A 60,948-nucleotide genomic window follows, 5' to 3' on the forward strand; every position below is an offset into this window, starting at 1 on the left:
AAGAATAGTCTATGGTTATTTATAAGCCAAAACCAAATGGGATGGAACTGGTTTACCGCTACTCAGGAAGAGGTCTGTGGTCCTGAGGCAAGAAAACTAGAAGAAGCAGGTGCTGATAAGAAACAAAACGGGTGGGAGATGTTAGAGGCCGTACACCACAAGATGAGAGTAACAGTTTAGGGATGGATCCATCTGATTTCCTAGTGCACTATTTGACTCAACAAATGCTCAGAGACATAGTTCATAAAATATGTATCCTTGATTATGAGGGCATTTCTTACAGGGGTAACAGACAGTTACATCATTTAACGATTGCTAAGATAATGTTGACTTGAGTTCTGTAACTATTGAGGCTTTGTACTAAGTGATTTAGACATACTCCCCTGAGCATATTCAACATGTCCATAAAATACATACTATCAACCCATCTTTCAGATGGAAAAATTGAAGCCTTGATTTTTTATACTGTATTTTTGAGGGAATTTCATACATGCATGGCAGTGTATCTTGATCATATTCATATCCACACTTCAGCCTCTAACCTTCTCTCAAGCTTACCTACTTCCCTCTCTCAACTTCTTATTCCCAGTTTTAATAACACAGAGAGACAGTTAATACTGCTTATGTATACACGGGCAACCTGAAGCTAGGATTTTAAACAGATTTCCAAGTTCCAGTAATGAGCAAATGATAGAAACAGGTGGTTTTCTCTCTAAAGTTGCTGCTTCTCTTCTCTGTAACACTCTTATCACCTTCATGCTTATGTCAGGACAGATTATAATACCATAAACAATTAGTTAGCAGCACACCTTTAACCTACAGAAAGGTGTTTTCCGTATTACGGAGGCCAAAGGTATGACAGGCATCTAACTAGCATAGTAAGACCCCATCAAGCACATTCCAGTGTTGACACCTGAATGGAGGGATGTAGACGTTGCTTAGGGATGCAATTTGTTATGTAAAAATTCACAGACATAATCTTATCAGGTTTTAAAGTAAGGGATTGGTGAAATGTAAGGAGACTCTACGCAGGAATTAATCGGAAACGTTGATATTGGAGGCGGAGAGAGAACAGGAAATGTAACCTGTCTACACAGACACTGAGTGAAGAAGGGAATCTCGGTGTGAAGTCTTCAAGGATTCTTTTTGACTTTAAGACCATTCTCCAGAGAGTGGAGGGCTTTCTGCGGTGAGCAAGCATCTTTGGAGACGGCTCTGCATCTTCCTTCCTACTCTCTTTTGAAAACGTAACAGCTTGTCTTTGAAATATCTGGGACATTAAAATGAAATTCTCCCTTTCCCTTTTCTTTCTTTCTTTCTTTCTTTCTTTCTTTCTTTCTTTCTTTCTTTCTTTCTTCCTTCCTTCCTTCCTTCCTTCCTTCCTTCCTGAGCAACAGTTTATATTTGCTCCCTCCACCATCTCCCATAAACTCCTACAATGTCTGCATCTATAATATATCATGCATATGTTTAGCAGACTTTTTTTCCCTGCATACTGAAAGTCCTGGAAATCTGACAAAGTCTTTGGGTTTCTATAACAGAATTTTAAGCACAGTGTCTTCCTCCCCCCGCTCTGCCTTTAATATTGACCTCAGGCAACTGCTCTGGCTTTAAAGTCTACAAAATTATTATTCAATTTACATTTTTAGGGTAAGATAAATGCTAGCTTCTCAGAGACACTATGGCTGGGTTTCTTGAGTTTCCTTATTCCCATTTCTCTAGGACGGTTACTTGTGAGTTTTAAAGTTTATTTGTATTAGGTTTTTATTGTCTTTCGGAAGTCTTGTCTCATGGAGTGCCTCATCTGGGGTTTGGGGTGAGGAACTGTGTACTTATTCGTGGCCACCTACAGTACTGAGAGCAGTAACTTCTCTCGGGTGTCACACCACTCAGAGAAAGCTGTGGATCAAGGGGAACTGATCACCCCGATAATGCAGAATGAGGTCATTTGCAAAGAAATATATTACCAGATAGATAGCTGGCATGGATATAAGAACGGATTAGCTCTGCATGTCATTTACAGAAAGAAAACTCCTTTGTAATAGGAAAATTATTTTTATATCTCTGATCTCACCTGCTGCATTGCCCTTCCATTCTACTGATAATTTCATACACTTTTATGAAGAGCAATTCCAGACTCCATTATTGCTCCAAGCTTCGACATTCTCGTAGAAAATGAAAAGCGGCCATAACCTTCCCTCCTGTTCATAAAGACCCAGAGGTAGATCAGACCAGAGACTCTTCCACCTTAAGGTTCATTTTTTTTTTAATTCTTTTACGTAAATCCCCCAGGCAGAAATAAGGAAGAAGTATTTCAAACCCAATTCCAAATATTTCTTGTGAAATTGCTTCCTCAGAAGAATGGAACCACTTGCCAATTAGCAAGTCTTGTAAATTCAGAACAAACCCTATTCACTCTCAAGCTGACTGACAAAAAGCCACTGGCTTTTCCTCCAAACAAGAACATTAAAATTAATTAATTAATTAATTAATTAGCTGGATTGTTATTTATTAGAATGCTTTCATACAGCAGGAAGATCCACTAAGCCAGCCTGGTCTACCTAATTTCTTCATCTCACAGGTGAAGAAATTAACCCTAAAGTCATGTGACTGCTTAGTAGAAGAGGTACCAAGGCCAAACCCAAGTCTCTGAACTGCTGATAGAGGATTTTTCTCACTCTTAAAAAAAATAATAATTTTGAATATGCTATTTCATTATTTTCATGGCTTAGAAGGTTTAACATTCTAAGTGGTTTGCTTTTCTTGACAGTTTATTTGTACATTATAATCAGCAACCCTGAAAACAATGTCAGTGTAATTAAACGTAAGTATCATGGCCCAATTTTCTTGATAAACAAATGATGGCATCACTATCATAAGGGCTAGTTTATTTTCTTTTTTAAAATTCTTACACTAATCCTGTAGTAGATTGGGTGCACAAAAGCTCCGGGTTCAACTCACCAGCATGGAAAAAAAATAAAAGTCTCACATTAAGGAAGTGAAACTACAAATGAGAATTTAACAATTCTCAACTTTCCTTAGCTGGTCTAGCTCTCTGTGCCATTCGCTTGCTTCTCACACCCTCGCTGTCCTTTGTAATTTTTAAATTTTTTTATCTTTAATTTTCTTATTCATGTCTCTGTGTGCATGTGCACTTTGTGTGTGTGTGTGTGTGTGTGTGTGTGTGTGTGTGTGTGTTCACGCGCGCATGCACAGCATGCTTGTGGAGGCCAGATCTATCAGATACTACGTGGATGGATGACCGGAAGCTACCAGACAGGGATTCTGGGAACCAAACTCAGCTCCTCTGCAAGAGTAGCACATGCTTTATAGCTACTGGGCCATCACACCTTTTCTTTCCTGTGTATTCTTTGTAACAGCTATTCCTCTTCTATGGAAACAAATTGAATTCTTACTAGGACTTCTCTGTTGTAGATTAAAAACAAAACTTTGGATTCGAGAACGTTTGAGATGATAGCTCAGCAGTAAAAAGCACTGGCTACTCTTCCAGACGGCATTAGTTCAATTCTCAGAGCCCACATGGTGGCCCACAGTGATCTTTAACTCCAGTCTTGGAGGATCTCACAACCTCATCTTGTCTCCATGGACACCAGGCACACGTGGATCGCACAGAACTACATAAAGGCAGGATAATCCACATGCGTGAAATAAAAATATATGAAGAAAGGATCAGGAGGTAAGCCCAACCCTGTGAAAGTCTTTGCATTATCAGGGAGGTCAGCCATTCTTCCATCAAGCTCAGAGCAGCACCGTCTGGGGAGCTCGTGCCAGATGGAGCATGGACAAAACCAAAATGAATGGTGCAGCAAAAGAAAACCTTCGAAATAAGAAAAACCATGGCATTCTCTACTGCCACCAGAGGTTCAGAAGGTAAAATTAAAGGGTTTTCAGCTGAATCAAATATATAAAACATACACAAACTTCAGCACCAAACCAGCCCTTTAATCTAGAGAGCTATATAACGGCTCTCCATCCAGACCTGTCCTGAGAATTCTGAGTGCCCATTGCTACCCATTCCAGGAATGCTACCCATTCCAGGGAAAGAAGCCCACTGGCTCTCCCAGATCAGCATGGTTCTATTTCTAAATTCCAGTATTCTTAATCCATCAAGAAGTGGCATTGAATTGCTCCTGTCTAAAGGAAATACAGGGACAAAGAGTGGAACAGAGACTGAAGGAAAGGCCATCCAGAGACTGCTCGACCTGGGGATCCATCCCATCTGCAACCACCAAACCCAGACACTATTGCTGATGCCAAGAAGTGCTTGCTGACAGGAACCTGATATGGATGTCTCCTGAAAGGCTCACCCAGAGCTTTACCAATACAGATGTCGATGCTTGCAGCCAACCATCGGACTGAGCATAGAAACCACAATGGAGAAGATAGGGGAAGGACTAATGGAGCTGAAAGAGCTTGCAACCCAGTAGAAAGAACTACACTATCAACCAAACAGACTTCTCAGAGCTCCCAGAGACTAAACCACCAACCAAAGAATACACATGGAGCAACCAATGGCTCCAGCCACATATGTAGCAGAGGACAGCCTTGTCAGGCATCAGTGGAAGGGGAGGCCCTTGGTCCTGTAAAGGCTTGATGCCCCAGCATAGGGGAATGCTAGGGCGGTAGGGAGAGTGGGTGGGTGGGGAAACACCCTTACGGAAGCAGGGGAAAGGGTGGTGGGATGGGAAGTTTGCGGAGAGGAAACTGGGAAGGGGGATAACATTTGAAATAAATAAAATAACCAATAAAAAATTTTTAAAAAGAAAAGAAGTAGCATTAAACTAAAAATCTGTGGACCATAGCTGTTCTGTGTCCTTAAAGGAATGGGTGAGTTAGGGTCACCTGAAATACTACCTTAGAATATCTAAAAAAGATATTCTGTGTTGGCTCCAGATTCAAATTGCTACTTGAGGGATTTTTCCTTTGATTGTCCCATAACAAGGAAGTGGATAAACATTTCACAATAAACTAACCATACAAGTTTCTTGAGAGATTGTTTGCTGGAGGGGGTGGGGAGGGTGAACTTAAATTATCATCCTTCAGAGAAAGAATGGACTAGTTAACATGGCCTGGAGTATAATAACTTCCTGTGCATGCTGGGCACGGTAGCTCTAAAACATGACAGATGCATTTCTACAAACCAGTCCAAACTTCTGGTGCTTCAGACAGTCCATCATCAGCCCCTATTTGACACATTGTTATTCATGCATATAAGTATAGACAGAACTCATTATTGGTAGGTAGCTTTTTTCTTTTAAATTCATTTATACCTCTAGGATGAGAATGCAAAAGTATCTTATGGCCACCAGCGAAGAAAATAATAAAATTAAACTGGTACATGGTAAACATTGTATTGCAAAAGAAAAAAAGACTAGAGAAAATAAATAATGTTGCCCACAATTTCAGCCATTTCATTCAGGTATATATTTTTAAAGAAAAAAAAAATCTGTCTGCACATTCAAATTGTTCCTGAATTCATCTTTGATGACAGACTTCAGAGGTGGAACCAGTTGGCTTTTAGTAGCAGTACTGAGATGCTGTATTAATAAGAACAATAAAGCAGACCCCCCCTTTTTTTAACAACATCCTCTCCTTTTAACTTAGTGCCAAATAAACGTAACTCCCAGGATGAAGATTTAACAGGATGGGGGAAAGAAAGAAACTTTTCTCAACAAATAGCAGAAACATATAAAGGCCTGTCAGGAGTTAAGATACATCTCTCCCAGATCAGTAATGAATAAACAGGACCCTAGATTTTTTTAATGTGTTGCAGTAAAATGGGCCACACAGGCCTTCTCTCCTAGAGTCTGCAAGTGGTCTGCTTTGAAATCTGTGTCTTTAGCACCTGTAATGGCTTTAGGATGCTCAGGGGTGTCTAGAGAAAACGGCTCTTAGGATTTTCTTACACACACTGGTGAAAATAATTTCCTGGCTGCTAGCTACCATGACCCAGAGGACTGCTCTCGGGCTAAGCACCAGGGGTAGTATTCTCCCCTCATCTATTATCTACGTTGGCTTTTCTTTTTAATGTGTCTCATCAATTACCCCTATATAAATTCATCCTCTAGCTCCAATGATTGATATAAATGTTTCCCATCCATGATAACCTAATGCACAGCAGTGACTTCATTTCATCTACAATTCTGCATAGGTTTTGACTTGCATTAAGACCCCCACGTCACCTTAATTTTTCATATCGAATTCATTTCAAGAGCTGTACCCCAGGATCCCTGTCACGTGACATCTCGTTTTCAGAACAGTCTGTAAGCAGTATGGCAATTTGTAAACTGGCCTGATGAAAAGCTGTGGTGTGACATGCCTTCAATTCCAGAACTCTGGAGGCAGCCATTGGGCGGATAGAGACCCCAAGAAACTTCTTGTGGTAAGGTTAGGCTTGTCCCCATGTTTGTGATAGTTCGAGTGATCTGGCTGCTACTGATTCAGAATAAACTGCCATGTAGCAGAACTCGCTGCTTGTCGGAGGAATGGAGAGTTGTACAGTAGTCAGAGACCAAGGCAGGACCAGGATGTGCGTCTAGAGGCAGAAAAACTCCGTATTCCTTTTGAAGTCCAAATCTCTACCACCACTGTGCTATCCAGCTATGGATACTATGATGGAACTTCAAAAGTACTCTGTGGCTTCTGCATCTTCACCGTTATTAAGCCACAGCTCAGTTCTAAAGTTGCGAGTTTTCACAACAAAGTATATTTGTAATGATTGCAAGTTGAGTCCATGATGTTTGTCATGCTTACTCCCAATGAAATCACTGGGAGGTATTATTATTATATTTTCTTTATTTACATTTCAATTGTTTTCCCCTTTTCAGGTCTCCCCTTCAGAAACCCCCCTATCCCATGCCTCCTCCCCCTACCTCTGTGAAGATGATCCCCAACCCACCCACCCACTCTTGCCTTCCCACCCTGGCATTCCCCTACAATGGGGCATCGAACACCTTCAGCCCAAGGGCTGCTTCTCCCACTGAGGTCCAACAAGGTCATCCTCTGCCACATATGTGGCTTTAGCCATGGGTCCCTCCATGTGTACTCTTTGGTTGGCGGTCTAGTCCCCAGAAGCTCCAGACATTGTTGCTACCCCATGGGGTTGCAAACCACCCCCCCAGATGCTTCAGCCCCTTCTCCAACTCCTCCATCAGGGACCTCCAGGCTCAGTCCAGTGGTTGGCTATGAGTATCTGCTGACTCTGTATTTGTCAGGCTCTAGCAGAACCTCTCAGGAGACAACCATATCAGGCTCCTGTCAGCAAGCACTTGCCTCACTGGGAGTTTTTTTAAGTGGTCATGAAGAAGCTAAGTATGGCAAGGCTCTCTGGACACCCAGTAAAGAGCTTTTGACCAAAGGTTCCTTATGTCATGAGGGTAAATGCTAGTACAGCATAGGGGACAATTAAGCAAATTAATTTGAGGTAGTGGAAGAGATATTTTGTAACTAGACTCAGCCTGAAATTTGAAATCTCTCCTTTGCTACAGTAAAACAAATGCACCAATTTCTAGGCAACTATTCAATAAACGAGTACAAAATGGTATCCAAAATACACTCTGAGCATCATGGTGAATTCATACAGAAAGAAGTGGAAACCAAATACTGAAAGCCATGGAGACCAGCTTCAAATGTAGACTCTTATGAAGAATCTTGAGGTGCAAAGAATCTTGTGCAAATATGAAGAAAGGAGGTCATGAGATCTACATGGATCATTGTCAGATGAATATCAGCAAGGGCATGGCCTGATATAGATATCAGAGAGTAACAGAACAAACAAGTGCCTGCCTCTGCCTCCTCTCCCTCCTGAGTGCTGGGATTAAAGGTATATACCACTATCACCCAACTTGCACTTTTATTTTATATAACTTTCATATATTTACTGCTTTGTGTATGGTGGACTGAACCCAGGACCTTGAATATACTAGGTAAGCACTCTTTCCCTGAGCTTCATTGCCAACCCAGATGCTCATTTTCAAGTACTTCTGTCTGTTTAACATGTAATAGACAGATTGTTACAGAGCAAATGTTAGAGTTTTGGTTTCTTTTAAGTTTTAGTTTTATAGATATAATTTTCCATCACAGAAACCAGATCTATTTCCTTTATGTATATCAGATTGAACAGGTTTAGATAGTGAGTCATGTACAATTTAATTATAATACCATATAAAGACCTTTAAATGAGAAAAGGATGTTGAACATTATTGTTTAATCTTATAAAATGGTGAATTTTAAGCAAATCGACATTTCTACTCTCGTAATAATATTTCCTATATTCTTGAATCATATAGCTTAATCAGTAATATAGAACTTGATAGCACTTTTAATTAAATCCTAATCAAATTTTCATTTGTTAATCAATGCATATATTCCTTTGAAATTATCATGTGTCCTGTCTCTGAATTAGCTTTCCTAGAAAAAGTAACCATCCCACCATGAAAAAAAAAAATCATGGGGGTTACAGAACTTAATTCTTCTGTAAAGATTTAAAATACTAGAAAAGACAAAAATCCATAATGAAAGCAATCCAAAAATTCTATGTTGTATATTGCTTTGCAAATTATGGAATAATAGTAGTGTCACGAGAAGCTACAAGTGTGCCCTTAGGCCTCCTCTGCTTAACAAAAAAATTATAGCTAAGAAATAGTACAAATGTGTTCATGAGCAGTTTTTCTGATTCTTCAAGTATAAGGTTCAACTATGGTCCCAAGTGTGGAAGAAATGAATAATTAACACCAAGAGAACTCAAAGGGTAGATGGAAGGCACAAAGGGATGAACTGATTGTGACTTCTAAGAACCCCATGTTGACACTGAAAAGCCAAATGACCAGCCAAAGATTACAGCAGTGAGCCGCTACCTCACCTCCCATGTAAGTTCTGAAACAGGCAGTAGTTTAATTCCAATATCCCACTCAATATGTAACATTTTTGTTGTTGTTGATGATGATGTTGGTGGTGGTGTGTGTTGGTTTTTCTCTGTGTAGCTATGATACTTGCAGACCAGCCTTCTGCATGGGTACCTCATGGGTAACCTCAATCTTTGCTGCAGTCACAAATTTATAACTTCATAAATACATCCTTCACACCCCATAATTACAGATTTTGATGAGATGTTTTCAAGGGCCCAAGTGAGGATGCCTCTTCAATCCCACTTGGGAGGGAGAAGAAAGCAGTCACTGGTGGCAGAGGAAGGGAGGAACCTGGGCTGGAGAGGGCACAGGGAGGGGAAGGGGGAAACATGATCAGGTATTGGGAGAGGGGAAACAGGATGGAAGCCTTGAAAGCCAGCAGAAAGAATGGAAACAGGCAACCTCAAGAAGTAGGAGGTGGGGGATCCACTAGAATGTACCAGAGACTCAGCAGGTGAGAGACTCTCAGAATTCAAAGGGAGGGACTTTGGATAAAATGCTCTACAGTGGGGAAGGGGAACTTATAGAGTCCACTTCTAATGGAGGGACAAGACATCAAGTGGAGGAATGGGATTGCCATCCTACAGTCAAAAGCTCTGACCCAGAATTGTTTCTGTCTGAAGGAACTCCAGGGAGAAAAATGGAAAAGGGCATGAGAGAAAGGAGGTCCAGTGACAGGTCCAAATTGGCATTCAGCTCAAGGGGAGCCCCAGGGCCCTGACACTGTTACTGATGTTGTGGTGTGCTTGCACACAGAAGCCTAGCATGGCTGTCCTCTGAGAGACCCAATAAGCAACTCAGATGCAAATACTAGGACCAATGGACAGAAGCAGGAGACCCTGTGGTTGAAGCTGGAAGAAGCTGATGAGGGAGGCAGCTCCATGGAAAGACCAGCAGTCTCAACTGTCCTGGATCCCCTAGTTCTCTCAGACACTGAGTAACCAACCAGGCATATACCAGCTGATATGAGGCTCCCAACACATATACAGCAGAGGACTGCCTGCCACAGGGACTGAGGCACAGGGAGTGACGTGGTGGAAACATCCTCTTGGAGAGGGAAGATGGAGGAGTAGGTGTGGGATGGGAAGTGGTCAGAAGAGAGACAGGGAGACTGTACTGTTAAAAAGGATTATAAATAAATAAATAAATAAATAAATAAATAAATAAATAAAAGCCCTCTTGAACTAAAACTGCATTAAAATTAGAAGCGTTTATCTTCTCTCTACTCCTCTTAGAAAATGTTTATGCCAAAACCCTATGCAGAGATGTGAAGTCAATTTCCCCATGGCCTGCTTTCTTATCTTTTTTATGTCCTAATGAGAGTTTATCAAGTGCTTTTATAAAAGTAAATATTTACATTTCAAATTTATAATTGAGTCATTTGGAGCTCACTCAGTCTTGCTCCAACTGGCTTTGGGGCTTGAGTGATCGGTTCCTAAAGTCTTGTTTCAATTCAGACAGCTTTCTTTTCAAAAATCTTGCTTCAAGGTTGGCTGTCTTGAGTGACTTCTCACTATTATGCTTTCCTTTTGTACAGACTAGAACACCTCATAATCATAAAATTCTGTTCTCTAATTTCAACTACACAGAACACCTATGTGGTGTTGGCAAGAATCCTTGGATATGGACTTGGCATCATAATATGCTGCACAGCCATTTTTTTCTTCTTACCATCATGGGAAAGGCCTAAACATGACCAGAAGAAAGCATAATTACAACTCCCATTTAATAATTTCTAAAGAAAGAATGTTACACTAAAAATTCTGAAGTTGTGGTTTTTTGTTTGTTTTGCTGATTGTTTTGGTTGGTTGCTTGGTTGGTTGGTTGGTTGGTTCGTTGGTTGGTTGGTTGGTTTGTGGGTGGGTTGGTTGTTTGGATGGTGGATGGATTGTTTGGTTGGTGAGTTGGTTAGTTGGTTGGTTGATTGGCTGGCTAGTTGGTTGGTTGTATAGCCCTGGTAGTCCTAGAAACTCACTCTGTAGACCAAACTGGCCTCAGACTTATAGAGATCTGCTTGCCTCTGCCTCCAGAGTGCTGAGATTCAATGCAGGTTCCATAACACCCAGATATTATTTTCTAATTCATTTGACATTGTCCTGAATAGTTTATATGTCAACTGGACACAAGGTATTGTCATCTGAGAGGAAGGAATGTCAATTGAGAAAATGACTTCAAGCTGGAGGCAAGCATGGAGAGCATTAGTGACTAATTTGGGAGGGCCCAGCCCTTGTAGGTGGGGCTACCCTTGGGCTGGTGTTTCTTGACTCTATAAGAAATCAAAATGAGCAAGCCTTAGGAGCAAGCTAGTAAGCAGCACCTCTCCATGTCCTCTTCGACAGCTCCCGCCTCCATGGAGCTCTTGCACTGCTTGAGTTTCTTTCCTGAATTCTGTAAATAATCAACTGGTCAATGGTGATGTGGAAGAATAAACCAAATAAACTCTTTCCTTCCCTTGTTGCTTTTGGTCATGGTATTTCAACACAGTAATGGTAACCTTAACTAAGAAAACCATATTTTAAATTCACCCATTTCCCCAATGAACTCATTCAGCAGTTAGAGGGGAGGGTCATAAATTGTGCTTAGTCCCATGTCTGGTTGGTCATTAATCTGAAATGGTTCCTTGGCTAATCTTTATCTTTCATGTCATTGATGTTTTTGAAAAACATAACAAGTTCTCCGTAATGTTTCTAAATTTGAGTTCATACAATGTTTCCTTGTGATTAGATTTAGGAGGTATTTTAGTTTATGCATTGACAGGATTTCTTCTTTTGTAATTCAGCAGTCAGTGGAGCCTTGCCACTAATACAAATCTCTCACCAAGTTGTACTCAGGAGTTTTAGACTTCATATATGTCTCATGTTCAGATCAATTATTACACCTTTTTGTCAGACTCATTCCTCCTGTGTATTATTTGGCATCCTGTTAGTAACAGGAGTTTCATTCTCTTACATGTATTTATTAATTGGTTGATGATTTTTAGTTCAGAATTATTTTTCTTTTTGTTACTAGTTATAACCTATTATTGCTCTCCTGGCTCGTTTGGATTAGAAAATTGTGTAAAATTTTGCTGGTGTGTATGCCTCAAATTGTCTTTTTTTAACCAAGTCTTTTCTAAGTGGGTATAAGGATGCAAACATTTAATCCATGATCCCAGCACTCAGAAGGCTGGGGCGAACCAGTCACTGTGAATGAAAAGCCAGACTGGTCTACTTAGCAGTTCCAGACCAGTCAGAGAGAGTGAACCTTGATTAAAGAGAAATTGCTAGTCTTTCTTATGGTGGTATTTTCTCAGAGCATTTAAGTGCTAATATGCCTCTTGATTTTTCAAGAGAAAATCTTACTAATGCTTTCAAGTCACAATTTTCTTTCTGATGGAGCCTTTGGTGGAACCAGTTTTTTTTTTTTCAAGTAATTTTTATTAATGGTAAATTCATTGATGCTGGTATTGAGCTTAAGACAAGTTCTGATTTAGAGAATGAAGGAAAAAATAAGAAATGCTGACATAAACCAAACAGACGTTTCTATTTTTTAAAATACCTGCAAAACAGAAACAAAACAAACAAAAACAAAAAGCAGACCTCCTAAACCTCCTCATTACGCTTAAATAAAGTTATCTAATTTCCAAAGATAGTATCTATGAAAAGACATTGTCATAAAACTTTTCTTGCCTTTATATGGAGCTGAGTTGTGATCAATTATGTCTACAGATAAGATTGTTTTAAACAACTAAGCAGATGTTAAGTGGGCACAGTGAGTTCTTGTTGGTGAATTCCTTTTCCTGTGTATTTGAACAGTAAGTATGGAAGTTCACCATGAAGTCAAAACCCTTGGGCTAAGTCTGACTCACCTATTCTACATCAAGAAGTTTTAAACATGTCCGCTTAGCATGGGGCTCAGAAAACTATATTTTTATTGGTAAGCCCAATTGATGCTGACACAGATGAGCCTTGGCCAACCCCTGGTAAACAATACTCTGCAGATACATTCCTCTCTCATGGAATCTGGTATGTTAGTCTCTGGGAGCTACTGTTACAAATTACCATGAGGTGTGTTGCCTCAAACATCAAAAGGTATTCCTCATAGCTATAAAATCAAAGTGTTGACAGGCTCAATTCCTTCTAGAAGTTCTAAGGGAGACTTCACTCACCGTGTTGTGCTGTAGTTAGTGATTGGCAGCAATCTCAGACATATGTCTCACTGAAGATGTATCATCAATCAATCCCTGCCTGTTTCTGCCTTTTAAATTTTCCACTTCATCTTTCTTGGCCATTTCTCTCTCTTTTTTTTTTATGTGTATATGTGTTTTGCCCACATTGCGTGTAATATGCCATGTGCATGCCTAGTGCCCATGATGGTCAGAAGAAAGCATTGGTTCCCATATACCTAGAGTTTTACCAGTGGAGCTGGGAACCAAATCCAGGCCCTCTGTAAGAGCAACAAGTGACTCTTAAACACTTAGTTATCATTCCAGCCTTTTCCTACCTGTATCTTATATGCCTTCTCCATATTTTTGTATGATATCAAATTTGCTCCTCAGAACCATATACACTTTTGTGCCTTGAGGAGTAGGAGTTGCTGGGGGTTGAACCCAGGGCCTTATATATCCTAAGTGAATGTTCGATTCATCCCAGACCCATCACTTCAAGTTCCTACCATTGAAGACCATAGCTCACTCTCATCCAGTATGATCTCATCCTATGTTAGATGCACCTTGAACAATCTTTATATCAAATTAGAACTTATTCAAGGGCACCAATTAACACACATCTTTTGACTCATTCCGAGAATATCAGTAGACCTTCAAAGACTATTTGTTTTGTTTTGTTTATATTTCTCTTCATGAATAAACTTAACCAAATTAATTTATCTTCCTCTACTTTTACATACAAAATACAAAACTGAGTTCTTGATTATTTGCTTTTCTTTTCAGACAGGGTCTCACTATGTAGCCCTGGCTAGCCAAAAACTCTCTATATAGGCCAGGCTGGCCTTGAACTCACAGAGCTACACCTGCCTCTACCTCCTAAGTGCAGGAATTAAAGATGTGAGCTACCTTATCTGGCTATGTGTTTGTTTTAATTTCACAACAAGAAGTGTTATTCCAATAAGTGAAAAATCCAGGTTCCTAGAAAATTAACATTTATAGCAGTACAACCCAAATCCTTTTACATATATTAATTATATTTATCATCAATGCAACCCTAGAAGGCAAGTATAAAATGATATTACCGTTTCATAAGTGAATAAATGGGGATATAGTCCCTAGATGTCAAAACTAGCTCATAATTAGATTTAAACTCAATTAACTTGTTTCGGGTTGCCTAGTGAATGATTTCTTCTTGACGATTTATGACTTTGCTTTCCTCTACTTTGACACACGTGAGCAGTGAGTGATCCTAGCATGCAATGCCTGTGTTTTCATGATTTGAATGCAGCAACCAGACTACTGTTTCTGAAACAGCCATCACTGCTGAGCTAACCTTACTAGACAAGACTGGTTGGCTTGTTTTAGAGAAAAAATAAATCAATAAAATAAAAGCCTGTATCTGTGGAAATACAAATGCACAGAAAGAAATATAGAAGATGGAAGGAGGAACTGGTATAGGAGATTGAGAAGGAGGAAAGGAGGGGAACGGAAAAGGAAATAAAAAGGAAAGAAAAGCAAAAGTGACCTAACCCAGCTTTAAAATAATCTTCTATTTTTAAATGTCTCATTAACCTCTCAACCTAACGAATAGCATAACATTACTTAGACTGACTCTGGATATAGGAACTGGTTGTCTCTTTTTCGTGTGTGTGTGTGTGTGTGTGTGTGTGTGTGTGTGTGTGTGTGTGTATACGTGCATGTTTCCATATGTGTGAGCACGCATGCATGTCCAGGTTCACATGCGTCTGTGTGGAGGTCCAATGTTGGTGTGAGACATCTTCCTTTATGTCTCTCCAAGTTACATATTGAGGGTCTGTCATTTGAGCCAAACCCTCATCTACTCATATAGTCTAGGAAGCAAGCTTCATCTGGGGATCTTTCTTGTGCCTGGACTTACAGGCGGGCCAGCATACCCACCAGACTTTTACACAGAGGCTAAACTACAATTCTACAGTCCTTGTGATTACAGAAAGTGCATTACAGGATGAGCTGTCTCCTCTGCCTCTTTCTTCACCTACACTTGTAGCACTTACAAAAAAGAGTTTCTTGTTCTCTGTGTAGTAGAGTTTATTGGGTATGTTAAAATTCATTGAATAATTTTCTCACAGTTCTAAAAATATTCATCAGCAAAATGTGAATGACTTTGAATCTTACTCTCAGCTTTGGAATTTTACTTTGGTTTGGGAAAGAATTGCCTTATAAACACATCATCTTCCCGTGTGTCTAAGATTTGCACCTTTAACAAAGGCCAAAAGAGCTACTTCAGAGTATATTGTGTGTTATTCTGTGCACAACATCCAGTGAAAAATCTCTATGAACATCTTCTGCACCTACCTGTGATTGCAGAGATGCCACAAGATACAAAATGTATAATCAGCAAACTGTAGGTTTAATCTGTAGTAGCTTTCTCTATTCTGTCTAGTAGTTTGTTCACACAATTGCTGTAAGCAGTGAACACAGTTTTTAAATTTTTTTAAAAGACTTCTTTTGGTGTGTGTGTGTGTGTGTGTGTGTGTTAGAGAGAGAGAGAGACAGAGAGAGAGAGAGAGAGAGAGAGAGAGAGAGAGAGAGAGAGAGTTCCACATGTGTGAGGATGACTGCAGAGGCCAGAAGTAAGCAACAGGGGTTTTGGGAACTGAACTCAAGTCCTCTATAGGAATAACAAGTACTCTTAACCACTGAGCCTTCTCTCCAACCCCAACAAATATTATTTAGTATGAGTACTTTTCCTGAATTCAAATGAACACTAACCTTACAACACCCTTTTCTCTGTTGTTTGGTTGGATTTTTTGTTGGTTTTGGTTTTGGTTTTGGTTTTGGTTTTGGTTTTGGTTTGTTTTTAGACATGGTTTCTGTCTCTGGACTGGTTGCAAAACTCACTGTGTGTCTTCCTCAACTTCTGGAGTGCTGAGATTGCATGCATGTGTGTGGTTATGCAATGCTAGGGACTGAAACTGAAGAAGGTTTCATGCATAGTAGATGAACCAACTGACTTCTATTCCAGACCCTGGCCACTTCTGAAAACCATTTACACTGTACTGTTCTACCTGTGGAGTTATGCTTTGAAGTATTTCATTTGTGTCAGAGAACTGAAAACATTGGCCTCACCCAGAGGCCAAGTTTGGCACTCAAAGTCTGGGGACATGGAGTATAATAGAAATAGAAAGAACAAAAGAAACCTCTTCTGTCTCAAGATCTTATTAAATACATTGGATTTAATCTCAACACAATTATTTTTAGTCTCAAATATTAATTATTCTTCCAATCAAAGAGAGGTATTACTAACACTTTTGCTTAAATGATCACACTTTTAAGCCATAGATTCCTTTATTTCTTCTTCATTCTCTTCCTTTCATTTTCTTTCTTATATTCTCTTCATTCATATTTTCTTTGAAAAATCATCTGGACTATTCTCTGTCTTGCCAGGCTAGATGACCTAATGAAAAGAAGCAGAGTTACATGGCATAGTGTTACATTCTTTTAACTCCAAGAATTGCCAGGCAGACTTCTGTGAATTCAGAGTTATATATATAGTATATATAGAGATCCTGAGGCCAACCAGAAATAACAGGAATATCTGAAGAAAGAAGAGGAGTAGGAAGAAGAAGAAAAAGAAGAAGAGGGAGGGAAGAAAGAAAGAAGATAAAAGAAGAAAAAAGAAGAAATAGGAGGAAGAGGAAGATGAGGAAGAAGAAGAGAAAGAAAGAAGAGGAGGAGAATGGGGAAGAAAAGCAGAAGAAGAAAAAAGAGGGAGAAGAAAGAAAAAATCAGAGTTGTTTGTAACAACTAAAACCCCTTCATCCTGTGCCACCTCCTTTGATCTGGATTCCCACACATGTGCACACCACACCTTTAAAAAATACTCTCATTCATTCATTGTTGTTGGGTTTTGCTTCCCACCTAAGTAGCCAAATGTGTAAGTTCATTTTCTATTACAATTTAAAGGACTTTGGCCTGGTAAAGTGCCCCTTGGCAACTAAAAGACTTTAATCGTTCATCTCTGGATTTTCCTCAACATTTTTTGCTCAGTTGATCTTGTGTACTTTGTAATATTCTGAAGAATTGGTTGGGAGGCATTGAGTGATGGAAAATATGTGAAGAAGGGCAAGCAAGATGGCTCAGCAGATGAAGGTGATTGCCACCACCAAGCCTGGGGACCTGAGTTCCATCACCAGGACCTCCATACTGAATAGAGAACCCACTTCAGAAAATCTCTCTCTCTCTCTCTCTCTCTCTCTCTCTCTCTCTCTCTCTCTCTCTCTTTCTCTCTCTCTCTCTCGTGCACACACACACACACACACACACACACACACACACACTAGTTACATAAAAATAAAAGACATCAAGACACTCTCCTCCTAAGATGTTGAAAGTTAAAATAAATACAAACACTCTTTCACTACATGTTCCCATGAAAGATTTTCCACTAAGTCTACTTAAGGCCCAGCCAAATGTGTGTGCTCAAGCACTGGCCATGAAAATTCCAATCAGAAGAAAAGAATAGTTTCTCTATTAGAGTAACAAAATTTCAAATGACTGAAGGGATTCTCTATTTTATCCCTTGGTGTATGTGCTGGGAGTCTGAAAATTGAAGACTTGGTTGACTCCAAGACACGTTTAAAGACAAAAAAAGGAATGTGAATACAAACTAACATGTATGTACGCATGTATGTATGTATGTATGTATGGGCACACACAGTTTTGATTTCAATTATCAAGAATGTGTCTAAAAGTGCATAAAACAGAGTACTGTGAACTCTGGTAGTTCTGAGTAGATGCTCTGAACATTATTCACACACAGGACTGTTCTGATGCTACTTCTGCAGTGTTAGAGCGGCCCTCTGTCTTATGATGACTAGTAAGTGTTAAGTTGCTTGTTTTTCCTCCCTAAACAAAGAACTCAAATGCATGGCCTGTGCTTTGCTTTTTCTGGTGCACTATTGTGCAGGATCGGCTGGTCAAAGCTGTGGGAAAGGCATGTGGGTGTTGAATACAAAGAGTCAGCAGGTCCACGTGCTCTTTGTAAAAGGGGGGGGGGCTTTCTCTACACTCTGCCTGGGATGGAAGGAGACTATGTTTTGTCCAAAATTAAAAAGCCTGACCTGCGGGTTCTTCCAGAAGAAAAGAATTTCCATCCTTCAAAGGAGATATCTGGATCCTCTGCTTCTGCTACCAGTGTTTTTAACCACTCTTTTCTATATTCCCATTTCTTTACCACAACCAGCAAACAATTAAGTGTGAAAGTATTTCATCCTGCCTTTTTGTGATGAATAGTTTGAGGAAGAGGAAAGTTTATGATTTCCCAAGCTGATATAGTTATCTTATTTTCATAGGGTTTAAAGGTCCCTCTATTTTTTCAAATAATTTTAATAGGCATATAGAACTAGCCAGCTGGCTAATCCTGAGAATATCCCTTCCCCCTGTGCATTTCATGGAAAGATCCTGTGGTCAGAAAATATAAAGCTGTCCATGCACTGACCAGTTAGGATTATAGCCTCATATGGCAACATTTCCCCCCCCCCCCCGGCCCCCGCTGTCTTTCCCTGGGTATTATCAGTATCCAGTCGTCCCACTTAGGGATGTTGAAGTCACCTTCACCCTGATCACAAGGGAGAACTTGAGGACTGGCTTTACTAATGAGGGAATCTGGAATTGAGACATTACATGCAAATCCATCAGTGTGATTAAACTGAACACCCACACTATGGGTTTCAAAGAGCCTGGCTGCTAAAATGGCTTCATATTTTCATATCTTTTGGCATCCTCATAAAAAAGAAGGAAGGAAACAGGATTCTTCTTTCACTTCTACAGATGGACGAAGGCAAATCATTATTAAGCAGCTATCGAGTAATTTGAAGCATCTTAGGTCTGCTGATAAGTCAACAGCTCTATAGAGTATTTGTAAACATATAAAAATATAGATAAATGAGGTTGTGCGCATATGTAAAGGCAAATACATGGAACAAATTTTATTAAGTGGCAAATAAAGTAGAACCTCCTTAATCCAGACTCACTCAGACTAGAATTACTGATCTCACAAAGGTGTGGCAAAGCAGAAGTTTGCTTTTACCATATCCATGGAGAAGACTTGCAGAACAAGTGAGTAGAGTACATGAAAATTACAAGGGAAGAATTTAAACTTTCAGAAAACACATCATTTCTCATGCCCTCATATTTGATGAGCACCTTATTATACACAGATATCTAAGGAGATACTTACAAAGCATTTTCATATATCAATCAAAGTAGACACTCAAAAAGACTCAAATAGGGGTCCTTCATTATTGAAATGTGCTTTTTTTTCATACTTTAAAAAGAAAGCCTGCATCTTTCTTCAGTACCTATAGTTTAATTTTCTCACAAATGAGTGCGTGTTTTTGTGTAGATAATACAGATTAATAAACTATTAACATGTTAATGTGTTCATCTTGTTTTTTTATTTTTTAAGTACTCTGAAAAAAAACACAAAATGTGCATCTTTGTGTGCTATGTATATACATGTATTTACATACAAAATATAAGTACAACAGCTTTGGCTGGGTGGTGAAAGCACATGCTTTTAATCCAGGCACTATGAAGGCCAAGCCAGGAAAATCTCTGAATTGAAGTCCAGTCTTGTCTACAAAGTGAGTTCTAGGACAGCCAGGGCTACATAGAGAAACCCTGTCTCGAAACAACAACAGCTTAGCTAAGAATGTATATATATCAGCTCTGCCACAATCTCGCAAGTTGAAACTGAGGCTCAATTTCTAGGTTTTCCTGTCTATAAAATCAAGAGGGAAACATTTATGCTCATCTGGCATGTCACATTTGTGGCAAAAAAATAAAAATAAAACCAGATGTTTTTTTCTCTTCAAATTCCAAGTCAAAAAGTGGAATTCAAATACAATTATTTTCTCTTTGATTGATAACTATCCTTGTTGCTGGAAATGTTGGTGAAGCATATCCAGGTATGCATTTTAAGTTCTTTCTTAACTAAAGAATGTACTGTGTCCTAGAAAAACTAGGGTAAGTGAAATTGAAGAAACCTATAAATGTCTTCTCATTCTATTTATCTAGAGACTTAGAAATTAAAGTGCTGGAAGTGCACAGAAAAATTTTAGATTGCAATGCTGTGGGGAGTTTTTGTTTTAAGTTACTAAGTAAAGTTTCAATAAAATTCTCTTATCAGCTATGGTGGCACTGTCCTTTAATCTTAGCACGCTGGAGACAGAAACAGGCAGATTTCTTCAGATGTGAGGCCATTCTGGTCTACACAAAGAGTTCCTGGACAGTCAACATAGCAAAGAGGTCCTATATGACAGGAATAAAATTCAAGAATGTCCAAGGGGACAGAAACGCACAGAATGCCCAAACCTCACCTAGAAACCCAGGATGGAGTCAAAGCCTAGCATGGGGGCAGAAAGGCTAGAGACTATAGTAGTTCTATTTTGATTCTTTTTGGTGACTTATCACCCTGACTATAACTGCAAACACCAATCCTGGTGGTGGCAGCACACCCCTTTAATCACATCACTAGAGACACAGAGGCAAGAGCATCACTGGAGGTCACAGAGTTAGTTCCAGGACCACTAAGACTACACAGAAAAACCTTGTGTCAAAAATATAAAAAAGATATATAGGAAGGAAAAAAGGGAGAAGGAGGGTAGAAGGGTGGGAGGGAGGGAGAAAGGAGAGAGAGAGAGAGAGAGAGAGAGAGAGAGAGAGAGAGAGAGAGCTGCAAATACTGGAACAATATTCTTGCCATAAAGAGTAAAATACTTGTTTCCTAGTATATCTCTGGGGGTTTTTTGGTTTGGTTTGGTTTGGTTTGGTTTTGGTTTTTTGAGACAGGGTTTCCTCTCTGTAGCCCTGGTTGTCCTGAAACTCATTCTGTAGACCAGATTGGCCTCAAACTCAGAAATCCACCTGTTTCTGCCTCCCAAGTGCTGGGATTAAAGGCGCGAGCCTTCACTGCCTGGCCCTAGTATATCTCTGTATTCCAAACTTTAGTGACTTAAAGAATTTGAGGCAAACCAACTTTATTAAATAAAAAAGCAATTCACCCACAAAATATTTCATGTAAATAAAGACATAATCTTTATCATTTAAGTTTATAGTATGAAATGCTCATAGAAAGAAACTTGTATAGAATTACAGACACAATGGGGAACATGGGTGTTATGGAATAAAATACTCTCAGAGCATAAAGTGTTATATTTGCTATCTTCATTGTTGAGGGGAATCACCTGGGAATTTTTTGAAGCAATACTTGTGTCTCAGATCAAATAAATCACAGAACAGGACTTGAACACTAGTATTTTTCAAAACTCTCTCAGGGGAGTAGAAAATGTTCAGATATTATGGATAGAAAAGTTAAATAAATAATTACACCAGGAGGTAAAGAAGCTAGAAAAGAAAAATTTCTAGAATGAGGTGATAGTTATACCAGATCTATTTGCCTCTTGAAATCACTGAGTATTAAAATTGTGCTTGTTTTATGTTTGGTTGGTTTGTTGGTTTGTTTTGTGTGTTGGTTGGTTGGTTGGTTGGTTTCGGGTGGAGTTTTGTTTTGGTTTTATTTTTATTTTTTTGCCAAAAACTTTTCTGAAAAGTAACTCTTCTCCAGAGACTGTGAGAACCAACTCTTTCCAACCTTTGAAGTTCTAAATTCCATGAACTTAAGTGGCATTAGAGAGTCTTAAGAGTCTAGATCACACTACACTTGAGGAAAAGATTTGATATCTCAATCTGAATCAAAGCTGAAACTGAAGGAAGACTCAGGTTTTGTGGCTCCCAAGTGGATTGATTTTATGATGTTATCTAATCTTCTGCACTTCTGGAATTCCCATAGCTATACCCAGGAGTGTGGAGTTTCAGAATGGCTCCTGTGATCTAAGAACTCAAGGCCTTATCTTCACTTAAGGCTAACAGATCTTTACTTTTATTTTTTTCTTTTTAACATTTATGTATTTATTTACTTTGTGTATATTAGTGTTTTATCTGCATGTATACCTGCCAGAAGAAGGCATCAGACACCCTTATAGATGGTTGTGATCACCATATGGGTGCTGGGAATTGAACTTGTGAGCTGTGGAAGATCATTCAGTGCTCCTAACCACTAAGTCATCTTTTATTTCTAATAGTAACTAAATAACAAAACTAAATAGCCTATAACATTAGGGAAGGCAATAACAATGCTTTCCTTTTATTACCCTGACTCTTCCAATCCCACAATTCTCATCATATTCTGCATCACACCCAAAACTGTAATACTGCTATTCTTGTTTTTTATTCTGCTGAGAATAAAGCATTATCCTGATCTCTGAGATCAGAATTAAAGTTTCATTATTTAAAATGACTGAAATGTATGTTTTAAAAACAATGGCTGCTCTTCCAAAAAGACCTGGGTTCAATTACCAGCACCCACATAGCAACTCACAACTGTCTGTAATTCCAGCTCCATGTATCTAACACCTCCTCACAGACATGCAGGTAGAACATCAATGTAAATAGAAACAAGTAAACCTTTTTGGAAAAAAATGACACCTCTGTCTAAAATATCATTCAAGCCTAAGTTCTACTATAGAGGAAGGAACACTAAAGAATCAGTGGTAGTGGGCTGGAGAGATGGCTCAGAGGTTCAGAGCACTGACTGATCTTCCAGAGGTCCTGAGTTCAATTCCCAGCAACCACAACCATCTATAATGGGATCTGATGCCCCCTCTTCTGGTGTGTCTGAAGACAGTAAAAGTGTACTCACATACATAAAATAAATAAGTCTTTAAAAAAAAGAATCAGTGATAGTTAACATGGAATGTCAACTTGACAGGATGTAGAATCAGAGACAAGAGAAGCTTCTGGGCAAATCTCTAAGGGATTGTGTAGGTTAATTGAAGTAGGAAGATCGCCATAGATGGGGGCTGAGGACCCGACTCAATAATAGAAGAAAGCAAAATAAGTATTGGCCTTCATTGGAATGCAATGTGACCAGCTGTCCCAAGTTCCTGCCACCATGAAGTCCCCATCATGATGCAACCGAGAGTCCAATCAGTCCTGACTTAAGTTGTTTGTGTCAGTATTTTGACACATCAAGGATGCAAGTAACTAACACAGAGCCAAACTCTAATTGCAGTTTTGCCAGGAGTAATGTGCAGGAGATTAGACATGCTTTTCCCCACTTACATGTAAAATTAAGAGGTCAGGCTGGATAGTATTAAATAAATGCTTTCCGTGGGAATGTTCAAGTCAATGCATGAGCAATAGTTCCAGATGCAAATAAGAGAATGTACTAGACTAAGAAGGAGTTGACATCTCCGTAGCATTCCCAAACTTTGTTTACAGATGCCAACATTTATCTTCACTGCAAATGAGGTTGAGAATGGGGCTAGATGCTGAATTCACCTCATGGGTGGGTCCTGGATTTGATCATCACCACTAAATAAGTAAAGAAAGAAAGAAAGAAATGTCACCTGATGTTTGATCTGACCACTGTCCCCCTTTAGTTAGGGCTTTTTATGTGTCAATATAACTTCTCTTAGAGGTGACACCACTCAACCTGGATACATTATACAGAACCCTGTCATGTTATAGCTATTTGACTTTGAATTTACTAGTCCCCAGAAACTTTCTCCTACACTACCCTGGCTCATCTGAGAAAAACAGTTGCAGTTCATGTGTATTATTCCTCTTCCTGGATAAGCTATATGTATATAAAAGAACATGTTGCTAGGCAGAAGAAGACACAATAAAAGATATTGCTTTACATTGCTGTATTAGACTTTGTTTTATATTCAAGTTTAAACTGCGGATTTAAAAAGACACACAGATGAATGTTAAGGAACTTTCAGTCTTAGAGATCCCATAATTTCACGCTCCCCAAGAAAGTGCCTAGTAAGTATATTCAACCACACTTTACAGGTTAACCAAAGTCCAAGGGGATTCCTGACCACGCTTACATAAATAAACTCAGAAGAGGTGCCCCTACAAGACTTCATCTTTCCACATACCTCTTCATAGGTCCTCTCTAAGATCAATGAGATGTTAAGCATTTATGTCTTCATAAATCCTTGTTATGTTCTTGGTATGATCAGGTACCTTTAAACCCAAAGAGTTTTCAGGAAATTGAAAAGCAATATATAGCATTTGATTGGCATCATGAATTATTTTATTAAACCAACGAAGGATATGGAGAATGGCAGGTCCAAAAGAGACTTGAAAATCATCCTCATCTTCCCCATAGCCGAGAAGGGCCACAAAGGACCAAACTGATTATAAGGTTAGAAATTATGTTTTCAAGTTCCCATCTGGAGGCATGTTTGTTTCTTGCTGTGTAAGTTTGCTCCTGAGTTCTTCAATGGCCTGTTTTAAAAGGGTGCCATTGAAACAAATGCCTCTGTCTTAAAGACTTAAAAAAAAAAAAAATAATTGAAAACAATGTAGGGCTATAAATGTCTGTGCCCACAGCCAAGATAAAAAATGCAAAGTCTGGGCCACCTTGCCTTTAATTTTCTAACTGCTGTTTTGTAAGGCTGTGTCATGCTTCTCAGTTCAAACACGCTTTGGGTCTTTATTATTCATGGACCTTTTTCTCAGTCAGTGGTGTTGAATAATAAAACAGCCTAGGATCAAATGGGCCAATTCTCCACGCCTGACACCAACTGCTACTGTTCACTGGGCTCTGCCAAGCGTTGCCTCTGATAATGAGTGGGATTTGGTTAAACAGTAAATTAATGAATAATGAAATATCCAGGTTGATCAGTTAGAGAGCACGCTTGCTTTGCCCTGGGCTAAATGCTTGGGGCAGAAATTACTCTCAAACGGCACTTGCCTGGCTGCTGGTCTGGATAACTATTTTACAGCCTATTGCTTGACAGAATGCTGGGGGTGGGGGGGTGGCAGTCAGTGGGGGAGAGGAAAGGAAGGACAGAGGTATTAACAGGGTGGGGAGAGAGGGGAAGAATAACCTAGTTATCACCTTGTAGGTTTCTAATCTCCATGTGTAAGAACAAAGTCACAAATATGATCTGGAGAAGTCAGAAGTCCAAAATTCCCAACACATGTTTAACATCAAGAGGAAATGAAGAGTGAAAACAGTCTCCTTTGTGTGCTTATGCGCATATGTGATTAGAAATAGAACCATTCGACTATTCAACTGCAAATGCTTGTTTTTGTGTACAAATTAGGATGGCAACATGCAAGGCAAGCATCCAGTATGCAGGTGATACGAAAACTCAGTGCTCATTTCCAGGCTCCAGGCTCTGGTTCTTAGACACGCCCACTTCTACAAGTTAAGGTGACTTTTCCAAATGCCCTTCATTAGGAAGGACGTCGTCCTGCACCTTAAATTCTAGTGATTTGTAACTACAGTCACAGATATTTTGTCATGTTTTGGCTGCAGCCATGAGTTTTCAACCTGTTAAGTAGTGCCATCCTTTCCTAACGGAGCAGCTTGGCTCCATGAAGATCAGACATGTGCCCTCTACACGAAGCAAGCATTGGATCATCAAAAGAACACAGTTGAGTGCCGTAAGGACAACATGTACTGAGAAAATGTGGGGCTTTTTCAGTCTCAACATTTATTTTGGACATAAATTTATTTAATGGGTTATCTCTGGAATATCTCATTCTTTCAGATCTTTGACCCTTTTAAATTGGCTCAAGATTAGTGAACTTTTCAGTTTTATATACCGAAGAGTTAAATCCATTTCAATAAATCGATTAGCATGTGGTAGGTGAGTATATATTATCCGGGTCGTTAACATTATTTTGGTTTGGGGTTGTGTTGATAGAGAAGAAAGAGATGTGTATCTCATGAAGTTATTATGACAGTAAGAAGGTCTTTAGGTGCTTGGGAAGTAAACTCAATACTGGCCAGGAGAAGGCTAGGTGCTGTTCTCTCTTCTTTCCCTGATATAGAAGTGACAAATGAACATTTTTAAAAATAGATAAATAAGTCCACCAACTAATAAAAATAGGGAAAGGGGCACCATAACCTGGTTGTAGTTTCGAATTCTCCTTTCCATTCCTAGGGCCTATAAAGGGGGAGGCTCAGCGGATGGTACTCCTCTAGATTCAGCCTGCAAAAGCTGTGCCATTCACAGATATTTAACCTCTGCACTAGCACCCAACCCCTTGCCGAGAAAAAAAAAAAAAAGAAATGCTCTAATTGTCTTTATTACTTTCAGACACTGGCCACGAAACACAGATGTTCAGTATTGAGAACTGAAGGAAGGGTAAAAGGTCACAAGGACCCAGATCAGTTTGATCCTTTTTTGGATTATGCAGCTCTATTGTCTTGACTGGCCCCTATCATTCAAAAAGAAAAGAATAGTTAAGTAGAATATAAAAGCAAATGACTCACCAGTGAGCCAGTTTTGTTAGCTGGGCTTTCATACCTGTGTCTCTTTATCCTGCATCCCTAAAAAGATGGGGAAAAGATAAGAGCCAGCAAAGTCAGCCTTGAATCTGCTTCATCCTTGAAAGTACCCTATCTTTAGGAATCCACAACTTCAAGAATTCTACCCACAAAGGAAGAGAGTGAAAGTATAATAAACTTAAACATGGATTGGGCAGAAACAAGCAGATTCCTGAGTTCAAGGCTACCTTGGTCTACAGAGAGAGTTCCAGGACAGCCAGGAATACCCTTGTCTCAAACAAAATATAAATAAATAAACAAATAAGTAGAAAGAAAGAAAAAGAGAAGAAGAGAAGGAGAAGGAAGAAGCAAGCAAGGAAAAATTAAGAAATGTTAAAAGAACAAAACAAAAAACAAGAGCTTTAACACAGGGCCCTGCCAGGACAAAGAAAATTCACTTGGGTAAACCTTGCTTTGTTCTGCCTGCTCCATGTTTACTCTGGATCTACAGTTTCAAGACCCAGCTCACAAGCAGCTGCAGCCGAAAACCACCTGAACTGCAATCTCCAAGGCATGTCTCTCTCATCTGGTCACCTGGCAAAACCACCTATCAGGGATAATATTTATACCCAGTTCATCCTAGTCAAAGCTTGATACTTTACTCTCCAAGTTAACACAGTCACAAACAAACAAACAAACAAGTTTCTTCTGTATTTGTTTGATGGGAAGTTTTGGTGGTTTTATGCTTGCTTTTTCCCCCTGTTTGTAATGGCTTGGATTCCCCCACTCCTGCACCAGCTCCTCAGATGTTATACTTCTACCTGCAAGGAAAAAGCAATTTGCAAGTTTTTTTTCTTTTTAAAATACTTCCTGTGTATTCCATTTTCTTAGAAATTCGATTATAGGTTATATTCTACCCACCCGAATAGCCATCAGCCCTTTTGTGCCCTGAGGTGCTAATCGAGGGTTGGGATGCCAGATTTCAGGGCTCTGAAACTCCAGCTTAGCGGGGCTTGATCATACAAGCCAGTCTCTGTAGTAGACTAGTTTGGAGGAGTTCCCATCCTAAAAGTGTGATTGTCTCTACAGTCCCAGAGAATCTCCTGTCCCCAACCCTCTGTACCCCACTGCTCACATTGCCAGCTTGTTTTCTCTCAGACCACTAGGGACATTTGTCTGCTCAAGTGGAAACATTCTGACATCCCACCATCGCCACCATCACATATTCCACTTAAACGCCATGACTGCTTCCTCCTCCTTCTTAATCAAATGGCTGCTGAGCACGACCTGGTTAATGACATCTGACAACCACATCCTTGAAGTATTTGCTAATATCTGAAAGCAGACACGCCTGGGACGTTAGCTGGTGGGCCTGGGCAGGTCACGCTTTGGTAAGGCCATCGGCCATTATGTGGCTTTTCTAAAAATTTAAAGAGCTGTTTTTATGCCGAGGCCTCTCTGGCCAGCAGGTGTGACTGTTCCCTCCCACGACCTAGAGTCAGCTCCAGAACGGCAAGCCCTTCGGAGAAGAAACAGGAACCAATAGGCTCAGAACAAGTAGGTGGTGATCGCTTGGGACCAGAGACAAATGAGTTAAAGTTCTGTGACAAAACTACTCCCTCAAACGGTGCATAAGAAGCTCTGGAAGGGGGAGTGTAGAGAAAAATATGAAAGGAAAGGAATCCTGTAGGGGTGCCGCCCACGCCCACGCTGCAGCAGTTTGCAACGCTCGAGCCTATTGATTCCCAAGTGGCGCAGGAGAAGCCCAGGCAGAGGCACCCGGCCAGCCTGGCTGGGGATCCGCCCTGGAGCGCTGCAGGGTCCGTGCGTGTGTGAGTGAGCGTGCAAAGACCGGTGGGCGCGCTCGGGCGCGCCCGTGACACCCAGTCAGACATCCAAGAGAGTGCTCCTAGATGTGGGCTGCGGGGAGTCCAGTGCCAGTGCGCTGGCTCCATGCAAGCTGAGGAGCGCGCACGCAGTGCATGCGCCTGCAGCCGCTTCTGAGGACACATTACTTCTTTGGAACCCAATATCTAAATTTTGCAGTTCTCCATAGGGTAGCCTGTAGGCAACGGGGCGGAGGACAGGGGAAGCCAATTGGGCTACACCAACCAGTGACCTTGGGGAGAGCCTTGGAGAGACCCAAACTAGGAAAGTGGACACTGAAAGACATTGACGGATCTCATCTCGAGAGAGCCCTTGGGGTTATTTATGAGGCCCGATTTTAGAGTAGTGACTGCCAGGGACGTGAAAAAGGAGCCCACCCCAAGCTATGAGAGGAAATACAGTTGCAAGAATGCTGTTTATGACGATATAAATCAACACGAGGCTAGTGATATGGAGTATGGAGAGAGAGAGAGAGAGAGAGAGAGAGAGAGAGAGAGAGAGAGAGAGAGAGAGAGAGAGAGAGAGTTTTGGATAGAAACTAGGAAACAAAGTCATGGAGGAAAATGAATCTCACCCTCTCACCCTCCCGGTTCTACCCTACCCTTCTCCTGGTCAAACTCCTTGAGGGATTGGGGAGAAGGAAAAGAAAAGAGCGCACCGCCGCCGTCCTGGGTGGGGTCGGCTAGAGTCTTTCCCGAGTTTACAGGAAGACCATTAAAGGGCCAGGAAATACATGTAAATAAACAACTTGGAAGATTTATGGGAAAGACTTCAATTTTATAGGACCGTATTTATAGAGCTCCACTGGCTCCGTTATAAATAGATTAATGGGAGGCTAAAATTAATGGACTTGTGCGCTGCACGTTTAATTTCTGAGTCTTCAACAAGGCAGACAACCAGGGTCTGAACGCAAAAGGCAGCTAGGGTGTCTGGAAGCTGTAATGGGCCTTCTTGCAAAGGAGAAGATCCACAGGGTCATCAACTGCCTGGTGATCCCCGGGGATGGACACTGGACCAGTTGTTTTCAAATAAGGACAAGCATTTAAAATTTCTAAACCGTTAAACTTCTACCTTAATGAAGACCTTAAGCCAGTGATGGGTTAGAGAAGGGAAGGTAAGTTTTGTGGCTGCTCTAGAGAGCTCCAGGCACAGTGAGACAGCAAGGACTCCACCTCCAGTGCCTCTTAAGATCCCTTTGCAGGCAAGGTCAAAGTCCAGTGAGCTCTGCTGGAAGTCTTTCCTAATGTACTCTGTGGTCTTGTACCATACTGATGGTTGCAGCTTCCAACCATTTCTTCTCCTCCTCCCCATTTCCCATCCTCCATTCGTTTCCCCACAGTTATAGCCTCTCTAGGTCTGGAGTTTTGCTTACACAGGTCATTGACCTCTTACCAAATGCTGGTGGGAGAGTCATGCTGGTCCAGAGTTTGCCTGCAGGATAATAGATTAGTTGTCTCTCTGTCCAGGGCTGGTGTTCCCTTCCTGTAGGAACCTTGTCATAGAGTATAAAAATTACCCACAACACACCTTTTTAATCTGTCCATTGCTAACCAGCCCCACACTCTGTAAAGCAAATAAAAGGGAAATCCAATGTTAACACAACTGAGCAAGAGACTAAAGCACTTTCATAAATTTTCTTTTAAGCTATATAGATCGCACACCCTCATAACGACACTTCCTGTGGGATTTCTGTTTTGTTTTTGCTTTGTTTGCATCTTTTCTTTTTTTTCCCCACGTTCCTTCTCCTTTTATTTTTTGAGTCCATTGTTTACAGTTCTAGCCATAAAAACCCTCCTCCCTTTAAATTAATAAATAATATGAGAACTAGAAAGCCTCGAGTAAAACTGATTGGCCCAGCTCTTCTCCTTTTCTGTATAGGAGAATCTAAATGGACAAGGCTTCTTTGAAAAATGGAAAATTTATGAGAGGTACTATTAATTACCCAAGCACCAACTATATGTTACACACGCTTGTGTAATCTGAGCTCAGGGTGTACCATTTCTGTATTACGTACTGGTTGCTATTTCTGTTTTTTTATGATTACATTAGGTAATAATAGTGTAGGAAAAGACAGATAAAGCCTGTGATGCCCCAAGAGAGGCAGTGACTCGTATAAACTCTAGAATAACTTGAATGACTTTGCTTTCCTGGCCTCCAGGAAGATATTCCCACCTTGGGACATAATACAGATTGAGACATTCAGTCGCTGGAGCTTAAGGGGCTAAGCCAGAGTCCATTAACCCAAGTGAGAGAAGCTGGCTGCCTCAGAACCCAAGATAAGAAACAGCATTCTAAGCTATGAACAACTCTATTCTCTTCTTGGCCAAGGGAGCTTTTTCATCATTTACTTGCAGAGACCCTTACTGAGGAAGTGAGGAAGAGATTCAATCCTGAAATGGACCACTTAACCCCCAACTCCAAGAACCATTGTCTCCAACACCCAGTTTTGCAACGTATACCAACACCGCCTGGGAACACCTAGTTCATTCACCACCCACTGTAGCATCTTTGACTTGGACTCAGGATCATTCAGTCACCCAGGAAGTAAATATAACACTCCTTTTTTTTTTTTACAAGGGTAAAACAAACAATAAGATACAGTTAATATGAACTTTTATTACAAATATGATTGGGACTAGTATCCATTTGAAGTTTTAAAAGTAAAAAAAGCACCTCCTACTAGAAACAAAAGTGTTCATTTTTCTGATAAGCAAAATTTATTGTATTTCTGTTGTAACAAAAACACTGTATGTATACTTCAGGGGGTGCAAAAAGAAGAAAGTTTTTTTGCTATATCTCTTTTCTGTCTGCAGAATGAAACAATCTCCATGTTTAAGGAACTGAAGAGGAGAACACAACAAAAAACACAACAATCTTTTTATTTATGTAAATCAGATTAACACTGGACAATAAACCAATTTCTACCCAATACCATAACAGCTTGTCTATAAAGAACAGAAAATTTCAGATAGGATTCTAGCTAGGGTCAAGCGTTTTTTTTTTTTTTTTTTTTAAACCACCCATTCACAGAGGTATAGATTCACAGATAAATAATCCCAAACTACTTGCTCATCATATTTACACATTCCCATTAAATTAAGCATAAATAAATATATACAAACTTAACACGGATACCCTCCAGAGTGATCTCCAGAAGAGGCAGTTGGTACCTCTTGACTGGGTGGTCAAACCAATAGTACTGAATTAGAGGCCAACTCAAAAGGAGAACCAATTTTGGCATTTAAAAAAGAAATCATGTTCACTCTGCTTTTTTTTTTTTTTTAATGAAAACAAATTCCAATACTTCCTTTTTTTTCTTTTACCAATAATTTAATATACATCAGCAAAGGAGGAGAGCTCTTGTTTCTCAGAGCTCTTGAGGCAGTGTCTGATGGTTTAAGGTCATAATTTCCTCCCCACAGAATGTATTAAAAGTACAGGATATCAGGTATGGTGACAAATTTTCTATCAATACTCTAACCAAGGATAGGCCTTGTAACCATGAAGGAAGTATGTAGAAAAGCTGAGGGGTTGGGGTTTTCCATTCAACCAGTTTCCATAGGATATGAAATAACTGCTTAAGAGAAAGTTTCTTGGCCAATGCCAACAAAAGTCAGATCTTTGAAAGCCTGTTGAGCTCTTTAGATAGGGGTGGAGAACGTTAAGGATGAAGAGTAGGGAGATCCGGGGCGGAGGGGGGCAAGATAAGTAGGGGAAAAGGAAGAAAAGAAAGTTACTTCCTAGTTGGAACGAAAGTTAAAGGTCTCTGGAGAGGGAATCCTCACCCATGAACAAACCTCATGAGACCCGGAATACAAGTAGGAGAACGCTTGATCCAAAAAGCAGGGTCTACAAGAACCTCGGGGGAACTCCAGCAGCCAAGGGCTTACTCTTCAGTATTTAGGTTTTGGAACCCAGTATTTAGTAGGGGGGTGGACGGAATGCGGGCCTAGGGAAGACAGATTGCTACGGGAGAGGAGGGGATTGTAACTCACCTGTTTGGTTTGAAAACAAAACTCAAAGGGCCTGGCCTTAAATGTTTTTCTTGACTTAAAAGGCAAACTCTTGCGTTAATCCTGCTGTTTATTGATTTATAAACCCAAGGAAAACAAATCTTTTAATAACTCAATTATCAGATAAATGTAGCCGGCTTGGCCAAGGAAAGCATGGGAGCTGAAGGTCCAACCTGAAAGAGGGAGATAGAAAAAGGACGGAAACAGAAGACAACCCCGGAGCTGGGGGGGGGGGGGGGGGGGGGGAAGGGCTCAAGCCAGGTCTACCTAGTCGCACCTTCGCACCTTCGCTGATGCTCACAGAGACACCAGGAAGTCTAAGGGAGCCTACCTACCCAAGATTGACAGTTCTTCAGGAGAGTAAGTGTAGGGACAGTTTCTTTCCTGGCAATAAAAACACATGGAAGTTTCAAATTCCTTGGATTTTCCAAACTACAATGTCTCTAAGTGTAGGACCAGGAGTGACAGCTTGCGGCAAAAGGGCTTTAACAGAGCTCTGGGATACCTCCCCCCAGCAGCCAGTGGAGCGCAGCCCCTTTACCTACTCGGGAACCGGCCTTTCTCGGTTGCCTTAGCCCTTAGAGTGAGGCTACAGCTCTCGCCCCCAGCAGCTGCTGATTCTATGTCCTCAACACCACTGGGCTTCAGCGGCCCACATGTTCCCAGGACCTGCACAGTAAGAGCAAGGCGCATCCATCGCGTCTCTCGATGTCACACGCGTGGGGCGCGTTGCCCTGCAAGGAAAGGAGACGATGTTTTTCAATGTGTTTTCTGCTGGCCTTGTGCAATCAGAATTCAACTAATGCAAGCGTCCAGGCTCTCGGACAAAAAAGGTGGGCTTCTAAACTGAGGAAAGGTGAGAGTCTATAGCTCACACAAGGTCTTTTCTTTCTGCCCCTTCTACTACTTTCAGTGTGTCGAGGGCTGTGTCCTGAAAAACCTACGTAACTCAGAAGGAATAGGAGAGGAGATGTTGACTGACCTCAGTTTTTGTTTACAACCTTCATGGACCTCAAACCCACTGACTTTCCTTTTCCTCAAATAAAATCCTTTGAGCAATGCCCTCAGAGGGTCCCTAAAACTTCAACCCCTTCCCTTGCCTCAAAGTGGATTGAAAAAAGAATAGGAATACTGATAGTCCAGACTATTGGGGGAAGGGACTGTCTTTAAAACACAGAAAACATCTGAATGTTTATCCCAATGGATTTTATAAAGATCCCGTCTAGGTGGTTGAAAAAACACGTGCAGTGCACCCAAACTAAATATGTGCCCCAGTCAGTCTACTTGATCTCTCTAAAGGTGCAGGTTTTACTTCATGGTAATATTAATATGAGGTATGGTAAAAAGTTGAACTAAGAGAAGAGAGATACATTAAATGCATGGAGCTTCATCCATTGGGAATATTCCCAATATATCTGGACAGGAATTCAAAGCTGAAATACAAGCTCGTTCCCTTTGCTTTGTGCTTTGTGCTTTGTGGGGTGTGTGTGTGTGTGTGTGTGTGTGTACACCATTTTGTGCCAAAACAACTGTGTGTCTGAGAAGGAAAACTGTTTCATTCATAAAGCAGAGTCATGGTAGTTTGTAGACTTTCTTCCCCAATTACATCAGCAAAGCTGCTTTTTTTTTTTTTTTTCCAGTTACAACAACGGTCCCCAAAGAGCCCAAGGAAATGGAATTCATTTTTCAGTAAAGACAATACCATTAGAATATAGGTTCCCAAACAAGATGCCTTCCTTACTTGACTCCCTTAAAATGCATGCTGCAGTGCCCCGCCCCTGCTGGAATTCCCGAGTTGAGGTGTGTTAGCAAGAAATTCAAAGTTGCTCCTCAACACTGGCCACTTCCTAAAAGATTCTCTTTGAGCTTCTTTAAAGAAGTAAAACCTGCCGAGCTGACACGCAGGCTTTAACTTTAAAAGGATCAGTTTTTTCTTTTTCTCAGTACCTTATAGATTGTGTAGGAAGCCCAAGTCTTCTTTGAAGAAGCTCATAAACCATGCGGGTAAAGCTTTGGGAAACAGAAGAGAATAAATAGTACATACCCCTCCGAAGAAATTACATACTAATCAAAGTTTTCATGTTTTGTTTTGTCTTTTCTTTTTTTTTTTTAAACTATACTTCTAGATGGCACAAGTATAACAAATTAATATTCTCTGTGAACAGGTGCTGTCACGTCTGGGAAACTAGTAACATTTTCTGAAAGGAACCATGATGAATCTACTTATCGGCTTCGTCTGCGGCGGGAGCCTCGGCTCTCAAGCCTGGATCAAAAGCTAGAGCCTCCGCCTGTCCCCCTACCCCCACCCTTGGCCTCCCTAATTAAACACACCGGGGCGGGGCTGGGGGTGGCGGGGAGGTGGGGAGTTGGGCACAGGGGAGTTAGGAACGCAAGACGAGGTCTGGATACCAAAGGGGCTAACGTCAGAGAGCTAATCACACTGGTGATCACCCAGCTTGTTCCCGCAACGCTGTGAGGAGGGAGGGAGAAAGGGAGCAGCGGTGAGGAGATTGAGGAGAAATGGAGGGCGCGGAGTGCGAGAGTTTCCTTTTGAAAAAAAAAAAATTAAAATTAAAAATTTAAAAGTTCGTGCGTCTCAGTCAACGAGCTCTCAAAAGCATTGATACCAACGTTTCTCCAATTTTCTTCCAATAAGTTAGCGTGTTCTCATGTTTAGTCTCACGTTTTATTTTCCAAAAGGGGGATTCATAGTTTTCTTTTATTATCTGTATTACTAAACTCGAAAGAACCGAAGTGGAAATTCCGGACGGTTGTCTCCACGTGTATCTTGAAATAGACACCGAGAGCCGATTTGTTGCTCCGTTGTATGCCTCAGTTTATTTTTTTAAGTTATTTAGCTTTCTTTTTAAATTTTGATTGTATGTGTATTCTACCTAATATAATTCTTCCAAAGCCAATCCAATATGTTAAAGCTAAATTTATTTTTTTTTCTGTTTTCCTTTTGTATTTAAAACATTTTCCTTCTCTTTATTTTTTTTTTTTTTTCATTTCCTGTGTTTCTCCTCCTTGTCGCCAGTTTTACTACCTGGGCCTTCCCCAGACGTGTGCCTGTTAGTGGTGTTGTTCAAGAACATCTTGTCCATGCCTTTGAGCGCCTCGGTGAGATAGTTCTGCAGGGCCGTGAGTGCAGCGCAAATGGCCGGAGCACCGAAGCCGTGCGTGATGAGACTGAAGTGTGTGAGACAGCTTTGGATGCCGGGCTCCAGAATGGGGCTGGGCCGGCTGTTTCCGATCGGTGTCCGGTCCTGAGCCAGCAGATCCGTAAATTCTTTACAAAGTTGCCTGCGGAGGGGTGAGGAAAGAAGACAAAAGCACCCTCAGAGTTCTGGTCGCTCGCCTAGAAAACCAGACACTCACACAAGCCCCGAGGCTTCGGGGTCTGAGGACAGCAAGACTATCTTTCGCGATTCCGCTCCGTTTCTTTCCCTAGGGCGTTCCCTCATCCAGCAGCTGGGACTAGAAAGAACTCTGTGAGAGGAGGAATGCACCCCTCCCACTATCACCCCCACCCCAGCCATTTTCCTTCTCGCTGTTCCGGGACCACCTGTATTCTGCTTTAGGAAACTCTCTAGGCATTTTAGCTTTTGATTTTTGAATAGTCAATAATTTTTAGCTGTTACCTGGCACTTTTGAAAAATTATTTCCCCTTCTTCTCACCTGTCTTTCCAACCTCTAGATCTCTCCTCTCTCTCTCTCTCTCTCTCTCTCTCTCTCTCTCTCTCTCTCTCTCTCTCTCTCTCTCTCTCTCACACACACACACACACACACACACACACAACTGAAAGATTTAAGCCCCTCAGCCACAAGCCTGTCCCTGGCATAGACACAGATTGTTGTAGCCTTGCATGGCCCAGGGCAAAAACCTGTTTATTCTAGGAGAGAATGCTGATTCCATTCAAAGCAAAACCCATCTACCTGCAGCATTTTGGAAGAAATATCTCTTCCCTTCTTTAAAAAAAAAAATCCATGATCCCCTTTTTTGGGGGGTATGTGAGCTACTAAAAATTTTTGTGTAACAGGATGGTTGTCAATATAAAAAGATTTCCTCGTAGTTTAAATAAAACTTAGAGGTAGATGGTTAAAACACTAGGGATGATAGATTTTTATTTGTTGAAGGTTTTAATTTCCTCAAGGCACCTACAATTTAGAGTAGTACTCTCCTAGCCTTAGGAACCCCGTGTGTATGGATTGGGCTTATTTGAGAAATTTTTAATATAGGGGATGAACTGGAGGGGTTTAGCCCTGAAGGTCAAACGGCTAGGCTCTGCTGGCAGGCTGAGGCATGGCATCCTCTGAGGCCACAGCCTTTTCTCAGATTGGCAGGCGTCTCCTGACCACCTTCCTTCACCCAGCCTCTGGCTCTGTGGGATGTCAAGAAAAGCAAACATATGTAGCAAACCGGACCTATATAGTCAAGGAATGGTTGAAAGAGCACTTATTAACTAACAAGTAACCGGAGTCTCAGGTAATCAGGGCAGATTTCTGGGTTTGAAAGACCCTTGGGGTACTCTTCTCTGGGGTGCTTCTCCATTGCCCAGGGCTAGTAATGAGCCAAATGGGGACTCTTTTTCTCCACCCACTGACAGCAACAGAGAAAGATGGATATTCCCAAGGCCTCTGGATAAAGATAGAGTCTTTCTACCTTTTCAGGTCTCCATTCAAAATATATGCATATATCCCTGCAAGTGACTGTGCTTACCCAATAGAGCCTCTGTCAATGAGGTTCACACACGCCCAGGCTCTGACTCACCTCCCTTCCATCATTCCAATGTGAAGGGTTTGGGGATTGGTCCAGGAATGAATGAGTGTAGCAGGGGTCCAGGAATGAGTGTTGTGGGGAAGCTTCCAAGGTGATTCTGTTAACCTAGGCTAAAGAATAGTGGCCTTAAAAGTCATAAGGTTTCCAAATGAGGCTCCGTGTGTGTGTGTGTGTGTGTGTGTGTGTGTGTGTGTGTGTGTGTCTGGGAAGGGGAGAGTCAAATCATCCTTTTAAGAAAGAAGGAGGGCTTATGGATCTTGTCTATTTTAGACATGTTAGGTTTTTTTTTAATTACTTTATTCTTCCCTAACAACTGGCCCTTACTACCATATACCAGAGGAGGGGGAAGAGGGAAACCCACCTACAAAAAAAATCTATGATACTGCAAGATGAGTACAGTATTATACTGTACGTTGGAGGGAAACCTTCTAAAATGAGGGTGGGGCCAGTTGGAGGGAAACCATTTAAAATGAGGGTGGGGCCAGGTTTTGATCATTGGTTGAAGTCTTAACTTTGTACTCCTTTCCAATGTGCCCCCCAAAAGGGAAATTTTGTAATGCCGAGAACAAATGCTTAAGACTCAAGCCTTTAAAAATTTGCACAGCTCAAACCAGGCTCTGTAAGCAATTAAAGTTCTGGGACATTAATATTTTTTGACCCTGCGGAAAGGGGCAATCAAATTCCAATCACGTCTCAAAAACATCTGGACAAATTTGAGCAAATGATTTTTCAGCCTTCCATATATTTCTTTAAATTACGCTGTCAACGGAACAAACTGCGTCCTGGAACGCTAAATAAATGAACGCTGCTGTTTGGGCCGCGCCTGCGACAGAGAAACGTGCTGGTGTACGCAGCGCCGCCCACTGCAGGCCTGAGCTGGTCATAAAACATCAACAATATGACACTGAAGCCAAAGACAGGAGTAAATCAAATAAATAGAAAACCCACTGTAAATGCTCAAATGAGCTCTAGACCTAAATTTAGCCAGAGATTTACTGTTTTCCCCTCTGGAGTTGTAGTAAATTTTACAAGTCCGTGGGAGATGGCAAACAGCAACCTTGGATATGGAGTAATTAGAGCTGTGGGTAGAGATGGGCAACGCCTGGGTGACATAGAGGCACCCTGAGCGAATTCATATTGCTGTCCCCCTGATGGCAAGGGAGACCAGTACAAAGCCCAGACAGAAATATTTACCTAGGGATCTGAGAAAATCTGCCTGACACCTCAGAACTGTGTGTTGGGGGAACTGTTAAAAAAAAAAAAAAAAAAAAAAAACCACCAAATTCTCTTTGTAAAGGGAGAAGAAGAGTGAGATATGTTCATAGCCCCTCAAGTCTACTAGCCCAAGAGAAGCAGCTAGCTTCCTACCCAGCCTGTTGTGTGAAGACAAGGCTCTTTCAAGGCACTCACAGCACAGTTTCCTAAGTGTCCCTGGGTCAGGGAGGGAGTCCTGGACCAGTGCCCAGAGACTTGGAAACTCACTTGGTGGCCAGCAGCATATTCTTTCTGGAGTGCAGGTCACTGGGGTCTGTGTGCTGTCTGTTCAAATACTCGGACACGGCTTTAGCAGGAAACTCTGTTTCACAAATATACCCAAAATCCCGAGCTAAGTGAACAGCTTCCCCTGTAAGGAAAGCAGCAGAGAATCAACCTAACACCTGAGGCCAGGTACTACACAACAAAGTCAAACCTGAGACAGATACTCAGAGTAAAGGTGAACTTCATAACTCAAATGAACAGGACAAATCTTATTCCACCAGCCTCTGGCTGAGCCAGGCTCTAAACAGACACCGCCCCCTCCCAAGAGACGTGGGGCTTCCTGCAGATAACTCACATTGGCTTAGAGGGAAGTGGCCTTAGATTCAAGAACCAGCTTACAATTTAATTTAGACATTCGGAGGAGGGATATGCTACCCACACTCCTCTCTTCTATTTAAAGCACCAGTTACACCTGCTTGAAATAAAATTTAAAAGTCACCACCATCTTCCTACAGTTCTCTTGGCAAGCAGTCTCATATTTACAACTAATATGCATAAACAAATCTACATATGTAAATGTTGCTGCAGAGTAATAACGGTAGGTAAGTGTGTGTGTGTGTGTGTGTGTGTGTGTGTGTGTATGAGAAGAGTATTTATATTCTGCAGCAAAGTAATTATTTACCCTGCACTCTCCTTGCTGTTTTTGGTCTTCTCCCTTTCAGAGATTTTTGTCATCCTCCTCCTACTTAAAGACCTTCTACTGTACAAATATGGAAGTGCAGACATTGAGTCATGCTAGACATTCCACAGCTTGCCCTTCTGCATATGGTATCATTACCTTTTCCAAAGCACAGCCTTGGGGATTTAAAGAAAGATCACAAACAGGATAAAAAAAAAATAGGTGTGTTGGATTATCTCATGAATACATTATTTTGAGAGAAAATGACTTACCCTTAAAGATATAATAACAAAAGACTTCAAGCATGGTGCTTACAAGGATTCATTATACCAAAAATTACACAGCAAATGCTATCATTTCAGGGTGGTTTCAGTTTCTTTTTCTTCAAAATCTTTGTCTCATGCTAACATTACCTTGCCTGTTTTCAAAATGAGATTTTTGATATTAATGATTCCCTAGAAGGCAAAATGGAAGGCTAGAGAGATGGTTCAGTGGTTGAGAGCACTGACTGCTCTTCCAGAGATCCTAAGTTCAATTCCCAACATCCACATGATGGCTCACAACCATCTATAATGGGATCTGATGCCCTCATCTGGTATGTCTCAAGACAGCTACCATGTACTCATAAACATAAAATAAATAATTTTAAAAAATAAAGGCAAAATGGAATACCCACATGCTAAGAAGGTTCAACTGCTACCAAGTAGAATTTTAAAATGTGATGACTTAAGGCCTCTGGTGGGAGAGTTCAAGTAAAAAAAAAAAATCTTTGCCTTAAAGATGATAAAAAGCAAGACCAATAACTCCTTGATCTCTTTATAATCATCATCTAAGTAATATAAGACATAAGATGCTGTCCAGCAAAAGCCAACTTCCCCCAAGAGTCATAATACCACATCTACTACAAAAACAGGACACACAAGAAAGATTCCAGAGAAAATTCACCACCGGTCTTCCATGTGTACCAACTGTCTGTGCTTCTTGTCTGTCTCCTCTACACATTCAACTGTCGAGGTTCTTCCTCTAGACGACACAGTTATTAATTATCACAGGCCATAGATTTCATCTCAAAACCCAAACTGACAGACAAATCAGAAGTTTCTCAGTGACATTATGGAAATTTAATTCACAAGTAATGAATTTGCCTTGAAGTTTCAACTTTCCATGTGTTTTTCATAACTCCTGCACAGTTTTCTCTTAAGCATCGCTGGACTTACAAAGGTGTCAATAACTCATCAAGTCCAAGTAGGTAGGGTGGTCACCAGCTTTAAAATGACCATTAAGACCCATGAACACTATATGTTTTTACACTTTTCAAGTTTTATTATGTTTATAGGGGGTTGAGTATATCGAGGTGGAGGGGGACTAAACCTGGACTCTCTCTCTCTCTCTCTCTCTCTCTCTCTCTCTCTCTCTCTCTCTCTTTCTCTCACCTTGTGGGACTTGAAGATGGAGATCAGGTGGTCAGGCTTGAAAGCAAGTGCCTGTATCCTCAACAGTCCCCTGCTGTGTGCTAGTAACACTTACAGATGAAGTTAGTGGAGGGCAGAGAGCTTTGATTGCAGTTTGCAGGAGTTCAAGCAGAGAATGCTTTAAGTTACTGTGACAAGGGAAGTGACCCCTGCTCTGACTTAGAGACTGGGCCTGAGCCCTGTTCAGAGGATAGGAGATGTATATGTATATGTATATGTATATGTATATGTATATGTATATGTATATGTATATGTATATGTATGTTTGCTTCCCTATAACTGCTGATCCCCTCTAAGTAAAAAGACCTATAAACTTCTCTCCTGCAGCCCCTTGTCATCTTACTCATAAGGACACAGCAATCACAATGATTTCCAGTTAATCATGAAATGTGTAAAATGTCAGCCTCCAGTGGACACTTAAGCTCCAACACTTGGTGAAATAGCCACAATCCTTGCTTACCTTCTACCAGGGAGGTGAGTAACGTGACATTTGCTGCTTTGCGCCTGCCCGCGGGTAAATTCAAACCGATTTTTTCTAGCCTTTCTCTCAAGGATCTCCCCCCATTTTTCGATTTGGCTCTGCAATGGCAAGAATTAACATTCTGATTAACCTCAGAGTGTTCCTGAAACAAAGTTTAGACTTAGCAATCTAGAGCCCAGTGGAGCCTGAAGAGGCTTTAACTTGAGGTTAACACTCCCCCCACACCCCCTTCCTTTCAGTTATTTGCTGATAGTTTGCTGAGGTTTGCTTAATTTCTGCAATACAGAGCATTAAAAAGCAAGTCTTGATTTTTTTTTTTTTTATATTCTGAGGGGGAAATTATACCAGATGGGAATAATTAGAATGTAGGGCAGTGGATTCAGAAAAGGTAAATATTGCTTATCTCATGGACCATGGACGAGCACAGGTTCATTCCCTGCCATGGAGCATGTGAGTAGACAGAATCCAGGTAAACTTTTTGAAGGGGAAAGAAGGCAAGATCCCAGAAACCACCAGGCTTCTAAAGGAAGAATGGAACCAAAAACTTTAAAGTTTTAGAAGGGGAGAGAAGACTGACTTTTGTACTCAAATGATGTTTGTCGTCATGGTAACGACAATTCCAAGACTTTTGAGCTTGTTAATATGAGAAGCACTTTGTATTCACTATCTCAGTACATTTTGTACACTCATGTTCAACAACTGAATTAAAACATCCCCACTCTGGATACCAAGGTGGGGGGTAATGCACACCTTTAAATCCTGGCACTTGGAAAGTGGAGACTGGCAGATCTCTGAGTTGCAGGCCAGCCTGGTCTACAAAGTGAATTTCAGAACTGCCAGGGCTATACAGATGTCTTAAAATTAATAATAATCATAATTATAATTAAAAAAACAGCCTGACTATGAAGCTCAAGAGACTCACTTGAAAACTAAACCAAAGAAGGACAGTAGAAGAGAATTCAAATTAAGAACATCCCTGGGTCACGCCAACACTTAGGGTCCCTGTAGGCTCTCCATATCCTCTAAGGACTGGGCAAAAATAAAAGGAAACTAGTTATCATGTGTGAACCCCGTTGCTGTATTATTTAGCCAGCAACTTTTAGGAAAGAAAGGGATGGCAAACATAAAATGGGTTTTAACTTAAGAAAGTTGTATCTCATGCAAAGCCCCTTATCAAGGACAGTGCCAAGGATCCAAGATGTTGGCAAGGACTGTTGCAAAGGGAGGGGAGGGAGGCCATTTCTTCCTCTATTTTCACCAGGAGTCTGCTCACGGGTTGCAATTTTGGTGAGCAACTACATAGCCCCAGGAAATGACTACTAACAGTTATAAAGTACTATTAATGTTGTGAGATGTGATACTATTGAAAGAAGGTCAGATCTAGAAAAAGATCTTTTCAAAACTAGTCTTTTAAAACTAGTAGAGTGGAGAGGATATGGACAGCATGCTGGAAACTGCCTTTTCTGTTTCAAAGGAGAGTGCTTGGTGGGGTGAATAGGTTCTGGGTTGAACTCAGGCTAAAGCCGCAGAGAGTTCTTGCAGTTGAGAGTCTTGCACTGGCGAGAAAGTGAAAGGTTGCCAGTTCCGAGTTCTCAAGGAGAGTTGCACATGCGCAGTGTGATCTGGCACTGGTAGAGCGTTGGTTGCAGACCAAAGGTAGCACTAGAACGCTAGACCCCCAACCTCAACCTTCCTGCTGCTTGATACTGGGGGATGCACTTAGACGCCGGGTTGCTAGGCAACCGAGTCAAACATTCTCCCTCAATCTCCACCATTCTCCTCCACTAATAGAATCGTGTGTGTGTGTGTGTGTGTGTGTGTGTGTGTGTGTGTGTGTGTGTGTGTGTGGTGTTTGTTTTATTTTGTTTTACCTTCTGAGGACGCCGCCCAGGAGAGACGCATTGAGGCATTCAGGGGGCGAGAGCCTTCTCTGAACTTCGCCCACAGTAACTTTGTACTTTGAAGTTGAACTGAGTAGAGATAAACGGCCTGGGACTGAGCAAAATACCTCGCCGGTGTTGACTGACATTCCTCCCAAGAAGCCATCTTTATTCATCATTAGAGAAGTCACAGATTTGGGAGGGACAGGAACTAGAGAAAGATGGAGAAAGGAAAAAAAGAAAAACAGTTTCCATAAAGGTGACCGAGCTTCATTAACATTAACCGATGGTTGATAGGACTGGACGAGTCATCTGGGAAAGCCAACCCGGGGCAGCCACCAAGTGGAAAGAGTAGGGCGAGGCGGCCCCAGTGGTTCCCAGCTGTATTGCGTTCCCAGTGCTGTGAACCGACCCAAATGTCAGCATTCCTCTGGAAACTTACCCAGACCAGAGGACATGTGAGAGACGCTTGCCATAGCCCAGTTAGACCTTGAATATTGGATCATGCTGTGAACCTAGACAAAACCTATTTGGTCACCTGCTTCTTCTGTGACCTTGGACACCTCTAAGACATCCTGATCTCAGTTTCCTCGATGGTCCTCCCCAGGATAACACTACCTCATTAGGTACTTGAAGGTGAGGATCAACATCATCGTTCTCTGAGAAAAACGACTAATGCCAATGATCTTTATGGAAATTCCTGCTCTCTGACTGGAACTTGTCTAAAGTAAAAAAAAAAAAAATCACTAAAGATGAGGTGTGCTTGGGGGTTGGCGGAGGAGGGAGGGATAAGAACTGCCTTATAATAAACCCTATTTTCCCCCACATAAAACAAGAGCAAGATCCATTTAGAAATGTACCCAAATGTTCATCTTCAGTAAGAGCGAAGCAGTGACATGAATTTTGTTTACAAATTAAGGCACCGGCTGGTGGTGATTGTTTGGAACAGTTATGATTTACAACAGGTGCCCGGATCAATCAACCAATCACCGTAATTCAGATGAGCGGTGGCGGTCGTGCCTTGCCCCAGTTGTTTCGTTTCAGCAAGTAATTGATAACAACCCACACTCAAGGTATGTTTTATGCAGAAGTTAATAAGAGCTGACAGCTGGTTGCCACTGCGCCCCTGGTGCATTCAGCCTCTTCCAGTTTGTATGTCTGTTTAATTGTGTTTCAGTGTCATCTGCATGTCAAGACGAGGCTGAGCTAGGTGGAAGGCAGAGGGAAAGAGAAATGGAGAGCAACGTTTTGAAAGTCCCCTCTTCCCCCGCCCTGCCTTTGAACTTCTCCCGAGTTCCTCTACAAGTTAACTTCTTCCGTGGAGAACACATTGAAGCATATATCTTGTATAGGAGAGAGAGAAAAAAATAAACTTCCACTCCTACGTTTCTCATAACGACCAAGTCTCACCCTATAAATCTGGCTGGGAAAGATGCACTCTCTGCCTCATGGCCTCCAGAGTTTTAGGAGAAAAGAGTCTAACTTCTTTTCTACAGGACAAATAAGAAAATGCAGCATTTCTCTTTCAGCTGACTCTTTAAAGCACAGATTTCAGCATTCACACTCCCATGGTGGTTGAGAGATTTCCAAAAGTTAGGTGTTTACTAATTTACTTTGGTGTTTTACAAAACATTTCAAAAACCGCTCTCCTTAAAGGAGAGGATTTAGACAATAAAGCATTCCCTTTGACCACTTCTTGATATAGATATAGAATTTCAGGACCTATTGTTGATGTCCAGGACCTGTTCTAATTGGAGGAATTGTATTAAAAAAAAAAAAAAAGAATGCATCTTCTGCACTGCCACGGGTACAGACAAGTTACAAAGGGGATTTTGATTTTCTGGATACTCATATTTTCATTAGGGACTGCTTCTCATTTGAGACAAAAGTAGCAAAATGTCAGTGTTCTCACCGGACATGAATAATATTTGGAGTTGATAATAATGACTTTAAATCTCTTTATAAATGAGTGATTGGGATGGAGACATTTAATTCTTGTACACAATATCCACAATGTATTTTTGTCTTCTATTTTAATAGCATTCTTGATATCTATATTTCTTATTTATATTGAAGTCTTTATATACAATTTATACTAATAGCCACTGTCATGACATCAGCTTGGGAAAGAGTTACCCTAAGTATAGATAGCCCTTTGCAATTTCAACAAGAGAGCTGGAGAAATAAATTATTTAAAAGATCTCATCTCTGATACTTTCTTTAGTATTGCTTAGAATATTTTAATAACAAAACAAGCCCAGCAAATTGACAGTTCTATTATGCTTATTAAGCCAGTATTTCTTAAACAGTAGTTTTTTCTGGTTTTCTAATTCCCGGATGCTAAGTTTCTTGAAAACCTAGGCTTTCAGAGAGACTTTATACCCTGTTCTTGAACTGTACTATTGGTGACTGTCTGATTCAGCTGGTAGGAGCTGATTGCTTTAGAGAGAGTATGTTAGTCCTTCCCCTGGGCTGTATCTCTCTGCATATACACATACAAGTGCCTGTGTCTACTTATGTGGCACACTTCCATCTTAGCAACTCCTTCCCACTATACCCCTCCCCCAAACCTCACAAGGCAAATGGAAATGTTTTACATTCTATTTCCATTTTGTATCAAAACCACCTTTTTGCATTCTATCTTGTATCTTTAGGTTCTAACATCAACTCAAGCTCCTTACCCTTGGCTCAGCTTTGAGCCCCTAGACCAGAGCCTACTAATTTCTCTTCTCAGCTTTCCTTCTGGTCCATAGCTTGCTAATCACCTTACCTTCCTCTTGCCCTCACACCTGCTTAGCTCAGCTGATTAACCCCGTATTTTATTCCCTTCTGCTTTCCTCCAGCTTATCAATAAACTCAGAGAGCAACAGGGCCCAGTTGATTTGTTAGTAATTATGAGCACACTGTTCCTGCTCATGAAACCCAGAGATGACTGAGATAGGTTTAAAGCGACAGCAGGAAAATGCTGAAGAAACGGAGCATAGCAAGACTCAGCATGAAGCCTTTGGTTCTTTACATGTTTACAATTTTCTGTGCATACATTAAAAAAGTGAGTGTTCCCCTTCTTAAGTTCTCAGTTGGATGGTAAAGTCAGCTTCTAGGTGTAACAGAGAGAGAGAGAGAGAGAGAGAGAGAGAGAGAGAGAGAGAGAGAGAGAGAGAGGTTCACCCCTTTCCTTTTCCCATGAATTATCCCAGAAAAGAAAAAAAAAACCACATAGATTAGTATATCCTGACAGTGAGTGAATTTTTTTAGAAAAAGGAAGGAAAATGAGAGGAAATGTTATTCACTAGTAGGTTGATATGGAGATCAATGGGCTAGGGTTTCATTTCTCTTTTAAACAACAGCTAACTTCAGGGTAAAACAGCAAATTTGGGGAACAATCCCTGTGTGGGAAAGAGGGGGGAGAAACAGACCTGCCTCACGCAGTAAAGGGTTAAGTATCCCAGAAAGTTAGTGCTTTGAAAGAAGGATCAGGATGCTATACCTCAGGTTTGCATTCTTTTAAGTCTACCTTTTGTTTAAATTTTATTCTACATGTTCAGCAGGTGTATTACATTTGGACACTGAACACAAACACCTGAGCACACACACACACACACACACACACACACACACACGGATATATGTAATATACCCCCCACCCTAATACAAAGGGTTGGCATTCTTTAGTGACAGAATCTGAGAATCTGAAACTTGACTAGGGTCTCACCATGTTTTTAGTGTGTCATCTGACCTTGAGAAAGTCATTTATCTTCTCCAGCATGTGCACTTGCAGGTTCCCACACTTGGGACAGTAAAAAGGAATGTCTGACCTTTAGAGTTTTGAAATTCTATGGCTTCTGACTGCTCCTGGTATGTTTCTCTATGTGTCTGTGTCTGTCTCTGTCTCTGCATATGTGGTGTGTGTGTGTGTGTGTGTGTGTGTGTGTGTGTGTGTGTGTGTGTTTGCTGTAACTCACTCCCTTCCTCCCCTCTCTCTGTCTCACTCACTGTCTCTCTCTCTCTCTGCCATGTTATTGAGAGGACCTTATAGGTCTTAGCCTCTTGGTGAGAAATTCCTTTCTTCTAGGCAAGAAGGAAGAATCTCAAAAGAATCGGCTACAATTGAGATTTGGAATTTTCTTTTTATTCCCCTCTCCAAGAAAACCCACACCAAAGTGTTTGTGTGGGGAAGGGGCCAGAACTAACGGGGAAATGTGGAAGAGAGTGGAGGCTGAGCTGAAACTAACCAAACAGGATATCCCTAAGACCAATAAAAAAAAAAAAAAAATGCCCCAGAGTCACAGCATTTGAACCTTGGACTCCGGCCTTAATAACCTTTCCAAGAAATTCTGACATATTTTCTGCTGTCTAATGTGTCAAGCAGATTGCATAGTGGTCTCTGTTCCAAACCCCTTTTCTTCAGGCTGAGGTAAGCCTTTTGAGTTAAGCAATAGGAAGATGGCAACGATCATTGATGTTAGCTGGGCACTACCCCCACCCCACTCCACCCAGATTCCTAATCTTAATGGAACCGAGAGTTAAGAATGATTTTTTAATGTCTCGTTGGATTTTTAGACTGTTAATGTACCGAATCTTTCTCATTATTACTTTATTGATTGCTCATTGACCAGCCCCCTTCAAATCGTATTAACCACCCTCTGCCAGTTTAGATTAGGAGAGTTTAAAAAGCACCTTTCATTACTCCCCCCTCCCCAACTCCTGCCATAGAGTTGAGACTAGGCAGCTTAATGGGAACTCTAATGGGGCAGCTAAGAAGAGAGGGGCCACGGTCCCTGCCGATTGCATTAATAGCTCAAAGGGGGCCAATACAGAAAATTAGCCGTAAACGAGCTCTGGAGAATCTTCAAATGAAAGAGCCATTTATCACGCTGGCTACCTTCACTTCACTCGTTTGCTCTCTCTACTGGGAACAACTCATTTCCTCTTAACTAAATTACTTCAGAAATGTCAGCTAAGCCCACATAGCAAACATAACAAGAGAGGGAGTCTATAATGTATTGGGTGATATCAACAGGGAAGAAAAATGATGCGGGTTAAGTTTTAGGAGTGGCTATGATACAACCTGACAGATACGTAGAGCTTTTATACCTAGGTAAATTGGCTTTCATGAAGATAGGAGAGGTGTGTAAATGTGGGCTAGTTGTTGGCCTTTTCCTAATGAAGTATAATTTTCTTAAAAAAAAAAAAAAAAAAAAAAAAAACTAGCTAAATGCCCATTAGAAAACAAATTAAGCAACCAAGTCTCCCGCTAGTTGCTGAAATTTAGAATATTCAGTTCAGGAAACTTTCTCACCTCTCTACAGAATTAATCTCACAGAAGCATCCCTCATGGGGATAGGAATATGTAAAGATGGGAGAAGAGAGGCGGGGAAGGAGCTAATGAACCCATAACTTTATTCTAAGTGGTTCCTGGTGAGTTAGAAAAATAAATCAAACATTTGTTCATTTTTTTTGCCCATGGCCTTTAAAAGATAAAAATATGATATTAGGATCTTTTTTTTTTTTACATAATAAAGCAAAGACTCCAAGTATCAAATAATGGGACTGACCTAACATTCATATTTTCCTACTCGCCCCAAATCTATTAACATGGAGTAGGGGATTACTTTAGTGTTTTAAGCCACGCATGCTTTTAAAAAGCTTTGGAGGAAAACATGTGGCAGTTTGAGAAAACAGAGCAAGCAGTTTTAGCCAACACTCTTCTTTATCCCTGGAAATTACCTTATGCATAAATATTCATGTTTCTCTGGCAAACTTATTCAAAAATGGCAACCAACTGCTTCCCACATCTAAGAAAACCATGAACCTCATTTTTCTAGGCAAGCTAAGTTTCAGATATTTTTATTGGCCTGACTATTAATAACATTTCTGATTGGTCATCTGCTGGGCATGTCCCTCTGCCAGCCAACTGATGTTGCTAGGATACCAAACCCTGAGCTAAGCTGTTCTAGCTTGCCACAAAGAGGGAGGGGGAAATTAAACAACAATGACAATAGGAAACAGAAAAGCTCCTCCCTCACCCCACCCCAATCACCCAGCAATTACCCAAAGGAGAAGACTCAAGAGAAACCAGTGAAAGTGAGTAGTCAACACTTTGGCCAGCCTAAGCACACACCATGAGCTGAGCGGACCAGCCAAAGATGGTATTACCTAAAGAATACTGGGCAACATTTAAAAATCTATTTTTTTTTAAAAAAAAAAACACATTTCAAAATCAAAAGGCACCATTCAGCTGCTGTTTCTACTGTCTACCTCTTCAAGCTATATATATATATATATATATATATATATATATATATATATATATATATATATATACACGACTTTTTAAAAGGAGAAACTTGAGCATACTTTTAACCCCTTCAGCGTTCTTATATCACAATCTGCCTCCTACTCCCCCAATTTGAGTCTGGATGGATTACTTTCGGAACTATTCTTCTCTTTAATTATTTTTTCGTTACTGTTAAGAGGCTGGAGTGAATCACAAACGGCTGAGGCTGGGCTTTGTTGACTTCTAACATAAGGACTATTTTCCTTTAGCTCCAATAAGAAAAGGCTGTAGTTAAAGCTGTGTTTTCCAATACCAGTCCGTAGGATAATTAAAGATTGCAAATGTGTACACATTCAATCTCTTAAATCTGTGGCATGTGACTGACATTCAGGCCTTGAAGCAGCTACCCTAATCGCCAGACATTCTCTTAGTGACTGTCAGAGAAGAGGAGGAAAAAAAAATTAAGCAGCTGCAATGCGCCTGAAATGAGTTATTGTAATTACATTTAATTAGTTTAATTAGTTAATTATTTTGCTTACAGCTGTACAAGAGACTGCAAACATTTGTTAATATCACATGCCCTTTAACAGTATGGGGTGAATCCACAGTCATAGTAAATCACAAGTGCATATGCGGGAAGATTTAGATGCATTCGGAGTCCGTCTCTCAGGATGAACATCTTTACCAAAGCATTTGGCACAATTAAAAAATAATAATAAAAAAACAACTCATAACACAGAGAGAACTGGTAACACAATTACCACCACCACTCCCCCCAAAAAATCAAACCAAAAACAAGGGTTGGGGTGGGGTTGAGGGGGGAGCTATCTCCATGACACAGACTTTAACACAGCCAAATCCAGTTATGAACAAAATAATAATAGCACAGTTTATAAACCAGTGCTTCACAGCTGTTTCACCACATCATGAGGGTTGGTCATGTAAGATGCATTTAGAATGACTTCACCTTATGTATTATGAGAAAAATGGCCATTGTCAGTGTTGCTCTGATCTCAGTCCTGGTTTCTGACGGAGTTTGCATTCTGCTTGGTCCTATTTCCTTTTTCCCAGCATGCCCTTTACCTAATCTGAAACCACTGTCTGATTACAACAAATATTTTAGGATTTTTTTTTTTGTCATATAAAATAAAAGACTTCCCCAAGGTGAATGCTTATCATAAAGACAGTGAAATCTTTGCTTACTTTTGGAAGGAACAATCCATACCTTTTTTAATGACTGACTGGTCCAATAGGTTCATGCCGCTGTTATTGGCATCTTCAACTGACTGTGAATATAAAAACATCGCCATTCAAATTGACTGGATATTAAAGAATTCCATACATAAATCATGTCACAGGAGTTTCTATTATTTCCATTTATATTAATTCACAAAGGGAGGTTTTATTATTATCCTTATTATCTCCAACTCAACATAGAAATGAAATTCACTGAAATGGTAAATTCTGGAGATAGAAGAAAAAGAAAACAGAACCTATGAGAAACATCTGGAGTGCATTGTTGGCTTTGTTATTATCTGAAACACAGATATTATACAGACACATAAACTTTTATACTATTTGCCCAAATGAATTGTGTAAAGTTGGCAGAAGCTAAAAGATTTCTCACCAATATTAGTTAAAGCAATTTTGTTTTTTTTTTTTTTCCCCTCCTTGTATCCCAGTGCATTCAACCCCAGAGCCGTTTTTACAAATACATAATAGTTTATATTATGGGATTTTAATTAAAGTCTGAGCAATTTGGAATGGAATGCAAACAGCAATACAACAGCCTCCAGGACCTCACACCCACTGTAATCCACACGTTCCTGTGAGCTATGAGCTTCTTGCTGCAGAATGACAGTCCCTGCAGGAGAGGAGCCTGTACAGTGTTCCACACACCCCCTCTGGCATGCTGGTGCTGCTGCCTAGCAAGGAGCACACCTGTTAGGAAGGCAGGAACCACTACTGGTACACACACACACACACACACACACACACACACACACACACACACACATACACACACACACAAAGGATCCTCCCAGTCAGCACCTTGCTAATAACAAGGAATATCCATCTTCAGTTTCATCCCAGAGAGGGGAAGTTTCAACTCAGACTTGGCAGTACTTCTGAGAGAACAGTTGTTGGAGTTAGTTCCTTGCTGTCAGGACTTCATGGGAACCCAGGCCTCTAGCTGTGCATTGTGGGGTGTCAAGAAAGCAGATTCCCTTCCACCCTCCCCACTCCCAAGGAAAATACCCACTATCTTTTTGAACCTCACAACTGCTTCCCTTGATCTTTTGGAACTTAGGTTTGAACCAATTTGTCACCCACTCTATAAAGAAATATCAAAAGGCCTTTGAGAGTGAGGTGTCTCCCCAGCACTTTCTATCCACTCAGGATGCTTCCTTAGACAGGGCGTGAGTTCATCACAAGGAAAAAAAGACTATCATAAACAAGCAATTGTGGCTTGAGAAATGAGACATTCTAACCATCAGGGGGTATGCTCTGCTTATGTTTCTTCTCATTCTTACTAGTCTCTCTTCTGTTCTTGGAAGGCAGAGGGTGGGGTGTTTCTCCATTTGAACTGTTTGCTATGTTGTAGACTGCCTGCCATACACATCTTAATAGTGAGTAGGTACCTTAAAAATATTTCATGAAACTTGTTCTTAAGTTTCCAGGGGACCCTCTCCCATACACAGACATGCTCACACTCAATTCACCTCTTTCTAAACTCTGTGTGTGTGTGTTCCTGTGTGTGTGTGTGTGTGTGTGTGTGTGTGTGTGTGTGTCTTGGCAAGGGGTATGGGTCCACCAGGGACAGAACTATTTGCCTGTTTCGTGGGAGTGAAACCCATCACGTTACAGGGCTAGACCCATGAGCCCCCACACCTCACAACCATGTTGGTGCGCAAATATGTATCCACGCCTCATCAGCAACGTGGGGTAGTTGTGGTAGTTAATGAGAAGGCTCTTGTCTGATTTTCTATCTAATTACGGCCGCCTGCTGGGTTTTTGTACAGGATATTCACGCAGCATGCTGGCGCTTAATCGTCACAGGGAGGATCGTAAAGATTTAATTAGGACTGCATGCGGAAGCGCAGAAAAAACAACTCAGACTCATAATTACTAGACTTCTTTAGTTAAAAGTGATACCAGGGGTTGCTTTAAGACACAAGGGTGTGTTTTGAGTGGTGTGTATGTATATGTGTGTGTGTGTGTGTGTGTGTGTGTGTGTGTGTGTGTGTGTGTGTGTAGGGTTCACTTAATAGCTTTGTATGTTGATACTTGTGGGTGGTGCGTGGTAGAGGTTATGGGAGGTTAGAGAACCAAGCTGTGAAGAACAGGACGCCTAGGCAGCGAGTAAACAAATCCACAACTAGGTGTCCCCTCATTTTCTTTTTCTGTAACCATTTCCCCCTGAGTTTTTAACACTGCCCCCCCCCTCCCCAATGGATGAAATGTAGCATACCCGGAACCCAGACAGCGATCAGCTAGTTTAATAGCCCCTGTGAGTAAATTGAAATAGAAATTGACAGGGTTTTATAGTTTCATTTAAAAAATATTAGAAGCATTTGGTTAATTAGCTCTTCTCCTTTTCTCTCACAGGGCGGCGGCCTCATATGAGTGTGCCTCTAGGTCACATGAAATCCCCCCAATCCTGGACCCATAGGGCCTAGGCAGCAGCACCCTCTGGCTGTCTCTTCCCTGGCTTCCAGTGTCCTAAATGCACATTACCAGACCCTTGAGATGGAAGAAGTGACTCTGAGGTGCAGGCCAAACCAATCTGTTGGTTGTCACTTCTAGAGACTAGAAGGGTACAGACACCCCTCTTGGGTTTGTTGTTGCCTGGTGTGTGGAGTCCTGACAGCTTCCATAACTGCATCTGGATCCAGAACTTGGCAGTGGGCTCTTATTGGGGGAGCTGATCTGTTAGACTTCTGGATCCTAGGAACTCATCTCCTTCCTTCCTTGTGCCATATCAGCCTTTTCCTAGCCCTATCACAGAGACCATGCTGAGACCAGCCTCATACCCTTGTTTTACCATTGAGGCTGGCACGGGCTGCATTCCTAGTACTCCTCACCCTTAGGGCTATTGAAGTAGGTCCCACAGGATTCCCCACATTGCCAGGCTATCAGCTGAAGGAAGAGGGAAGTAGGGAGCTTTCTCTAAACCCACAGTCTCAGAACAAACTGCATCAGCTCAGACTAGATGCTGGGTTCACTTAAATACTCTAAATCTATTCAGTTGCTTTATTATATTCTCCAAACAACACTTTCCTGGCCTTGTCCCCCCCCCCTCCTTTGCATTTTGCTAAACATTCAAACAAACCCTTCGAGTTCTGACATAAAGAAAACACTCTAAATCCAAAGAGATTTGCTCCTTATTTTGGAGAGGCATTCCAGAGTTCAATTGTCTGAGTCCCTTGGCCTTCAGGTGCAGGTAGAGGTAGTGGATGATGTTAACAACCCCAGTAGTGATGAGGATGTGTTATGGTAGTGGGTGATGTTAGCATCCCCAAGGTAATGGGGATGTGTTGTTGATCCACCTTCATTATTCAGTACTTTGAACCATACTCAGAAAGGTTAATTTAAAAACTTTCCCCCCAGACGCATATTATCCCAATGCATTAAAAAAAAAAAAAAGGCTCAATATTTCTTTTCTTATATGGTACTCTGAAATGAGCAATACCTCCAGACAGACGCAGCTCAGTAAAATCAACAAAAAGCATCACTCTTGGTACTATGGGTGAATCAGATGATTTCCTGCTTTGTAATAACAAGGTTCCTCTAAAACAATGAGGCATTACAGGCCATACGGAGATGGTGTTTGACACTGTCACAACGTTTTGACTGTTCTTGAAAATATATACTATATATATATAGTGCTCATTCTATATATATATATGCTATATATATAGTCCTCATTCCCAGGAAAGAGGAAGGGCTTGGCTGCCTTCTCTTTTCCATTTCATTTTCCTTTGCTCCAGAAGTAAGTCCACAATGATGCATAACAAACTCAACTACGGTAATGAGGTCCAAGTGTCAATTAAATGCTGTACAACAATATTTATCTTTTCTGGAGACTCGTTAAATTTGGGGAGGGTAGGTGAAGCAGAACTGTTCAGAATCACCCTGACAGTATTTAGGAATCATTTCTTTGATGTTTCTTTGTTTAGTTTAACCAAGTATTCTCATCCAAGACAGCCCTCCGTTGTGTAGGCAGATGGGATACTGGGTGGGTAGGGATTGTGTTTTGAGCCTTTTGTTTTAAAAAATAAACACGTGATACCTCTTCAAGAGGGATGGCAACCTCCGGGAGGGATGACAACTGTCAGAGGAGAGGGCTGAGGGGGAAGGTGGGGGACATTGCTTTATAATCAATTAATTGGCCCTCAAAGAGGGCTATCGTCCAAACTGCTATCGTCCTCATGGACTCCAGAACCCAATCTCAGCTTTCTCTGTCGACACACATCCCCCCCACCCCCCACGCACCCCGCACCCAGCAAAGATCCCCTTGTCAGATGATGGCCTTAGAATTCTGCTTGGGAAAGGGGCTCTGCAACTTTTGGAAATTCAGAGCAAAGGGGCAATAAACAAACACTCTCTTGCAGAGTGTATTATCATTCCTAGCCTTCCACACCAGAGAAAACACCTAGATCCTTCATTGGCCCTTGTGTCTTCTTGTTTAGAGCTCTGTTCTGCAGACAGCCAGCACTACCCACCAAGCCAGCGGGACAGGCTTACTATGGGTTACTCCTGGCGCCAACTTCTCCACACAAAACAACAGAAAATGCACAAGTCCAGTAGCTAAGTCAAGACGAAAACATTAGCCTTGATAGCAATGACTGTAAACTATCACAAACGTATTCCCTCCTTCGAGATTTAATTTCCAGCCGTCCTGTCATTCACAAACGGATCTCTCGAAACCGCCACCACGTAGTCACACACTCAAACACACACTTTTGTCCTGTCTAGTTGGTCCGGTTCTAAAGATGACAACTCCCCCCACCCCCTAGACCAGGCCGCCCCTCCCCCTTCCTCCTCTCGCCCCCGGCAGGCGTTCTTCTTTTATTATCGGTTATGTTTATTTTTGTTTGTTTGGAATTACCTGCACGTCTTCCATGCCGGGATGGCCAAGGCCGTGCAACGAGAGGCTGTCACCCATGCCGGCGTCCAGGCCGTGATGTGCGGAATGCAGCAGCACGTCAGGCCGGCGGACAGAGTGGTAGTCCCTTCGAGGGTCAAGGCCGGAGAGCTGGGGCAAAGCTGCCCGGGGCTGGGGCAGAAGAGAGCCGGCTTCTGAACCCACTTCTTGGCGTTGTCGTTGCCCCCACGGGTGCTGCTGGGGCTGATGCAGAGGGTTCAGGGAATAGGGATCGTTGACATGGGAGTACGGGTCTTGACTCTGGTGGTAGGGTAACGGCTGGTACGGGGGCGGGAAGTAGGGTGGCTGGAAGTCCGATGATGGCGTGTGGGACAGCGGCGGGGCGCTCGAGTAGGGTCCTTGGGACACAGAGCCCAGCTGAGAGAGTCTCGAGCTATGGCTTGGGACGCCATCGTGCCGGTCCTGGGAGGCGAGAGAGGAGCGAAGGGGGAGAAAAGAAGGGGAAGAAGGGAGAAAGAGAAGGAGGAGGAGGAGAAGAGAGAGAGAGAGAGAGAGAGAGAGAGAGAGAGAGAGAGAGAGAGAGAGAGAGAGAGAGAGAGAGAAGACGAGAAGAGAGAGGAGGAGGGAGGAGAGAAGTTCGGTTTCTGTACAACTTTTCCGTGATAAGGGAAGCATCAAGAAGCTACTACACCTTAGACCCCAAGGTGACTCAGGGCCACATGGTAAAATGTCAATAGTTCCACACGGGAAGCTTCAGGAGACTTAACAACAACAGAAAGAGAAAGCTCACCCACTACCCGTCCTAGAAGCATCTTTTGACAGTGCAAAGCAGGCAAAAGGGAAAAGAGAAGAAAGTGTATGTGGACAGAGATAGCTCAAAGCCTTGATTTTCAAAATGTACGACTTAAAGAGTGATGTTTGCTTTTCTAAGTGTTTCTTGCCCCTACCTCTCTTAGAGATCCAAAGGACACCAAACGAAACTTGCTAATAGCTGTGGTGCCGTGCTGGTTGAAAAACCAACTTCTGCCATCCCTGTCAGGTAGCTGGCTGGCCCCGGGGCTCACACAAGCAGGAGAGATTCCCAGAGCGGGGAGGAATCTGCATGATCTGAGCTTCCAGCTACCCCTCCCTCCCCAGGAGGAATTAAATAACTTAGTGTTTGATTGAAACAGATCTCCTCTGAAATCACACCCTAAGCCCATGTTAAATTGAGTTGTGGTTTGCAGGAGTTATTTCTAAGCTTGCTTTCCACCTCTCATACTATTCTACTCAGGGTGTTAAAATTGAGCAGCAGAAGTTGGGAGGGGAAAACCTAACTCCCACACGATACTTTAGCCCCTCTCCCGGCTAAGCCAAGAAGAGAAACAGAGAAGAGCAGGACACTTTTAAGTCTCTCCCCCATCCTTCGTAAAAATGGCACGCGGTAAAGTCCCCCTGGTTCTTTCTATAGAAACAGCCACCTACATTTCCAAACTTCACTAACAAAAAGTTTTCCCGGTTCAGCCTGACCCCCTCCCAGCTGACTCCGGGGAGCTCAGACAGGGAACGCACAAAGCAGAGAAGCAGCTGCAGCCTCAACCAATTATGGTGCTAAATTACCAAGCCAAAGGCACTCAAAGGAAGACGGGGAGATGGACACACACACACACACACACACACACACACACACCACAGAAAGATGCAGAGACAGAGACGGTGAGAGGAGGAGGCATGCACTTCTGGTACAACGGGAATCCGAACTCACCATGGATGAATAGGTGTGGACTAACATCTGGAAAAAAAATGCCTGGTTACTGCTCAAAATAACAATGAATTTTCAAAAAAAAAAAAAAAAAATCAAGGAGTCCAGCAGAGAAGCAAGCTGGACACAAGAGCTGAGCTTGAGATGTTTCCAGGACAAGCCATCAAAAAAAAAAAATCCCCCCCCCCAGAAGATTGGAGGTGCCTGTCACAGATAGGCAGACACGCTCATCCGTCTCTCACTGTCTTTTTGGCCTCTTTTCTTCTGCGGTTCTTTGGGGCTCCAGAAACAGTCCTCTTCCACCCGAAGCTGGGCTCAGACTGCTCAGGCGCCCCTTCCTCCCTCCGCTTGCCTACACCGCCTCATAATAATTGATATTCATGACTATTAATATTACACGAGTACTTTAAAGGGAGAATGGAGGACAAATGGAGCGTGAAGCAGCAGCGAGCTCAGAGCTCCTCCACTATTGTAAATGACGTTCATTCAGTGGAGAATTACAAGATGTAATCAGACGAGGGGGCTGGCGGAGGCAGACTGGGGGAAAAGTTGAGCAGGAAAGAGGCAGAACTTCAATTAACTGAGCGGGGACGCTCTCTTGCTCTTGTAAGGCAGCCTCTGCTCTTTGGATTCGGCAGTGTGGAGGAGCAAGTGCTGGGGCCTCCCAGAGAATGTAGGTGTTCTTGAATATAGAGGAAGACTTTCTCAACTGGGAGGAGGTGGTTGCCCTGGGTGCTTGGTGTGCAGATTAAAAAAGCAAACTAGAAAGGCACTGCCTGGTCATCTGGAGGGGAGAGAAAAGTAAAATGGGTGGGCCTGTTTGTTGATGCGTGTTTACTGCGAGCTACACCTTTTTTCCCCGAATGCAGAAGATCAAGTTGTTGTTTTTTGTTTGTTTGTTTGTTTGTTTGTTTTGTAGGACCTAGAGATAGGGACTTTTTTTTTAACACAGTGTAGCCTTTTCCACTTTAGTGCTTACAGCCTGCAATTAAAAAAAAAAACTAGATTTAAAAATATATGTGATCGGTCTTCAAGAACACTAAACGTATCCTTTCCAGGCAAAGCCAGGGGCTACAGAAAAATCTTTTGGGACGTATCAGGAACCCGTTCGACTGGCCTGACGGCCATTTCTGTTAAACTTCAACCGTAGTTCAGACTGAAATAGGCTTCTTTCACCAAGCTCTGTGCGGGTTCTCGGGGCTTTCCAGCAGAAAATTTAGGCAGCCAGGAGCAAGTCACTCTCTCCTCCCTCCCCGGAGCCTGCTCTCCTCTCCTCCTTCTCCTACCCCCTCTTCTGGCCTTTCTTTCACCCTCCCTCCTTTTCTTTCCCTCTCCCCCTCTCTTTTCTTCTCTCCCTCCCCATTTCTTCTCCCTTCCCACTTTTACTCTTCCCCACTCCTTTTCCCTCTCGCCCTCCCTCATTTCCCATTTAGCCATTTATATATATATTTTTTTCATAAGCAAAGAACTAGCATCACCCTGATTAGTATGATCCGTCTGCGTACGCCCAGAGCTATTTCCACCGTGGCCCCAGCTCCGCCAGTGCTACGTTTACGATGGGCGACTTATTCTTTTGGATAGTTAAACGCCCTGGACTCGAACATAATCCCGCCTGTTAGGAATAAAAGGACGCAGCCGAACTGAACCCCACCAGGCAGGGAGGCGCGGTTCCTCAGTACACTACCACAAAGAGGAAGGCGAAACCTGAGGTCACCCCAAAAGAAGAAAATACTTTTCTCTCTTCTCTCTCTCTCTCTCTCTCTCTCTCTCTCTCTCTCTCTCTCTCTCTCTCTCTCTCTCTCTCTCTCTCTCTCTCTCTCTTCCTCCACTTTCCTGTCTCTCATTTTCGTCTTTTCTTCTGCCTCTCCCCTCCCCCTTTTTTTCACTTTCCCATTACCTTTAACTAAATGAGGCCGTAGGAATGGCAGATCTGGGGGACACTGGGCACTGGCTCTAGGACCTCTTGCCAGGAAACCTAAGGAGTCGCGGCCACTCAGCGGACCCAACTAAGAGCGGTGGGGACGGAGCTGGCGCCGGCCTCCAGACTCCCCTTAGCTGAGCAAGGCGAACCCCCGCGGAGCTGTCGCTAGTTGTCCCAACACCAACTCAGGATTCAGATTTCTTTCCGGACCCGGTACCGAGTCTGGGCTGTCCACCTCCGCCGGTTTGTCCCAGCCTGGTGCTGCCGGTATGGGTAGCCCGGGTCTCATCTCAGCCTTCCTCTTTCCAACTTTCCCCTGTCACCTCGCCTCTCCTCCCTCTTCACTAACTCCCTTTCGCTTTCTTTTTTCTGATCCTCTGATTTCCCGAAGCTTCGGAGTCTGTCTTTCCTTTCTCGACGTCCCCTTGAGTCTTACTTTCCTTTCCTCTGGAGCTCAGCTCCCCAGCTCCCGGACTGTGGCGTGGGATCCCGCATCTGTCCCCAGCCGGGCCGCTTCACCTCGCCCGCGAGCTGCCAGGGCAGCGGGACAGCCTCGCTCGACGCGGACTCGGGAAGCGACCGGTGGAGTCCTAGAAGGCGGAGGGCAAAGCACAGGAGGGATGCGCTTGCCTGGGGACCGGTAGCCAGGAGCACGAAGTGTGGGCAGACTTCGTTAAAAATGCCCACACGCTGGCGGCTGCCATCTCTGCTTGAAACCACTGACCCGCAAAGAAACAAAACACGAGAAAACAAAAATAACAGACCGGGCTCTCTCCCCATACTGTACTGGATTTGTTCATCCAGACGTCCTATCCCCCTCGCTCTCCCTAGATATCTATCCTCTACTTGCGTACGTTACCGATTTCAGAAAAATTTATTAAAAGCTTAAAAATCAAAAACAAAAATTAAAGTCCGAGTCGGAGTAAGGCTTAAAAACCCGATTCTCTCCCATACTCAAAATGATCGGAGATTGTTTTTCCCTGACTGCCTAAATTCTGTGGCTCCACGTTACCCACCAGAGCCTACGGGGGCGGGGGGTGAAGAGAGAGCCGGAGAGAAAGAAAAAGGAAAAGAAAAAGAAAAAGAAAAATAGCTTCTAAATTAAACTTGTCACAGTCCAACCTTAAAAGTTCCCTTTCTGGAGAGCGGAGTCTCCTAGAGCCAGCCTTAGAAAACTTACAGAAACCTCAGAAACCCGACCGGAAATCTATGAGTAAATAGCTTAAAATATATCAGCTGGGGTGTCAAAGAAGCTCCAGTTTTCCATCTCCAAAGCTCTAAAAAGCATCTGGGGTGTCCGCTCACCTCATAGATGTCTTCGTACTTGACATTCTCCACGAGTTTCCAGAGCATGATGGCAGCCTGGTCTCTAGGAGGTGAGTGCATTCATGTGAAGAGCAGATGTCTGGTTTCTCAGGACTCCGCTGTCTGTAATGATCCATCTATAATTGGAAATGGGGGATACACACCAAATCCGACGCTCCTCTCCCATCGCAACTTATATCTGTTGTCTCAAACAATAGGCTGGAGAAGTAAGCCTCAGCAGACAGAAAAACATTATTGCACACAGGACTTAGATACAACGCGCACGCACACTCACACACACACACAGACACACACACACACACACACACACACACACACGCACACACACACACATGCACACATATATATTATAAAAAAATCATAAACACGAATTTACACGCAGATACCCACATTAGTTACATAAACACCTCTGGGTCACAGAATCCACAGAGTAACCGTGCATTTAAAGGGAATATAGTTGTTCGAAAAACGAGTAATATAAATAGATACGTTA

General features: G+C 41.9%; 1 protein-coding gene across 5 annotated transcripts; it reads right to left on the minus strand.

The window, feature by feature from the left end:
- Positions 1-31,156: 31,156 nt before the first annotated feature.
- On the minus strand, positions 31,157-60,722 carry Tfap2b (transcription factor AP-2 beta). Of its 5 annotated transcripts, none has more exons than XM_034521458.2 (9): positions 60,435-60,722; positions 57,212-57,238; positions 55,471-55,929; positions 50,584-50,644; positions 43,073-43,292; positions 41,181-41,299; positions 38,573-38,714; positions 35,357-35,613; positions 31,157-34,320 (listed from the first exon to the last, which is right to left on the minus strand). In XM_034521458.2, exons 1-9 carry the CDS (start codon positions 60,513-60,515, stop codon positions 34,259-34,261), a joined length of 1,428 nt encoding a protein of 475 aa, XP_034377349.1. In that variant the 5' UTR covers positions 60,516-60,722; the 3' UTR covers positions 31,157-34,258. The 5 variants fall into 5 exon arrangements, with proteins under 5 accessions (XP_034377349.1, XP_076771339.1, XP_034377354.1 ...); XM_076915224.1 differs by lacking the exons at positions 57,212-57,238; positions 60,435-60,722 and adding an exon at positions 56,415-57,188 and having other exon boundaries at positions 31,157-33,044; positions 34,258-34,320; XM_034521463.2 differs by lacking the exon at positions 57,212-57,238 and having other exon boundaries at positions 31,157-33,044; positions 60,435-60,721.
- Between the last annotated feature and the right edge of the window lie 226 nt (positions 60,723-60,948).

The sequence above is a fragment of the Arvicanthis niloticus genome, chromosome 17, assembly GCF_011762505.2.
Source record: "Arvicanthis niloticus isolate mArvNil1 chromosome 17, mArvNil1.pat.X, whole genome shotgun sequence".
Lineage (NCBI taxonomy): Eukaryota > Metazoa > Chordata > Mammalia > Rodentia > Muridae > Arvicanthis > Arvicanthis niloticus.

What these genes read in the sequence shown, in the direction of transcription:
- Tfap2b (XM_076915224.1), bottom strand. Translation starts at nt 56,669, where the DNA reads ATGGGCTTAGGGTGTGATTTCAGAGGAGATCTGTTTCAATCAAACACT. An exon ending in CCAGTCAGTCATTAAAAAAG is followed by an intron (nt 43,293 to 50,583) that starts GTATGGATTGTT and finishes ATCTTTCTCTAG; the next exon opens with TTCCTGTCCCTCCCAAATCT. An exon ending in AATATGCTGCTGGCCACCAA is followed by an intron (nt 35,614 to 38,572) that starts GTGAGTTTCCAA and finishes ACCCCTCCGCAG; the next exon opens with GCAACTTTGTAAAGAATTTA.